Source organism: Talpa europaea (genome assembly GCF_964194135.1).
Source record: "Talpa europaea genome assembly, chromosome: 3".
NCBI classification, from domain to species: domain Eukaryota; kingdom Metazoa; phylum Chordata; class Mammalia; order Eulipotyphla; family Talpidae; genus Talpa; species Talpa europaea.
The window spans coordinates 130990084-131062172 of record NC_140069.1 but is presented as its reverse complement, the minus strand read 5'-3'; the positions used below and the strand labels follow the sequence as shown (position 1 = coordinate 131062172).

Genomic DNA, 72089 nt, shown 5'->3' with positions numbered 1-72089 from the left:
AACAACCAAAATACCCCCACTCAGTTACACATCCAGGAAGCTCATTCCATTTCCTGTTCATAAAGGCCCCCCTTTACCTGCACCAAAGGCCTCCTGGGATTATCTAACAGTTACCTACACAAATGCCATGGTTCTGGAGTTGATCAGGCCCTCAATACTATCACTTGTTCATGTGGGTTCATGTTACCATCCCGCTCAGAACCTCAGTGTTTTCATTTCTGAAGTGAGTGTAATAATATCTGCGTTGTCATGATGGGATAGTAATGCAACTGACAGAAAGTGTAAGATTTTAGTGGGAAATGGTTAGGAAATTTAAAGAGACAGAAAAACAGTTACATAAAGCAGGGGCTAGCATCGTGAGGTTGCAGAGACAGGCTGGAATTACTCATCTTCATGGGGAACAGCCTGCAAGGAGAAATTTCCTTTGCCATTCTCAAGGATTGTCTTTATACCCTCTAACTGGGATCAGCCAGGGAATTCTGGAGACACTGGCTGCACGCCTGCCTGCTCACAAGGTGCAAATAACTAGTGCAAAATAAAATTAGCACCTTCCTGAATGTTTACATGGAGGTGGGATGAAGTGAAGTTCTATTATATGTGATCAGACTGCTGCAGGCCTGGGCTTCCTGCTCCATGAGAGGCCCTCCTTCAAACAACTGGCTGCCAAGATTAGATATAGAAAGGTTTAAAACACCTAGCATATAAGAGGCATTCATCAGTTAAAAACTAGAATTGCATGACATGCACATCATTGTCCATAATTCTATAGATACATTGCTGTATTAACTACATTGACTTGAAAATATAATGTTCTGTTAGCTGGGTCCTCCTTATTGCTAAAATTACTCAACAGCAAGTTATTGTTGTAATTCTATATATTATCATTCAGTCTACAATACTGAGAGTACACTGAGGTTGTTTTTTTTTTTTTTTTATATTCCCAACTTCTTGTGTATTTCCTGCATCTTAAACTCCCCAAAGAGGGAGCATGTCACCTTTAAGTGTAATCAGTACTGGTGGTTATATAACTTTTAATATTTTATTCATTATTCTGCTCAAGAGCAACAGGGTAAATGAGATTATTTAAATACCTAATTGGTTTTAGAACTAGCTTTCTCTTGCTTCTCATGTTAAGAATAGCAAAATATATAATTTTAAAATACAAACCAGACATTTCAAAAGAACTTTTGCTGTATTCACCTTACAAATAAAAAACACACAGAACTTCTGATGGTGTTTTTATGTATACTTCTGTCATATTTTCTTTCTGTCTAATACCACATTGTGCTTTCCACAATATAGATAGAAAACCACTTTATACTCAAGGCCAATTAGTCTTATGTGAAGTAGCTACTAACAAAGAGATCTGTCAGTAAAATTAAGCAGTGATTGAAGTATAGAAAGTAAAAGTAAACTTGACCTGTTATGCATCTCAAGTAGAATGCCACTAGCACCACCAGCACACACAGACACACATGCATGTACACACATGCAGAAACACACATACACACAACTCTGAACACTGCAATGACTTCATGCATCTCTAAGGATAGAAGTAAAACCCTCTGCCATGCTCCTGCTGTCCTCCATGATCTGACTCCTTCATTTCTCCTCTGCCCAATCACATGCCACAGTATGTTGGCACCATCTGTTTTAGTTATAATGCCTTTCCTTTATCACTCAACTGACCCTATCCTTGCTACCAGGCCTGAGGACATCCTTCCTTCCATCTAAAAATGCTTTGAAACTTCTTTGTGGATGTGCTGGTTTGGAAAATATACTCGTCATAAATTCTAAGTACCCCATAACTCATTGTCAAATTTGCTTCCATTGCAATTGCTTCATCACTATGCCCGCTTCACCATCCCATTAAACCATGAGCTTGGTGGGTGAGGAGTCTATGTTGGTTTCTGCTAACAATTATATCCCCTCAGTGCCCAGAACTGTGCCTTCAAGTAATACACATGTTAGATAAATATTTGTAGAAAGAGTGAAAAATGAGTCTGAAGAGTGTCGTGCAAATGTAACATTGGCCACACTTCAAGCTTATACATTGTGCAATTAAATATCAGAGGACGTAATAGATGGTTTCATTAATCTGTTTAGGCTATTGAAATCCAAAGATTTCAATGAATGAAGTGCTATTTATTTCTGCCCATGCTTTTGATTCCTTAGGATACCTACTAATTTGACAAATGCTTTTGATAAAAATGTTTAATTTTTAATTTCATTTAATTTTTATTTATCTTATTGTCATCCTCAGAAAGCAGAATGTCTGCTGACTCATACTGAAAGATCAGCTGTGGCAGGTCTGCTGTTAGAGAAAATTCTCCACCTCAAAGACTGTTGCTTTCCTGCAGGGAAGGCTCAGGAGCAAATCCTGTCATTAGTGACCTGCATTGCTGAAGACACAGGGTGAGAAAATATGTCTAGCATTGTTTCAATATATAGGTTTCAGTAGAAAATGATGAAGAATTATCAGATTGAATACAGATTTTTAGAAAATCACCTTTAACAAGAAACAAGTTTTTCTTATTACCTTTATTTTTGCATATTCCTCGCCTACCTTTTAAATATAAGGTATTTGCCTTCACATTTTTCAGAAAATTATATGCTCATTAGAGGAGTTTGTAGATATGCTATAGGATTTCACTTAACATTTTTAATAGTCTAGTTCATAGTCCTCAGTTCAAAATAATTAAAAAAAACCTTCCCCAAAGCTAGGATAATAGGTACATCAAGCTTCCTCATAGAAGATCTCTTCTCCTTTCTTTATGTCCATGGAAGCAAACTGCACTGTCATTTGCACAATAGTGTTCACCTCAAACAAAAGCAGTTAGTTCTTCCAACAGCAAAATGAGTTAGTCAGAAATAAACAATAGGAAAGAGGGCGGTTGGGGAAGTGTGGTCGTTGGGAGATGCACACGTTCTTCTCTGAATGAAAGACCAACAACCCCCTGTAAGGCTTCTGGAGGACCTCAGCCTCAGTTCTGCTGGAGAGGAAACGGCACCACCTGTTCGTGCGAGACACAAGACATGACGTGCCCTGGAGTCTGCAGCTTCATGCTTGCACCAGCCTCTGCGCCATCGTGTTTCAGTATATTAATCTTCACACCTGTCATGGAAAGTTTGTTGAATTAATAAACTTTTCTAATATCTGTATATGTCTCCTCTTACAAACCATTCTGGGACATAATAACACTTCATTTAAGTTGGAACTGACAAAATGTTCGTTATTTAATATTCAAAACCATAAACGAGTGTAATCCTTTGCTCCACCTGGGAGAGCAACGTTGGATGAACAGACAGCTTTGATGAAGAAATGAATTCCCTTAACAATAATTAGAATAATAGGCAGGATTAAGAGCAGATTGTTAATGGGTACTTCTGAGCAGATTGTCTTCAGGTTGCTTTCCTTCAGGTTGTCAAGTTCACTCTGTCTACGCTTTGTTCATAATTTAAAAGGGATCTGAAAGGAAAGATTTGAAGTTCAAGTATAAGGCTAGTAGAAAAGGAGCCACAGAATGATTGACATGCTGGCATCTTAATAAATAACTTACATTAGGAATTCTCTAACAGATCTCAAGTAGAACCTATTGATGGTTGTATCGTGAAAAGCAGAGAATTTGAGGAATCATTAAAAAGTGATTAGTAAACACCTTAAATGTTTATTGTAATCATATAAGTGTATTGACTGTTTACCGATCTATTTAGATGAAGTCAACAATCTGAGTGGGATCTTCTGATGGAAAATCCTCATCTTTCTTGCATAAACCACACCCATAAATATTGGACATTTTTGTCATATTTTATTTACTCCCACTTAATTCAACATTTTAATCATAATAATGTATTCAGAGGCAAGTCTGTTTCCATCATCACATCACATCTGTAATTATTTATTAATTTAAGTAATTTCAGTGAGAAGTACAACTGGCTTTCCAGGTTGAAAAGCAAGTACAGCTGATTTTGACTTTGGTATATAGCAAAGTTCAAGGAGTGAGGAGAGAGCTGAAGTACCTCAGTTTACCAGAGAATAGTTTATTAATGACTGGGTAGGGTTTATTTTATTTTATTTTTTTAAGATTTATTTATTCATTTACACAAGAACTGGGGTGCAAGCCAGATGTGCAGGAGGGTGAGAGGATTCACCAGAGACAGAGCAGGGAACAGAACAGGCAGACAGAAGAAATACACTGCTGAGGGAAGCAGAGGGCGAGACAGGAGAGGTCTGCCATGCCATATGGGGCTCTCGCCGGCTGGCCGGGATCGAACCAGCACTGCTGAGGTTGAGGACAGCTGCACAGCACAGCACTCAACCACCTGAGCCACCAGGGGAAGCCCAGAGTAGGGTTTATTTTAAGTAAATAATTTTCTTTTAAAAATTTACTTTTTTTCTCCTTAAGAATACTGTTTACTATAGAAATTCAAATTATATATCATACAAATGCACACACAGTGCACCACCTGGGAAATCACTGCAAATATTTTTAATCATTTTCCCACTCTTTCTAAATCCATAAAACTTCCTCATGCATGGGCCACATGCAACACAATAGTTTTAAACACAGTCTGTTCTAAGCTAATAGTGCATGTATTACATAAAATATAATAATATAGATTATTAATGATCCATTATTCCTGTTGTCATTCATAAATATTACTGGTGATCTTGGCCCTATAATTAGAGTTTCTATATTTCCTTCTCTTCCACAAGTCCCACGAGCAAAACAGAGACTTTTTAAGAATAATATAAAAGATACGAATTACTAATATGGAAATTAAATGAACACAAAATATTTATATAGTTTTTGAATACTATATTCTTTAAACAGTGGCTTAAGCACTCACAAATAAAATGTATAAGAAAAATTAGACATTATCAGGGTTATCCTAGATAGTTAATGGAGAGTTGGGCTTACAGCCCAGGTCCCTTCTCCGTGTTGTAATCTGTACCTAATTAAAATCTAGTCTTTATTATGTAGATGACCAGTACTGGTCTATGTTGTGTTTTATTCCTAAATGTATTTTTCTCCATTAAAATGGCCAATTTATAACTCTTATTTCCCATTAACCACTTAAAATTATAGTAATTTTTGATAAGCAATTGCAGAATAGCCACAAAATATTCTCAACAAACAAAACTCTGAATTCCCTTTTCCATATTGTCATCTGATGTTCAAAAATTTTATAATAAATAATTATAAATAACAATGCCCTCTGTGGTTGCCCCTGCATCCTGTATACAATTTTGAAGTCCAGTATGAGACTGCTGGTAACTCCAACTTAAGATCTACTTTGGCTCAGTTCCCTTTGTTCAGGCACCTAGACCAGGGCAGCATAAATACGGTGTGTCATGGAGACGTGTTGACTGACTTCTTCTAATCATTTCTTTCTTTAATATAATCTGCTCTTACTTAATATTGCACTGGTTTCCTTTTTCTTTACTTTGAGTCTTGAAAGAAGAAATGCTGTTTCCCACTTGCTTCTTAGGCACTGTGCCAGAGTCAGGTGAAGCTTCTTTCTGGGTTAAAAATGTAGGCTATAGACCCACCCACCTCACCTCCATGCATTTTATGTGTGTCTTGTTAAGGAAAACAACAAATTCAAAATGGAGTACTTGTGCTAACACCTGCATCGTCAACATGAGACTTCCAAACTGAAGTTTCACTATCCCCCAGAAATTAAACGAGGCATTCTGGAAACATGAGGTCAGCACTTGTGAGGTAGTCTGAGAGACCCTGTCTGTCCCCATAGAAAGGTGACCTTGCCTGAAATAATTCCCTTTCCTTATCTCGGCCCTTTCTGCCTATAAACATCTTCCTTTCTGTACAGTTCTTCAGAACTCCTTTCTATATGTTAGATGGGACACTGACGATTCATGAATCTTTAAATAAAGCCAATTAGATCTTTAAATTTACTCAATTGACTTTTTTTAAACAGGACTCAAGGGCACCCAGAGACAAAAGGGACAGATATGAGTCAGCTTTCCACACCAGCTCCACAGGAGAGCTGTGTTTCAAACTGATCTTTGATAATTTAGTGTTAAGGGTAGAAAAGGGATATGACTTTCTATTCGTTATCCCCTTCCTTAATAGGCCTACAGAGAAAATCATTCTATAAAAATCTCCATGGATTATAGGCACTACATATTCTGATTTCTTGCATTAAAGTAAGAAAAGGCCTTATATGGATTAAAAAATCCAAGATCTTAGAAATGCTAACATTTCTGTGTAAATCTGCTATTGTCTAACTTATATTTATTCTGTTATGTTTAAATGTGCATTATAAGTCTTTGCAATGATGATTCATAAGAGTTTTTTTCATAAAGGTTAGATAATTTGAGTAGATAAAAGTGCCAAAGGTGTTTGGGGACAGAAAAAAATATCCATACTTACCTGACAGGGAAGATACCATAATCAGAAATCAGTATTAGCAATGACAAATCTGAATGCAAGAAATTGAACTCCAATTCAGCTTAGCTTAGTGAAAAGCACTGGAGTAACTCCTGGACTCCAAGGACCAAGAGGCAGCTGGGTTTTGGAACAGAACCTTGCTCTGGAGCTCGGTTGGGCTTCTCGAGTCTCTTTCACTTGTCTTTCTAGCTATTGTTTGCTTTTCTATGTTTCTTTTTCCTCCCTGGAAATGTGACAGCCAGCAGCTCCCAAGTTATATGTAAATTGAAGCTGCTCTCCACAGCCTTTCTGTTCTTTCCCAGCTGGGAAAGTTTCAGCTATGGGAACACTGTCCATACTTTGGGCAATTTGACAGAGCAAGTAGTAGGGCAATAAACTGTGTGGGTGTATTACCCAAGAAAGGGTGTGTGGCCAGCAGTACATACTTCAATCTATGTGTGGATATTTCATTAACTAAAACAAAGCAGTTTGATAATGAGTTACTGAGAACCCACTACTTACCAAGGTATGCTCTGATTTTACATATGTTGCCTTTTCAGTTATTACAAGTTACTAAACAGCAAAATAAAGACCTGAGACTTTTGGCTGTCAGAACCCCTTTTCATAATGGGTAAATGCCACTGAGATTCTGTGAACTCACTTCTCTGCACAACAGAACTTCAAGGTGTTGGTGGAAGCTGTCTATCTCAATGTCTGCATGCCCTCTGGCCACATCTGAGGGATCCAGGCAAAGTTATCTGACCCTGTCACATCCTCTCCTGAGACATTGGAACAAAAGAGAAAACCTCAGTATTTCTCTCTCTTTGATATAGAATCTTTAATGTGTAAATGGGGAAGGTGTTGGCAGACATGTTTTACATATTTGAGAATCTGGGATACTGGAAGGAAAAGGAACCAGGCAGAAAGAAGCAGAGGCAAAGGATGGCTCATGGCTCGGTTTCTGTGCCCGCTTTCACTCCGTTACTTCTAGAGCATTCTCTCAAGTCTCCTGGTAGGGAGATCTTAGTCCAGAAGTATAGTTCACCCTAAGATATTTAGATAATATTTTCTAAGATGTTCAGAACAGGCTTCTGAACAAGACTTTTCCTTTTGGCATGCAAGTTATTTCAACGCAATTTCAATGAAAGATCTGCAGCGTCACAAGCAACTTTTATTGCTTCCTTAGCCACCAGAATAGGAATTTTTACCAGAAATGACCTTTCTATTGGAGAGGCTTATCTATATATGGTAGGGCATATCTTATCAGAAAGTTCTCTCATTACAGACCATCTGGTGTTTGTCATGAAGTCACCCTTTCCTCCTTGTGACCCCCCCTTTCTCCTTGAAGCCCTAGACCACAACCCATTGTTTAGCTCAGGAGATATCTATATATCTATCTATCTATATAGATATATAGATATCTCCATTTGACACACTGGTTTTAGAATTTACATTGATGTAGATTCCCCAAACGTAAGTGATTAATTTTCTTCTTTTCTCTGAATCTGTCTGCTTGACCAGCCTGAGAAAAACCCAGAGTAGTCAGGGAATTTTTCTCTATCCCTATAAGCCATTCATAATATCCCTTCTCCCCCTCATCTCTCCCCATTTCTACTTTCTGCTCTATTCTCAGCCACACTCTACGACTGCTACTATTTAAGTCTGTCGTATCGAATGTTAGCTCTGTCTTAGTTGTTCTGCCTTCCTCCCTTCTCATGTTTTCTTGTAGGTCTCAGTTTAAAACTTCTTCTTGGGGATCACTTGCTCCGACCACTTCCTTAGTCTGTATAAGATACCCCTTTAAGTTTTCATAACAATCCTTTCCATATCTAGAGCTAACTTCATCCTGGTATATTCTAATTAAATGTCTATTCATTTGAATGAATTCCCTATCACAGTGTAAGTTGTTTGAGAAGATCTTGTTCATCACTGTACATCCAGCACACATAGCCCAGAGCAGGCAGACAATGAGTGATGCTGAATAAATGGAAGCTTAATACATATTTAAATAACATTCAACTCCGCATAAATAGAACTCCAATTTCACTTAAGCATTGTCCTAATGAGTCATTCTTCAAAAAATAAAATTGAAAGTAAGCTATTTTTCAAAAATAAAAATTCACACATATTTTTACCAACACTGAACTGCTGATAGTTCCATCCACCTCATCCTCTTTCTTTTTCCCAGTTGTAGCTGGAGTCAGTCCCACTGCTTACAGCATGAATTCTTCATCCTCCCACTTCAGTACCTAACTCCTAGCCTCCTACCCTCTTTCCACCCACCTTGCTCAGGAAGCCTCTCTGAACATGACTGGTTGCTTCCCCTCTTCTCTCTCAAAGACCTGGTTTTTAATTCAGGTTCCATTTTTACTGCTTTGCATGATATAGGGCCTTATAGGCCCTTATAGGCCCTATACTCTATCTAGATTGGTCTCAGTTTCCTTATTTCTAAAATTGAAAGAAGTTGAACTGGATTACTGATCTTTGATTTCTTTTTATCAGTCATATTTGTTTATATACAGAATGTTTTTATGAAGCCTGATATTTTCAATAATGGAAGTTTTACCTTTGAGCAAATGTGACTTCTTGGAATCATGGAAGCTACCCTAGGGGTGATTAGCAGGTAGACCATTACTAGGGGCCTCACTCATATTATCATCGATGTGTCCTCTCTCTGATACCAGAAGAGATAATTAGTTCCTTTGTTATCTGGAGTTGAGATGAAAACCTTCCTAACTCCTAACACAAATTCTCAGGGGTGGATACTGAGTTCATGAAGGGGTGAACATAAAACTAGTCTGAAAAAGCCCTCTATGGACCAGCTGGGGTCTTAGAAGTGAATTCACATGGGGACCTGAAAATGTAGACATTTAATGAACTAGTAATTTCCATATTCCAGATTTGATGGCTTTGTGTCAAAACTTAACATTTTATTAATATTACCATTCCAAATTTCTATGTGATCAGATCAAGTTGTAATGATAATACTCAATCACACCTGCTCCACATACCAAATTGAAAATAAAGGTATAGCTACAATTTTTCTTTCTTTCTGTATCTCAGTCCCAACAGAAAAAAATAAAATAATATTCTCTGTAGAAGATTCTAGAAAGCAAACACAAACCAGAAGGAACATACTGGAAAAGTTTATTGTTTTCCTTTTGTTTATAATTTTTAGGATCGGGCTTTATGACTCTCAAAAAACAAATCTTGTTTTGGCACCTTTTATATTTCAGCTGCTAATCAAGAAATTATTTGCTAAAAGTGCCAAGATCCAAGGCTTAGATGTCTCCATTGAATCGATTTCTTTGCTGGAGCTAAAATTTAATAGGTTGCCAAGAGAGCCAAACAAATGATGTATTCTCTTTTAAAACCTTCTTAATTATCCCAACAATTCACTTTTCCTACAGAAATCCTTACTGATCTTCCTTACTGGCTCTGTATAGAAAAATTACATTCTTGTCTGTTTGCTAAAAATTAAAATTGACTAGTATTTTTTTTTTATTTTAAAGATTTATGCTTCTGCAGTTTGGCTTGACTTGCTTTTATACTTGCATATTATTTAGTATTAAAGTTACATAGAAACTAATTTGAGGAATAAAGCTTGGTCAGAGACAGTAAAATAGGATGATTTGTTTTGGAGAGCCTTAGGAGAGATTTTATTGATAGTCTATATAGTTTGGATCTAAGTAGCAGAAGAAAGTAAAATACATACCTCTACAATATCACATTTTGTTTGGATTAACTGTTGAAAAGTTGTGCTTACTATTGTATTTATGGGATTTGAAACTAAATTATAGCAGAAAATAAATTATTTGAGAAATTATGAAAGACTAAAACCTAAGTTGCCCTAGTCTCTGGGGAAATGATTGCTGGCTCAGTGTCAATTAAGCAACTGCTTCTGATTGGGTTTCATTAAAAAGAGGGTCTGCATTTCTCAAAGCAGTTACCTCCACCAAGAGCTGATTGCTAATATATGTGTTAATTCACCTTTAATTCTATCCCTTTCTGCATAGCATTGTTTTCCAATTTGAAAAAAGAACTTATCTATGCAATATAGTGTAGAAGCTTAAACATATTTGGTGTAACCCAATTGCTATAATTAACCATTTTAATTATTGTTTCACTTTAAACATTAAATATTTTAATATTGATATTTGATTTTAACATAAATATAATCATTTTGCTGTTTTGTCCCAGACAGTACCATTTTTCTCTTACTTCTAATCAAGTTTTCCCATGAGACAAAGAAAGGGATGAAGTAAATAGCCAGCAGAGTATTCCAAATAATTAGTAATTTAGGGACCCTGAGAATTTGCAATCACCAACTTTAAAAAGAGTTTCTAAATCTCAGAAAATAATAATCTGTTGGTTTCATGTTCCACTTTCTTTTAGAAAAAGAGTCCTTTTAGAGTTTCTGAAGTCAAAAGGAAAAAAAATTATTTGAGAAGTGAAGTGGGTACTGAGTAAAACTTCTCTGGCTCAGTGATGTATCTTAAAACTTGAAATAGTCATTTCTCTTATTTTGTTGTGTGTGTCTCAGTTCAGCACACCAATCACTAAATGAAATGTAGTATACTGTATAGAAATGTCAAGACAGGTAATAATTTACATGCTTTTGTATATAAAAAAATCAATATTATATATTGCAAACCCTGTGGAGTGCTGACGTAGAAAAAAGTCCACGTTGAAATCAGTTCTTGTACAGATAAATGGCCTCTGATGTAAACCAGACAATGATTAGCCAGCATCTTTCCTGATCTATATGTCTAGTGTAGAAATTGTAGATTAGTTCTGTCTATTCACATTTAAAAAAATTATAGTTACAGATAAGATAAGCTTTGGGAAATAATTTGAAAGACATTTGCTTTTCCTTTTTTACAGTGTATACCTTCAAATTTTCTTATAAAGTAAACCTATTATTTTAGACTTTTGATTCTCAAACATTATCTCCTTCAAGGTTTATATGTTTTCAGTGGCATTTCAATAACAACGGCTAGTTGAACTATGAAAAACAACCATCATAAATATTGTACAATTTATGAAGTCTTTTCCTATCTGCCTAGTCATCAAAACAACTTGGTGGGTATAGCTGAGAACAAGAAAGTATCTTTGCTTTGTAGATAAGAAAATTGTATTTCCAAAAGATAAATGACTGACAATGTTCCAGGCTCCAACAGGGTGACTGGAGGTCTCTGTGGTTTTATTCATGGTCATAAAAACTTGCAGATCAAAACTTCAGTAAGTATGTGCCCAAACAAGAATATTGAAGCGGAAACTGTCATGGGAATTTTATGAACATGCATGCAAACTGATAAAAATGGTCATTTTGTCATCACTTGTATCATGATAATTCAGACTGAGAAAGTATGCTGGGTGCTTATTTTATAAGCTATCTAGCGGGCAGTCTCCACCATAACCTTGTTTTGTGTTTTTAAAAGACTAACTGGAGCCAGACTTTCTCTCACTAGTAGGCTGTTCTCAGTCTCATGACTTTTGGACCACAGTTCACTCCAAACTAAGTGATTTGATTTTAACTTTGTTGATGGTTTCCTTACTGGTTCAAAATATAAAAGTTTCAGGTAATCATATTTATCATTATTGCCTTTTATACTTTTGTTTTTTGAATCTTACTCATAACTAATATCACAGCAATTTTGATAATTTTCTTCTCAATATTTACAAACTTAACTTTCATATTAAGGTCTTTAACTTGAAATACATTTCATGGATAGTCTAAAGACAGAAAAATAATTTTATTTTTCCCTATATGAATTTTTTTCAGAACCATTTCTTGACTAATCCAACCATTCCTCTCATTTTTGAAAGGTTGTTCTCATACTATGTCAAACTCCCACATAAATTTAGGATTGCTTGTCTGTTTTCTGTCCCACTTCATTAGTGTATTTGGTAATTCCTTCATTAATATTAAGCTCTTTTTAGTTACTCTAGTTATGTAAATCTTGACATCTGGTAAGGTAAATTTGGTAGCTATAAAAAGTTTGTTAATTTATTTAAAATTGTGTATACTGGCTTATCTTAACCACAAATAGTACCAATTTTCTTTCTTTGCAACAACCTTTTATTTTTCATGTCTTATTTTATGGGTAAATACTTTCATTACAGTGCTGATTATAGAAGAGGTGATCCATGTCTTTTTCTTTTATTTTTAAAGTTTTGATATTAATACTTGCTGTATTTTATTACTCCTCTATCACATTTATTATATCAAGGAAACTTTTGTATTTTTAGTTTGCTAGTAGTTTTAATAATGAATGTTGACAACATGTAACCAAATGTTTTACCTGCATCTCTTGAGATGCATATATCTTTGTCTTTAAATATTTCCATTTCATAAATTATTTCAAAAGGTTCTAAATGTTAAGCTATCCTGAGATCCCTGGGATAAGTCCTACTATGGACTATAGTAAAAAGCAAACAAACAAAACCAGTTGTTGTTGAATTCAATTTGTCAGAACTTTTTTTGGGATCATTGGATATGGAAGTACTCAAAATTTACCTTATTAAAAAGGTTTTCACTAGAGCATCCTTTCCTCATCCAATACATCATTTCCTCATTCTTCATTCTTTTCTCCACAGCACTTATCATATCTGATATATTATATTTAATTGTTCATTACTTATCCACCCCAAGAGAATTTAATTTCAGTGAGACCAGACCTTTATTTGCTTCACATCTATCCTAACTCAAACAGACTGTTTAATGAATGAATGCATTTGAGATAATTACTTAGTGTATATAAATGAATAGATTAATGTGTGAGTGTTATTAGCCTATTTTAGGATCATTTTCTGATTGTGCTATTAAAGTTATTCTGGCTTTATAATATAAATTGGGTAGCTCGCAAACATTTTTTATTGATAGAGAGGAATAATTATTCTTTAGGATTTGTTATGGCCTAATGCTCTCTTGTGGTTAGATTTTGATGAATGATTTGTTTTCTGTGATGATGTTTCTGGGCAGGGAGAGGGGCACCCCAGACCCCGCAAACCTGCCGACTCTAAATGGGTTCTGCCATCCGCCACATCAACACAGAAGATATGAGACTTTAATGGGAAGGAACTTTAATACAATTAGGAAACAATACAGGAAAGGCAAAGAATCTAGTTATTTAATCAAGCACCCAACAGTTCCCATCCCCTCGTGGGTAAAAGTCCACCCAAATGGGATTGGCCCAGAGCAAGACCCCAAAGCCTGCCACAAGTCTAAAGCATTTTAGAGTGGGGACCCACAGAAAAGGGTCAGAAACAACCAGATAAGTCTGGAGGGAAAAGAGCAAAATCAAAATCAAGACAAAAACCACCATTGTCACCTCCCCACGGGTCTCTCACCCACATCTGTGTCACCCAGTCCATGACCAAAAGGCAAGTGCAGTTTCTTCACGCATCTCTCAGCTTCATGTGCCTCCTCCAGGGCTCCTTCTGGCTCCATCCTGCTTCCTTCCTTCTCAGTCTCCTCTGCAGCTTCTTTTCTTCCTGCTCAGCTCCACCCTCCTTTGGATGGGGCAGGAAACCTGGAATCTCCCCCTTTCCTGGGGACTACCCTGATACAATGTTACAGTAAACTTAGGTTTCTAAAAAGTTGAGTTATGACTTGCATATATTTTCTGTATAATTGTTTCTGTTGGCTACAGTTTCAGACCAGCGTATTAGTTTACTCTTGATACTGCACAAAGTAACCCCAATTTACTGATTCAAAAAAACACATTCATTATTTTATAGTTCTGGAGGTCAGATATCTAAAATGGCCAGGCAGGGTGTTTTCCAGCTTATTGAGGTAACTAGATTCCTTAGACTCTTGGCCCCAGTTTACTCTGATCTCATGTACCCCTCAACTAGCGACCCTTGTCATTTCAATAGACCCACCAGCAAAATATTCTCCCCATTTCAAGATCTTTAACTGAGAGATCTGGAGAGTACTTTTTGCCATGTAAAATAGTAGTTTTACAGGTGATACAATTAGTGACCTCTTTTGGAGGACCGTATTCTACCTACTACAATTGACATTGTATTTTTCATTGTATTTTCTCATGTTTCTCTAGACCTTTCCCCTCCTCTTCAAAAGGTCTTTCTCTATCACTTCCTCTGTCTTAATCAATTTGTCTGATATTTGTCTATTTTATTAGCTGTATCCTGACAGCAGGGGCAGGAGTGAACGGTTCAGTATGAAGGCTGGGAAAGCTGCAAGTTCTGTTCAGGTGAAGCACACCCCCCCCAACACACCCCACCCCCCACTTTTCCCACTACCTCATCAAACACAACTGCTTCCATTGTGCTTTGAATGCTTTCCAACGTTGTTTAAGATAATGGTGCATCCTGAGCATCGCGGAGCTGCTCATTCTCTACGACTAAACCTCTGAGCTACCTTTTATCCTTTGCGGTTCTTGGGCAAACCTAAGAAGCGCCTCACCTTACCACTCCTTGGGGACCAAGACCTGGGCATGCGCACCCGCATAGGAAACGAACGCACCCGACTTCGGCTTCCTCCTGTCTCCACCCCTCCAGACTCTGGACCGGTCTGGCTGGTTCCGACAGCTGGGGAATTAAGTGTCCCGCCCATCCCTAGCCTGGAGCCGCGCAGGCTCCGCGCCTCCGCCTTGTTCCCTCGCCTCTTACAGCTCCTACGAGTGAAAACCGCTACAAAGGGCTTGAATGAAACATGTGTGGGTTTAGTGAGTCGTAAACCACCAGGGGATCCCGTCTTCCCACAAACCAGCGGCTCTCAGAGGAGGCAGAGGAAGGGAGGAGGCCAGGAGCTGAGCTCTGGGTCTCGCCGGCGCGCGCAGCGGCTGGAGCGGCGGGGAGAGGCCGGGCCACCCACCCCCTTCCCGGCCATGCACCGCCTCGCCCGCGGCGGTTCCAGGCACCACCTTCTCCGCCCCGGCTGCGCCCGCTTTCGCAGCAACACGCTCCTGCGGTCACAGGCGCGGTCCACAGAGGAGCAGGGCCCGCCCTCTCCAGCCCCATCGCCGACTCCCTTCTCCGCGGGGACACGCACCCAGCCGCCCCCCGGTCAACTTTGAGCAGGGGAAGCAACTTTGACAGTGGTCGCGGGTTTCGAACTCCGCTCCTCGGCAGCTGTAGCCTCCCAAGTCGCTGGGGCTAGGTGGGGCGAGAGTTTCCCAAGCGCATCAGCGCTGCGTCTGGCTGTTTGCAACCTGTTTCCAGCAGGTGAGGAGCGGGACTGTGGCTCCTAGTCACCTGAAGAAGGGGAACTTGTTTTTCGTTTTCCTTTAGCGACTTGGGCTTGCTACTGGATAAAGCAGCAGCTAACGGATGTAAATAGAACAGCTATTACCAAGAAGGCAACCACCCAAAGGCAGGGTGGAGCGTGGGGCTTCGTTCGGGCTTCTCCCAGTTGCAACATTAATCAACAGTCTGGTGTTGCTTGCAACTTTTCAAGGTCAGTCACCGCGAGCAGCGCTTTCCCTCTCGGAACCCCGGGGATACTCCGCTCTCTCGGGTTGTATTGGGCTGAGGAATGAATTGGATGCCAAGCGAGGAAGGATTGTAGAAGGGGAAGATCGTGACCCCCCAAGGCCATCCTCAGCCTCAGCGTACCCCGCGGGGATGAGTATGTGACATGTTTCTAACTCTCTGCAGCAACTTCGGCAGCAGGTGTCGGTCCTAAACCCCAGCCGCGGCTGCCGGGTGAGCCCTCACCGAGCCATGCGGGCCGCGCGCGCACCTCTCGCCGGCACCTGGCGGCTGCTGTTTCTGCTTCTGCTCGAGGTTTCTGCATTTCCTGCGCTCGGGTCAGCTGCGGCGCCCAAGAATGAAACTTGCCTGGGGGGAAGCTGTTCACCTCCGCTGCTCCAGCGTCGCAGCAGGGACACTTGGCGACCGGGAAATTCTGCGGGAGACCTGCTAGCCCTTGCGCCCAGAGGGGAGCAGCGGGAGGCAGCGGTGCGCGCGGCGCCCTCGTGGGAGCTACGGGCTGCGGCGGGTGATGCCCGAGGTGCGGGCGAAGGGGCGGGGGCGTCGGCGTCTGCGGCCGAGCCGCTTGGCACCTGGAGATGGAAGAGTAGCCGGGTTCAGGAGCACCCTGGCATTTTGGGGAGAGGGCACCCTGCGGCTCTCCAACTCTTCCTCCAGACTTCAGAGGAGAAGGAGAAGGATCCCAGAAGCGCTCGCATTTCTGGGCCAAGTCAGGAGCAGAGTGTGAGGAACGACCCCGGAGTCAGCGACCTTTATTACTGGCCAAGGAGAGCCGGGAGACCGCAGGGATCGCACCACGACCCCCCACCCAAGACACTCCATGGGCCGTCAGGACACGAAGGGCGGACAATTGCACCCCCTGGCAGGGCGCTAGCCCAGAATGCGTCCTCTGGTGAAGAGGTTTATGATCACGGGGGGCCCCGCCGGGGCAACAGCACCAACAGGCGCTTGCGACTGAAGAACCCCTTCTACCCGCTGACCCAGGAGTCTTACGGAGCTTATGCGGTCATGTGTTTGTCCGTGGTGATCTTTGGGACAGGCATCATTGGCAACCTGGCGGTGATGTGCATCGTGTGTCACAACTACTACATGCGGAGCATCTCCAACTCCCTTTTGGCCAACCTGGCCTTTTGGGACTTTCTCATCATCTTCTTCTGCCTTCCGCTTGTCATCTTCCACGAGCTGACGAAGAAGTGGCTACTGGAGGACTTCTCTTGCAAAATTGTGCCCTATATAGAGGTAATGCATTTCGGGGGTCTCAAACTACTAGTTTTGCCCATTTCCAGGACTTATAGCATCAAAACTGCTGCTCCATGCACTCACCTGGCTGCTGAACCCCTTCATTTTTTCTCTGGGTCCCTCCACCATATTGCCCCCTAATAATTTATGCATGCATATGCATACACACAGCATGCATCTGCTCCAGAATAGAAAATGATTTTGATGTCATAATGTATAGAATTTAAATTTACTGCATAAAATTTAAATTTAAATTTAGATTTTAAAGTTACTTCTGAACATGGTGCTATATATTTCTGATTTAGGCACGTATCAGAGATTCTGTGGTTAATAAACAGCCAGTTCATGGTTGACACTATCAGAACCCAGCAAGAAAAATAAAGCCCCTGTATCCTTTATGTACTAGATTTCTAGTGTTCCAGCATGATTCCCCCCTTGAAGTTATTGTGTTTTTCTTAAATATCAAAATTGGAGTAATATTTTATTTAACAGGGGGAATCTGCCTTGCTTTATTTGTCACTTGGCCTCATAATATATTAATAACCTCCCAAATGAGTTTTAATGTTTTTGGCTATCTGCTATGCTGTCCTATCTAAATTTATAGGTCATTTGTTCTATCTCTGTTTTTCCCTCTCAATTTCCTAACAGTTTAATGTTTGTTGTATGAATGAGCTTAAGTAAAAGTTAGACTTTTTGCTTAGATATCATTGGCACAGAATTCATTCGACATTCCCTCAGTATAATAGATCTGTTATTTGTTACAGATAGAAGGGATTGGCTGTTTTAAGGGATTTGCTCTAAAACTAGAACATTTCTTAAGAAGAGTTCATATAATAGGTTCCAAACTTTGGAATGAAATCTTTCTCAGTAAATTTTACTGTTTCATCCTACAGTTAGTGTCCTGAGCCTTTATTATGGTAGTTGGAATTTGCTCTTTAAATGGCCTCTCTTTAAACACCAGCTCTTGGAACAGGCCCAAGTGCTTTGTTGCCAGTGGTGTTTTTAGCCAGCTGGCCCTTGATTTTCTCCATTCAGACTGTCCATTTCATTTATGGAAGCAGAAGTAGGGAAACTGTAAATATTCTAGAGTCCCTGATCCTCTCTGGCACCAGGGCCAGTGACACCATGTTCAATATTGTTTCATGGCCTCAAGCAAGGGGATAAGTGAACAGAAAACAGTACCTACTTAGAAGTATCAAGGCAAGAGACAGTAAATAGGACCCTCTGTTACTCTGACAGGGATCAGATGCAGAATTATTTCGTGCTTGCTAAATCAGCTGTTGCTACTTTACCAAGATCCAGGATATCTCTTGTTGCCAAGGTTCAAGTAGCTCCAAAATACCTAATTTATTGGGTACATGGTTCCCTTTTGAATTGCACAGGAATTAGTATATGTGTCTACCAACTGCCTTTTCAAGGTCAGTTTCAATTGAAGATTTCTCTGTATGAATAATGCAGAATAAACTGACATATGCAAGGAAAACGCAAAAGTAAACTGTAAAGTAAACAGAAGAGTTATCCCCAACAAGAGAGAAGTATATTGGTTTGTTTTATATGTACTGGACATGTAGAGACCTTTCTATAGTGGAGAGAAAAAAAATAAGGACGATAGAAGAAAGTAATTGGGGAAAGAAAAGGTTTTCCAAAGTTCTTGAAAAAGCTTTAAAAGAAAAAAATCCCACTCAAATTCAGAGAAGAATATAACAACTGTGAAAAACTTAAGGAGCGCTATGAGTTTTGAGTGATGCATTTATTATATTTGTGTTTTAATTTTTTTCTCTGAGGTTTGAGAAATATATACTTATATTTGTATTTCATTTCAGTTTAATTCTCTGCTTTTTGAGGATATATTGTTTTAACCTGTTCTGTTGTTATTAAAATAATTATTGCTGTTTTTTTTTCTTCTTGTATTCCCCCCCCCCCATCTTACAACCTTTTCTATTTTTAAATTATTGGTAGTAGACTTTAATTTTCCCAGAGAAACAAAGATTTGGAAAAAAATTACTTTTTTTCTTGAAAATTATACTATAACATATTTTTATTGCTAGATTAATGAATGAAAATCTTAAGATAGAGTGTCCGTGTCCCTACCTAACCCTACTTTTCTGAAATATTTTAAACCATTTTAGCGTACATCGTGAAAGTAATTATTTGACAGTAGCATCAGCTCCATAATTTCTGATGATGAGAGCAAGAAATAAAGGCCAAGTTTCAAAATAAGGCATGTCTACTTCCAGGAGTACCTACTATTTTCATATAAGAGGAATTTAGTGCCTGTTCCATTTCTGGTTCTTTAAAAAAGCAGGCCCTAATGTGGATATTTGCTGGGAGGAAGTTAGGGGTATATACTTAGGCTCAACCCCTGTTAGGGAATGATGGAAGCAGGACTGGGCAGAGGGAGAAGGTGAACTGTGATGCATGTTACAAAGACCTTAGCTGACACCAAAGGGAGCTCTAGGAATCAGCAGTCCTGCAGAGATGTCCTGAACTGAGGCAAGTTGGACTAGTTGCTGGATACAAGTTGCTTTCAGGAAGGAGACATAACCTTGAGCTGAGTGTATCTCTTTGGTTGAACAGGGATTCAACTAAGAGCTGTCAACCACCAATGGTTCCTACAGTTGGGGGAAATCAGCACTTCATTCCTGAAGAACTTTTGGGAGAGGTAGTCTGAGTGGGAAATCACAGCATCCATTAGAGTGGTTTTTGACTTATGTTAAATTAGAATCAGCCAGCATTCTAAGGCATCCCCTGATTTTAGAGATAAAAGATGAGGTTCAGAGTAGACAAAAGATCCTCCCAATCCTGTGTACCTAATCAGTGGCAATTAGACACTGGTCTCAACATTTCATGTTGATGTTTGCTTATTACACAAATGTCTGTTCACAAATGTGTCCAGTGAGTATTTGTTTGTTTGCTTGTTTTTTCTATCTCTGCTCATTGGCATCTTTCAAGAAAGATTTCTATATTCACTAGTCAGGACAAAAGTAAATCCAGTAAACTTCATTTGTTATATAATGAAATTTATAGCTTCCTTTGTTCTTAAATTTCATTTTGTTTCTTATATATTGACAGTAAGTTCCAGAACTTGTAGCTCATTAAATATTTCAAAGGTGCAGTAATCTGAGCCAACTATACATTTTAACGTGCAAACCATAATTATTTCAATGATCAAATACATTTTATGTTCTTAAAATCACAAGGTGTTTTAGGTTAGTAAAGGATATTGCACAGATATCACATATATTTTAACTTTCTGTACAATCTCCCCCCTGCTCCAAGTCTTTTCTCTCACAACCACAAGACTTCTAAGAATTCTTTGACGCTTTATTTCTTTGTATTATCTAGATTTTGCTTTTACTGTTATATTTTTTACTTTTACTTCTATATTTTTGATGTGTTGGTTATTCTTCCACTTTTTTTCACCACACACCTTCTGATTGATTTATAATGCTTTACCTTTTTTTAATAATTGGTTTTGCCTTTCCAATATTTTTATTAATTCTTTTTTCTTATTTTAAAACTTTATCCACATTTGATCGTTACTGATCTGGAACAAATTTTCTCCCCCATCTATTGCCTTCTTTTCTATTACACTTCTTTACTTCTACAAGAGTATACATATAATCTTAAGGAGGCAGTGGAATGGGGAAGAATAAGTTTATATAGAAAAATAGGTGTCATTTTTTAAGCAGAAATTGCAGCTCTTTGCAATTTGCAGTCAACTCTTCTCTTTATTTCTATCTGTTGACATAATGGTTGAGAGCACCCAAGTTCCAGGGCATGACTAGAAAGGGAATTTTATCATATTTAATAATCCTATGAGTGGGATTAAACTGGTAACTCTTTTTTTTAAGATTTATTTATTTATACAAGCTCTGGGTACAGTTGGAAGCGCGGGAGGGTGAGAGAATTCACCAGAGCCAGAGCAGGGAACAGAACAGGCAGACTGATGAATTGCACTGCTGAGGGGAGCAGCGGGCGGGACAGGAGAGGTCTGCGCGCCATCTGGAACCCTCACTGGCGGCGGGGGATCGAACCGGCGCTGCAGAGGCTGTGGGCAGCTTCGCAACCTAGCACTCAACTGCTGCGCCACTGGGGAGGCCCTATACTAGTAACTCTTATAGTTAATCACTTCTCCTTTTCTAGTCTAGGATTATGATGTCTTTGCCACTCAGTGATAATTCTCATTAGGATCAAGGGCATATGGAATAGCGGAAAAGGAGAAATGGAGAAAGAAAGGAATCTAAGTGGATGGCACCATCCTATAGAAGCATCATAGTCACCAGAGGGGGGAAAAAAATACTGGAAGCAATCACTCTGTGAAGTGCAATGGGAGAAGAAAGGGGGAATCCCAACACACCATTCCCTTAGAGGTGTAGGAAGTGGTTAAGTCAAATAATTTATGCAACTGAAATATCTTGCTCATTATTTGCTGGAAACCAATCAGAGCCAGTGTATCATCTTAGCCTGATCCACTGTTTAATATTTATTTCTGTTTGGATGTGAAGTGGAGGTTTTGAATCATATAGATTCCATCTTAGTTTAAAGAACTCTCCCCTTCAGTTTTCCTGGGACACAGGATTCCTGTAGAAGAATAGAAAATGGGTTTATTTTTTTGATTGCTGAATAATATTCCATTGTGTATATATACCACATCTTCTTGATCCAGTCATCTATTTTTGGGCAGAGAGGGGGTGGGGGAAGCATATATTGTTTAAAAATAAAAAAAATAATAAAAAAAGAATGGAAGACAGATAAAAGAAATGCATCTCATGAGGGTCTCTGTGCCAGGGATGACTTGTAAAAAGTGTAAATCTTTTTTAATGAAAAGGGACAGATTCTCCAATGGTTTTAAGAATAGTGTTTTAAAACTGAGTGAAACAGTTTAGATTGTAGTTATCACTGGCAGGTAAGAAAGGAAAAATATTGGAATTGAACATGATATTACCATACAGGTACATAATTCTACATGTGTAGAATTCAAGAATCTCTAAATTCAAGTAATTTTTCATGGCAGATGGTATGTTTGAGTAGTAGATTAGCCTTTAAATGGCATCCTGATGGACTTTTAAGTGGAAACATACAGTTTTATGAACAATTTGAAGATTGCTAATAATGGTATCTGGGAAAATAGACTCATGACATGAAAACGGTGCTTAACTTAACAAATATTTTATGACTTCCCATTAATCACTTTATAATCATCTTCTACATTCTATGCAAGTGAAAACATTTAACTAATAACTCCAATAAAAAGGAAAAAAAAGTTATAGCATGAGCTTTTATTTATAATTTCATTCATGAATGGTGTAAAGTGAAGTTTACTGAATTTGGGTTCCACATAAGAAATAAAATTTTTATGATATTCAAATGTGAAATTCAAATTATTTTCTTAGCTATTGATTGTAATAAGAATGTTGTCATTTTTTAAAACTGTTGATAAAATATACAGTGGAACTTGGATTTTTCTTTATTTCCTTTCTAGAGATATTAGTTGGCATTCAGTTTTTAAGGATTATGTATAAAGTAGCAGCACCCAATAACTGATGAAAGAACAGTTTGAAGAATTTATTGTTTTCTATAGTTATTTCCCATATATGCCCCCTTCTAGTCATTCATTCACTATCCATTCATTAAACATTAGTTGGGTTTTACTTCTATGCTACCTACTCTGTGCAGAGGGGAGAGGAAAACAAAAGTAAGGGAAAGTGGGGAGTCTCCAGAGATGAGTAACAGAGGGTTGCTGCTTTGACTATTATAGAAAAGTAAAATAATGTTCTAGAGCATGAGACATAGTGCATAGAGGTTTAAACTGGCTACCATGGAAGTTCAGGACCAGCCCTGGATTGGGTCTGTACAGTTATATTTGGAATCACTAAAGACAAAGAAATTCAAATGAAAGCTGTGCTGTCTCTAATTCTCTTTCAATCATATCCTTTCTATCAGTCTTCATAAAGGTCATGTTGCCTAGGTGAAAAGTCACACATATTTTAATTTTATGCTTGCTTTTATTTTTTTTTTGTTCTCAATCTTTCCTACAGAAAGGAAGTCCCTAAGAATAATTGGTAAAATAAATTGGTCCATAGGGAAATCTAGGAATTTCTTTTGAATACAGAATTTTTGTCAATGCTTCAGATAACCATCTCTATTTTGGAACTATTGATCCTCATTAGCCATAGGGACATCAAGTAAATCGAAACTTAATTTTTTAACTTAACTGAATAGTTTATTTAACAATGAAGTAGCATTATACTATAATGTGATACAATATAATACAGACATTTAGTTGAGTGATTTTCTACAGGAAATTTCAAAAACATGCCTTTTATATAACCTTAGAGAACCCAGGAAGAATGATTGACAGGGGAGATAATTGACTCTTATAGGGTGGGGTGAAGGGAGGCATAAAGAATGGACTTTCCTCACAACTGGGATAATCTCTCAAGGACCCAGTAAAAGTGAGAACTTATTGAGTTCCTAAGTGCTGCTAAGGTATCCAGTTATGTCAACAGGAGAAAGGAAGCAAATATGTCTGCAAAAGTAAAGAAGACCTGAGCTTCTGATCTGCCCAAGGCTGAGTAAGTGAAGGTCTGCCTTGCCCTTTGCTCAAACATTACATGGTCTTTGCAATAATTTTCTGCATTTAATACCTCTTGCGATGTGCTACAACTAGATTTTACAGTATTACTGGAAGCACATGGATCTGTGTCTGAAATGTGGACTGTGGGTGGAGAGGGAGGTGAAGATTGCCATGCAGAGATTTTGTCTCTGGCCCTGAACTTCTGTTTCCATTCTTCAGTGATCTTTCTATCAATTTACTTCCCAAGAATTGACCTGTGAAGGTCTCATAATTAACTCAACCATGTTGCCAAGACTAACTCTTAAATATCCTAATTAGAATGTTATTCTTTGTGCCAGAAGAGATGATCTCATCTAAAATTTCAAGGTGGAGTTGGGCCTGGTATCGCTGCAACCTCAAATACAGGGTCTTTCTATTTGCAAAGTAGGTGCAGATATTTTCTGTAAATATTCCATAAAACAAGGGATATAATCACAGTACCAGGCTTGTTCTTAAGACAGAGAATACATTCAGTTGAATCGTTATGATAGTTTCTCGTGTTGTTGGTCATCACACTTGAATGGTGCATGGCGTAATGAGACCAAGGTCACTAATTTGATCCCTACTTGGAATGAGTCATTTTCACTATGTCTATGGCTATTCAGGGCTGCATTCTTTACTCCCTGCTTATCACTTCCTACCTTCTGAGCCTTTCCTCCTACTTTTGGGTTCTTCTCCTTCATTCAAGTCTTTCTTACATAGATTAAACACATGTTATCTATTCTTAGCAGCATGTGAGATTCAAAAGTATGTGCCTTTTGTAAGAGGACTGATTGAAGAAAGTGTACTTCCCTAACATAGTACTATGGGTAGAATTTCCATTAAAAGCAGGGAAATTTTGTCTTAAAATGCGGGTTCTCAATGTCATTCAAATCGTAATTATCTAATTACAAATGAATGCAGGCAATCTTAACTTTGTTTTCAGCTTTTAGGTTCACCATCATGCAAAAAGTGGTCATCATGCAAGTCACAGGGAGAATGTGAGAAAATGTGTTACCATTATTCAGAACCTCATCAGAACCCTAAGTGAACAAAAGAAATTCAGGTTCTTTAAGATTTAGAGACATCACAATAATATCAAGGATTGTAAACTGGACTGTGGCCTCAGGGGAAATACTACAATTTGAAATGAAATTCTAATTATCTAGAATAAATGTGGAATCTCTAAATTCATTAAGATCTTTTGATTTCAATAGATGAGTTCCAAATTAGGACAAATTATATTAATCTTGTTTTATTTGTCTCTTTATACTATATTGACACAATTACAATTGAATTACAGCATTTCAGACAAATTGTAGCAAAAATATTATTTTTTAAACAGGAGAGTGTACAGTGAGTGCTAAAGAAGTCAGGAGGAGCAATTGGTGGGAATTCTGTCAAGAGGGGATGATCAAGACAAAAGAAAGATTTTCAGGGTCAAGATTTGCAGTATCAAGATAAGCAGAGATGATACATTGCATTTAAATAGTCTTAATAGTTTGAAAAAAAAAATGACCGAATATTCCCAAGCTTAGGCAAGAGAAAGAGAGGCAGAGAATGAAGCAGTAATGACACTTGATGTCTTCAAAACATTTTTTCCATGCATTAGGAATCACAGATAGATGAAAAGACTGGGTATAATTGAAACAAATGGCAATTTATGATATGGAGGTGTGTCAGCTTAAATCTCAGTGATACTGATAAAGGTGAGAAAGCTTGTCTTTGAAGAAGAGTGGCCCCGAGGAGCTTCACTTTATTTTGGTGATGTGTGCTCTAAGGGTTTTTTTTTTTTTTTTTTAAGGTTCACGGCTTGTTTTTTTTTTTTTTTTTTAGATTTATTTATTTATGCATACAAGAGCTGGGGTACAGGCCAGAGATGCAGGAGGTGAGAGGATTCACCAGAGACAGAGTGGGGAACAGAACAAGCAGATTGACCAAAGTACACTGCTGAGGGGAGCAGCGGGCGAGACAGGAGAGGTCCACTGTGCCATGTGGGTTGCTCCCTGGCTGGCCAAGAATCAAACTCTTGCTGCAGTGGCTGCGGATAGCTTCATAGGTTGCATCTTAACCCCTTGTGCTGTCAGGAGGCCCCATTCTCCTCTCTCTGTTTCGACTTGGCAACACTAATGGAAGTGTGTCATCGCCATAGTATTATGATTTGCATGCACTCTGAAATAAAGACCTTGACAGAGGCCATCTTAATCTCCACAGTCTGGTAAATGGTGGTTCTGATAAACGTGCTCTCCTCACTGATGCTCATACAAGTGTCCCTTTCTGGATGAAGTTGCCCTGAAGTATAGCAAGAGTAAGGATTATGGAAAATGGAAGAGAAAGCCAAAAGCTTACAGGCTCAAGCCATTTAGAGTTTCAAAGGAAACTCTACCCTCCTCTCCTCCTGTTTTTTTCCTGACTGATTGTTAGGTCGTAACCACGGACTTACAATAGATTATCATTCATGGCCCAAATGAATGGGTTTTCTTAACAATAACGCCCTTGTTTCGAGGGTTACTTGTATACAAAGGACTGCACACAAATAGATGTACTTATACATCTTTTTGAGGTAAACTGTAAGTTAGGCTACAGTACAGTTGTCATGACTTGGGTCTGGAAATTTTCCTATTTTATAAAAATGGGTGTATTCCAGTTACTTCACTGTTTTTAAGCATGTCGATTCAATTTAGCTTGCAATGGTATCCCCCCCTCCTCATTAGTGCTATCATTGATTTATATCAGAAGTTTTAGCAAAAGATGCTGCTTATTTGGTAAGTATTGTCTCTTAGCAGCTTACTCTCATTCATAGTGGTTTCTTCTTTGATATTTTTTAGGATTTATCTATCTATTTATTTATACAAGCATTCGGTACAGTCAGAAGTGTGGGAGGGTGAGAGAATTCACCGGAGGCAGAGCAGGGAACAGAACAGGCAGACTGATGAAATACACTGCTGAGGGGAGCAGCGGGCGAGGAGGGAGAGGTCCGTTGCACAATGTGGGACCCTCGCCGGTGGCGGGGGATCGAACAGGCACTGCAGAGGCTGCGGGCAGCTTTGCAGCCCAGCGCTCAACCACTGAGCCTCCGGGGGAGACCCAAGTTTTTTCTTTTGCTGCTGTAGTGGAGCAATAACTAAGACAGAATTTCTATCGATTGCTATTATGCGTAGAATAGCCATGCGTTCTTTCTTCATATCTCTTTGAATGAACAGGGATTGAATGTGGTCCAGAGTGAACATTGTGGCCCAGGTTTATTCATTGTCTGTTAGGACTGAATTAGAAACTTGAACAGTGGGGAGAAGACTTTGGCATTTGAATTGCCACTTTCCCATGTGACCCCTCAGCTCTGGACCATTGTGTGTGTGTGATGCTGGGAAGCAAAGCTTCAGGTGGCTGCTGTTGCCCAGTGTCTCACTTCTCTGGGCATGACTAGGCCAGTGTTGAAAGGACTTTGCTGTTGTTACTCTGGGATACAAAGAAAAGCAGAACATTGCCATTTGAAAAAAATAAAAAAGTTTTAGGAGTTGTTTATTTTTATTCTTTTATCTATATTTTGATGTCAGTACACTCAACAATGCTCCAGCATCTTATTTTCCTAAATAGTTAAAAATTTCTGCTTCCAGTTTTCTTCTGATATTAATTCTTAAAATTAATATTCTTGTCTATTAAAAGTTTATAGTTCTGCTTTTGTCAATGTTAATTATTCCTCCCACTGCATTTTAATTAATAAGAGTTTGCATTTCACTCATTTCATCTCTCAGCGTGTTGATTCAAAGAACTCCTCATTTAAGCCAATGCTTAACAGACTCCCAAGAGCATATTTCATAGTGATATTGAATTTTGGCCATCAGATATGGTCATTTAATGTAGGCGATCCAGCATTCATGATACAGTTTTATAATTTCATATAATTGCACCATTCATCTTGGTAGAATTTCTAATAAGCTCTATCTAAACAAATATATTTAAAAATTGTGATGGACATCTTTTCATGTTACCCCAGCATTTAGCAATTTTAATTACATGGGTAGATTTCATATTTGAGTAAGCAGAAATTAGCCTACTCCCCATTATCCAGATGATTTTTATCAGTTAATTTCTGAGGTATGCAGTTAATTCCTTACAGATGATAAAGCTTTCTGTATATGATTTGGGAAAGTGCTGAGCAGGCCATTGGTACTTTTCTTACTCTTTCACATGATAAAATCTGGTGCATAAGTGAATTTACAGAAACTTACCTGAAGTAATAACACTGCATCAGTGGCACAGGAGGGAGCAGATAGGGGATGTCTAAGACTGACACTTGGGCTGCAGTTGCTCTTGGCAACTGACTGAAAAGGTTCTCTGCTCTGGGGGCAGTGACTTCTCACATCTTCTTCAACAACTCTCTGTGGATCTTGTGAGCTTCCTGAACCATTTGTCATGTTTCAGGAGTAAGGTATTGTGGAGATTACCTTCAGGGAGAAGTAGATTTTGAAAACAGGAACCTATATGCAGGAACTTCTTGAAATTTGTGGATGAAAGCTGGGGAAAGTTCCCGTATTTGCCAAGAGGACTACAGATCAAATAGGTTTGAGGTTTTCAATAATAATCGTTAGCGAATGTGGCTGGAGAACTCAGCATCTTGAAATAAAATACAATGTGGAAGAACTTGTGAATGAAAAGTTTAAACACACATAAATCTTGCTTTAAGTTTGTCCTAACATTTATTATCTGGTGAGATAAAATATAGAACTTAGAAAATATTTTTTTTTCCAAAGTGGTCAACATCTTCTAATTAAAGTGGATGTGCAGGGCCTCCCTGGTGGCGCAGCGGGTTGAGTGCAGTGCTGTGAAGCTGTCTGCAGCCTCTGCAGTGCAGGTTCAATCCGGGCCGGTGGGCGAAAATCCCACATGGTGTGGCAGACCTCTCCTGTCGCACCTGTTGTTCCCCTCAGCAGTGTATTTCTGTCGTCTGCCTGTTCTGCTCACTGCTCTGTCTCTGGTGAATCCTCTCACCCTCCCGCGCCTCTGGCCTGTACCCCAGCTCTTGTATAAAAATAAATAAATCTTTTTTTTTTTTAAAAAGTGGATGTGCAGCACAGCCGATCCCATCTAAGGAGAGGGAAGCTCACACACCCATCTTGACGCATGCTATTACCTCTCCTGAAATGCTTTCCAACTTTGAGATAAGTATGCAAATGGTGACTGTTGTGATAATTGTCTAAATCTCTAGATTGAAAATTGGAGAGATGAATAGAGGAGAAGATGCTATCTCTTGAGTGTTGGGTGTTCTCTAGAAGTAATGACAGAAAATTGCCAACCAATTAGATAATTCAAGCCTCGAAGACACTGCCTCTCCTCAGAGTCTCTAGTATTTTACATCACTGAGTTTTTCTTTTTATAGAAATGTTATCCATAATTTAAAAAGAAGGCACAGCACAAGCATTCGTGCTTTGTGTTTGTGGACTGACTCACGATACACAGTGACAGGGAAACATGCATCGAGATTTGCTTTTGTGATGCCTGCACAGAAAGCCTTGCTGAGGACTTGTGCATTTTGATAATTTGATAATTTTATTTTTTGCTTATACAAATGAATTCTTATACAAATGAATCAAAACATTTAAAGACATATATATATATGTATGTAAAGTTTCAAAATCTACAGCATAAAATACTATCATTTTATGACAGTAAACATAATTCTGTTTGACGTACTTTTAGAAAATGGCCTTTCCAAAGACATCAATAGTTGCACAGTATGGGCCTCAGGTTTATAATTATGTTGCATCTTCAGCATAGGTGCAAAATAAATTTTCACTGAAGAGAACTCGTTCTTTTGAAAGATAATTCTAAAAGGGTGGATATGAAGATGACTTTTTGGGGTTAGTCATTAGATTAATAATTCTTATTCTGGTATTTATGTGAAATATTCTGAAGTTTTTTGTCCAGCAAGAATTATGGCTATAGGCTCATCCATGACTTCATGATCTGAACTGATACAGACCTTTGTGAGTGATATTTTTTCTTCATTTCTGCTTTTTTACACAGCTAGCCCCTCACTATGTTTCATTTTCAGAATGTCTCCATTAATAAGTCAGAGTATGAATGCAATGTCCTTATTTTCCTGTTGGAATCAGTAGACACTGACTGATATGTAGTGTGTAAGAGGAGAGAACATTTGATATTGGAACTCTGATAGAATTCAAAAGGCAAGTTGCCATAGTTCTGGGGAAAGTGACAGCTTGAATGTAGTAGATAAACAACTACTGTTTTGAGTGCTAAAATTGTTATGACAAATGGCTTTTCTTTTGTCAACATGATCCCTTCGAGTTATAAATAATTAGACATTAATGTTAGAAATGTATGTTTTTTCCTTGCCTCTTTACCAAGGAGTGACCTATAGCTGTACTTCTTAAACATTCCCACTAGCAGGTGGTGGAGAATGAACACACATATATGGGTGTCTGTGAAACAGCCCGAAGCAGCCCATCCACATAGGGAGCTCTCTTTTTGGGTCCTGTCTTATCCTAAATATCACAAATATTTTGCCTCTATTCATTTTCCTTGTTCAAAATAAGTAAATGTAACTTTTTTGATTTTTGTTTTTTGTTTTTTTTAAGATTTATTTATTCGTGCATACAAGAACTGGGATACAGGCCAGAGGTGTGGAGGGTGAGAGGACTCACCAGAGACAGAGCAGGGAACAGACAGCCAGATTGACTGAAATACACTGCTGAGGGGAGTAGCGGGCGAGTCAGGAGAGGTCTGCTACGCCCTGTGGGTAACTCCCTGGCCAGGGATTGAACTCATGCTGCAGTGGCTGCGGCTAGCTTCCTAGGTTTCTCTTAACCTCTTGAGCCACCAGGGAGGCCCCTGCATCCTGTTTTTTAAAGTGAACTCCAGAGGGGTTTGGTATTTGCTTTCATCAAGTGTCTAGGATAATTCTGAATGCATTTGTGTGTGTGTGTGTGTGTGTGTGTGTGTGAGAGAGAGAGAGAGAGAGAGAGAGAGAGAGAGAGAGAGAAAGAGAGAGAGATAAAGTGTTAATTCTTAAAGAAGTCCAATGTCAAATTGGGTTCCTGGTTAAAATTTGCTCTTCTTTCTTTCCTTTATTGCCTTAATTCCCCCAGATCCAAATCTGTAACTCAGACAACTTTCTCCTCTATCTTCTTTCTGCCCTTTTTTTTCAATCACTATTGGAGGAAATCCAAACTAATAAGGGGAAGGTTGGACTTATCCCCACCCACATTGCCTCCACCTTAATTTCCTACTTCTTTGTACAAGGGTGCCCGATCCTATCCTTCAGTTAAAACAAATTGGAAACTATCACCAGGGTTGGCAGATGCTCACAGGCAAACATGCAGTAAAAAGTTGTGTGTATGCATGTGTGTGTGTGGAGGGGGAGTTACTGATCTGTTTGGAATTTGTTTTCTCATTCACTTTGCTTATGCAGAATTTTCCTTTCTTGTTTTATGTAAGTATATGCATTTGAAAATAATATTAAACTACTTTGTTGTGCACGTAGGAGAAATTGAAAGAGATGTCTTCTCATCTGGTTTGTTGTAAACAATAAGCCTGTGAATATGTGTTATATGTAAGACATACTACTGGAGAGCATGGAGAGCATGACCATTCTTTCAGTAATAAAAATGAGATACACACCACTATCTTTACTGCTTATGTAGATTTCCTCGTGGCTACTATTTTCTTGATGAATGAGATCTTGGGGTCTCTATTCTTATCAATGATAAAATAGTTTTGAACTAGTTGATCTTTTTTATGTTGCTTTTACCACTTTATTCTTCTTTCCTCCAATTTCATTGATTCACCAACTATTCATCTTTGGGATGACAACTGCACACCTTTATAAGTACACCTGTTTCATTCACCTTCCACAAAAGACTCAGTGGACTAGCTCATCTTTACAGATCCTTCCATATCTAAAATGTTTGACATCTTTATCCTACACCACTACGGTGTCCTCCACCCCATTTTTATTCTTACAATGATTTCAGCAAAGGTCACCAACCAATTACCCATGCATAGTTCAGGAATTTGTTTTCCATCTTTGCAAACTTCCATCTAGCTTCCATGAAGCATGGCTGCCTTTGCCATGACAGGTGCATTTGCTGTTTTGCAATCTGCTTATAGCTACTTTGTTGACCTCTCAGAGATTATTTAATGTAAACGTATTCTGTGTCCCTTCCCCAGGTTGCGTCTCTCGGAGTCACTACCTTCACCTTATGCGCTCTGTGCATCGACCGCTTCCGTGCGGCCACCAATGTGCAGATGTACTATGAAATGATCGAAAACTGTTCCTCAACAACCGCTAAACTAGCTGTCATCTGGGTTGGTGCTCTCCTCTTGGCACTTCCAGAAGTTGTTCTCCGCCAGCTGAGCAAGGAGGATCTGGGTTTTAGCGGTCGAGCGCCAGCAGAGCGCTGTGTCATCAAGATCTCTCCCGACTTACCGGACACCATCTACGTTTTAGCCCTGACCTATGACAGCGCCAGGCTCTGGTGGTATTTTGGCTGTTACTTCTGCTTGCCCACACTTTTTACCATCACCTGCTCCTTGGTGACTGCAAGGAAAATCCGCAAAGCAGAGAAAGCCTGTAGCCGAGGAAATAAGCGGCAGATCCAGCTGGAAAGTCAGATGAACTGCACAGTAGTGGCTCTGACCATTTTATATGGCTTTTGCATTATTCCAGAAAATATCTGCAACATTGTTACTGCCTACATGGCCACAGGGGTTTCCCAGCAGACAATGGACCTGCTTAATATCATCAGCCAGTTCCTGCTGTTCTTTAAGTCCTGTGTCACCCCTGTGCTTCTTTTCTGTCTTTGCAAACCCTTCAGCCGGGCCTTTATGGAGTGCTGCTGCTGTTGCTGTGACGAGTGCATTCAGAAGTCTTCTACAGTGACCAGCGATGACAATGACAACGAGTATACCACAGAGCTTGAACTCTCACCTTTTAGTACCATACGCCGGGAAATGTCCACGTTTGCATCTGTTGGGACTCACTGCTGAAGGACAGCCATTGGTTTGGTTAGATTTGCTCATTTGTTTGCTTTTCATATCCTGTGAAAGTTTTTACTACCTATTTTTCCTTACTGGGGAAAAATGCAAAACAGAAAAGAGAGAGAGAAATATTAACTACTGTAGAACTGATTTTGCAAATTAATATTTGTGCTTTGAAAAAATGTTTATATTTAGTTATTTAAGAAGTATGAGGAGGCTAATGTTTTAGATCAGTTTATCCGGTATGGTGCTAATATTTTATTTGTAAAAGTTACTGCACCTTAACTTGAGTAATTGCTATTTTTCTTTGTTTTTAAAATATAATCATTGTATATTGATTATAGCCAAGTGATTTTGTAGGCTCTTTTATGTTTAAGTTGTGATTGAAAGTATATTGTATATGGTATCGTGAAATGATTTGTAGTTAAAAAGCTTTCACAAAGTAGCACCAAATAAATTACACTTTATTCTTTAATGTCATTGTCAATCTACTTTTAACCAACATTCAATAAATCCATTAATTGCCTTAAGTACACAATTACTGGTTCTATACACAATTTAAAATCAGCCTGATTGTTTTAAAATTCTATTTTTCTTTAAGACAGGTAATCACTATGTTAGAAAGCAGTTTTCCTAATAATACTATTTTATATGCATGATTCATAAAATGACTGTATGCTAAAACAAAACTGTATTTTAATATTAAGACACAAATGTAAAATCACTATCAAATATTTATAAAATATAAATAAATAGCAGGGTAGGAAGAAAGTATCATTTTTATTTTTTAAATTCACCTCTGAACTAGCATATAGAAGATGTAACTTATCCCATGATTCCCTATAAGTCATTATGTGAATCAAGGACTATAAAACAATGAACTTGTCAACTGATTTCCTCTGGATACTAAGCCTTGAAGCTCTGTGAAGTCTATGTGAAGTGCTCTCAATTTAGACGTGTCTAAATCACATGGCAGAGACAGTGACCTAATAGCATAGTAGTTGTAATGACCCTGTCCCCAGAAAAATCCTACAGGGGAACCCAATTTTCAGGCTGGAAATTGCCTTATACTGCAGGTCAGTTTCTGTACTATTTTGCATAATACCTTCTTTCTTCTGAATTATAACATGACATTATTTAAATCATTAAACTTTAGTGCTGAAAAAATTAAAGACACTTAATCTAGACCATTCATCTATCAGAGGAAATCTGATTAACAAGTGATGATGCCCAAAATATCTTTTTTACCCACTCCAGTACTCTTCAAAGGGATTTTTCTGCTACTGTCTGTACTCTCAGGAGTTTGAGGGAGAATAGAAAACAAGGCACCATTGTCTTCTTACAGATCCTTATAGTAGGTCTTTGAAAAACTTCTGCAGGACACCTGAACTAGGTTTTGGCTGCTGAGAAAGTCAACAATAGTGATTTCACAGTTTCTCCAAGAACATTTAGTCAACTTTATAAATCAAGAAATATTGATTGAGGGCCTCCCCAGTGGCGCAGGGGTTGAGCGCTGGGCTGTGAAGCTGCCCGCAGCCTCTGCAGCGCCTGTTCGATCCCTGGCCGCTGGGGAGGGTCCCACATGGCGCACAGACCTCTCCTGCCACCCCCGCTGCTCCCCTCAGCAGTGTACTTCATCAGTCTGCCTGTTCTGTTCCCCGCTCTGGTTCTGGTGAATCCTCTCACCCTCCCACGTTTCTGACTCTACCCAGTGCTTGTATAAATAAATAAATAAATCTTAAAAAAAAAAGAAATATTGGTTGAGCACATGATATAGAAAAGGTTCTGTGCTATAATATGCAGTGAATAAAGTGAATAGAGCTTAGAGTGATACTTAAAAGCAGGCAGGAGTGGGGTATGAAGGAAGGAATAAGACAGATACATAAATAACTATGATATAGGCTGGGACATGTGAAGAGGGTAGAAAGTTCTATTATGCAATAGTTCAGAAAAGAGAGAGTGCCTTGGATTGGAGGTGATCATGAAAAATACGGGATGTATAGTCCGTCAGAAGGGGTTGATGAAAAGTAGTATGAGAATTAGATACTAAGAGGAGAGAGCTAATTAAGCAACTGAAATGAGGAAGGATTCATGCACTGGACTGAAGGATAAATGGATAGTCCTGTGGTACATGAACATAGAATCCTTAGGGGAGATATTGGTGAAAATATGCATTCAGACCATATAATGAAGTGGTTATGTTTTGAGAGATATTTAGATGGAGTCCTTCAAGAATGGCAGCTGTGTTTTAAGGTTGGGCACTGGAGAAATCATCACATCATCACAATCATTATCATCATAGTCATCATCATGAGTACAATAGGAAGATCATCTTGAAAGCTTTAAATAATTTGTTGGGTAAACCAGTGAAAAGTGAAAAGCCAATGTAAAAGCTACCATAAATGATTGAACCAAATAGAAGCAGTGGAAACTTTCTTTTTTAGTTTTACCTTTCAATTTTCAATGCTAAAACATGTACCTTTTACTGAATCCTGTCAAGGTACAAGCTGATAACTCAAAGTCATCCCAGGTATAACATGGCTTGAAGTTTTCTCATAGATATGCAATTGTTTTCTCCAAAGCAATTCCTATAAAATGCTTTAAAAATTGTTAACTCCTTTTGCTTGATTTTTCTCCAGTTTAGGTCAAACCCAGTATTTTCCTGTCTCTAATGGGTCCTTAACAAGAGAAACTCATATCTCACATTAAATCTAGTAAAATTTTGATAAGAAAACTCTAGGAATGTTTGGCTTATTCAACCATATCACTTTCGTGGTTTTGAATAGTCAATGAAAGTCTTAAAAATATATAATTTTTAAAAACTAGATTAAATATCTTTATAAGTACATATAATCTTCCTAGTAATTTGCATATATACCATAATATATGTTATATATAAGCACAATAACTATTTGAATTTTCTTTGAAGATTCATGATTTTTGAAACTTTCAATGTTACCAAACTTTTTTAGCAAGCTTTTCAAGGCTTTATGTTTAACCATTAATACATTCATATTCAATTAATAGACATTTATTAAGCATCTTTATGGCTGGTGTAGGATATACAATTAAGTATAATTTAATTTTTCTTAACCCTAAGATCCCTTCCCTTATTGATTTATTCCTGAAAGTGAGACATATTTGCAAGCAAGTCACATTTTAGTGTGATAAACACAGTGTGTATGAAGTTTGGAAATGAAAAAGATGGAGTCATGGTAAGAACTGAAGGTGAACCAATTCTCCCTGAGGGCTAAGTGGTTGGGGGGACAGTGGCAGGAATAAAGGCTTAATGAGGTGGCTCAAATGCTCACTCTTTCATTTTTTAGATGCAGTAATTTATCAGATTCAGTTTAATTTGTGTCTTTATAAGGAAATGCTGATACCTAGGTTAAAAAATATATCCCTAATAATTCTATTCCTCCTCCTTTGCTTCTTATGAAAGTGGAATTAGAATTAAAGATACACTTCTTTAACAATTATAGTGAAGTGGATTTTAGCGTGCTATAACAAAGTATGCAAGTGATACTGACTGGAAAGCATTAAATAGCACTCTTTCATTATATTGTTACTCATTTGTTCACATATTTTGTGAGTAGTGCCATATGTTCTTTGTCGTGCCTGTGATGTAGCTATAAAGAAATCCATAAGAAACCTGTCTTGTTGACAGATACAGAAACTGCAAAAAATAAGTGAAAAGGTAGAATGCACAATATGTTCAATAGTGAAAATTAGCATGGAGAAGAGCAATGTCAGGGTAAAGTGGGGTTATGGAGACTACAAAGGTGACACTGAGTAAAACCCGAAGCAAACAAGTGATTCACATATTATTTTGGGGGAAGAGCAGGAGGAAGAGGACGTGCCAAGGCTTTGAGGCAGAAATATTAGGTTTCAAAAATCTAAACTAGCCAATGCTGCTGGAACAGATCATGAGAAGTAATAGATGAGAATAAAAAACTTAAGGAAGGTCAGATATGGGGTCTTAAAAGATATTATAATGAATTTTCTTTGTATTCTGAATAAGATACCATTGGATGGTTTGGGATAGAGGAGTGACATGATTTTTCAGTAACATTTTATCTATGTATTCATTTTATTTTAAAATTAAGACATAACTTTATTAAGACATTATTTATAAATAAATACTTGAATCCTCCTGACTGTGGGTCAGAATTGGGGTGTTGGTTAGAGGGGTAGGAGGTGGCCTTTATGGTGAGTTTGTGTCTCAGCCTTTCCTATTGGGTTTGGTGTGTTTTTCTTTCATTTTTTTATTTTCCTCTTGGAGTGAAGGAGTCTCTTTGTAGTTTTAGTTTTCAGAGGAAATTGTACCATGTGTAGCAACAGATTTGGTGTGTCCATGGGAGGTAAATTCAAGATCTTCCTAAATTGCCATCTTGAGCTGGAACTTAAGGGTTCTGGAGATCTACTAAAGGTGGCTTTCAAAAATAGGTGGTGAGAGAACAAGAATAGTTCAGATTGAGTCCAGGGGTTTGGCTTTTTAACATCTTCAAGGGAGGAGTTGTTCTAAGCTGAAATGGGGAGGAATTACGAGGGAACAAATTTTGAGGGCACAGTCAGACACTGTATTATAGAAGAGATTTTAAAAGTGATGCTGCAATACTCACATACTTTAGTTTATGGCTCATATGCATTCACTTTTTCTAAAGATTTATTTATTCATGCATACAACAACTGGGGTACAGGCCAGATTCATGGGAGGTGAGAGGATTCACCAGAGACAGAGTGGGGAACAGATCAGGCAAACTGACTGAAATACACTGCTAAGGGGAGCAGTGGGAAAGACTGGAGAGGTCTGCTATGCCATGTAGGATTCTCGCCAGCTGGCCGGGATCAAACCTGCGCTGCAAAGGCTGCGGACAGCTTCACAGTGCTGCGCTCAACCTGCCTGTGCCACCAGGGGATGCCCTCATATTCATTCACTTTTAAATATTGGGGCCTCCCTGGTGGCACAAAGGGTTAAGATGAAATCTATGAAAATTGCCGCAGCCACTGCAGCACGAGTTCGATCCCCAGCCAAGGAGAAACCCACATGGCGCAGCAGACTTCTCCTGACTCTCCCGCTGCTCCCCTCAGCAGTGTATTTCAGTCAGTCTGCTTGTTCTGTTCTCCACTCTGTCTCTGGTGAATCCTCTCACCCTCCACACCTCTAGTTTGTACTCCAGTACTTGCATGCATGCATAAATAAATCTTAAAAAAATATTGATTGCTTCTTCAAATACTAAGTTCTAATCTTGCTTCTGAACTTCATCAAACTGATTATTTATCCTGATACATTATGGTCACTTGAATTTATTGTGTTTTCTTTGATGGGGCCAGGAACTTCTGAACATAATATTAATACTAATATTAATCTCTTTGCCTAGATTACTAGGTTACTGATACGTGTGAAGACAATTATATTCTAATTATTTACCTCTTTGAGTCTTACAGACTTTATCCATACAGTGATTTCTGTTTTACACTCAGTGTGGAAACCCAAAAAATTCCCATTTCTTTGAAGAGTTTTGGATCCATGATTCATCTGCATAAGACACTTTCTCTTCTCCAAGTTAACGCGAAACCATGGAATTAGATTCCGGTTAAAGACATGTTGGACTAAGCATCCAGGTGGATCTGTTGGGGACCCACTTAGAGAAATATTGTCTTGAATGTTCTCCGTAACAGTGTAGCCCCTCCTTTATTCATTCTGATATTTGTAATTCCTCAGAATTTCCAAGTCCATGTGACTTTTATAACTACATGAGAATTTGCTTATGTTTGAAAGTGTGAGTGAATATTAATATTGAGTTTAGATGAGTTAATACATGCATTGAATTGTGGCTTTCATACAATAAGTACTCATAGACTATTAACCACTATTATTATATGTAATCACTAATAGTGTTGTAATATATTACAATTTCTTTTTTAAATATTTATTTATTTATGCATTCAAGAGCTGGGGTGTAGGCTAGAGTTGCAGGGTGGGGAGGGGAGTTAGTGAGAGGATTCACCAGAGACAAAGTGGGGAGCAGAACAGCTAGATCTGCTGAAATAACAGTGGCCAGACAGGTGAAGTCTGCTGTGCCATGTGGGTAGCTCCCTGGCCTGGGATCAAACTGTTGCTGCAGTGGCTGCTGTTAGCTTCATAGTGCTAAGACTCAACCCCTTGTGCCACCAGGGAGCCCTGTATTACAATTTCTTAAAAGCACTATCAACTTCATAAACACCTTATTTTTTCTCACCTTCACAATTCCTTAGCACTATGCAGATGCTTATGTGAACCAAAGTTTTCTATTATTTTGAGATTGCCTCCTTAAAGAGTTTGACTGACACCACATAAGAGGTTGTTAGCATCAGACCATCAAGACACAAAGCTATGCTTCAGTAGATGAGTCTGTATTTGTAAAGCATCTGTACACAAGAGGTAATTAGTCTCTTGTCTTTGGCATTTCTAAATACCCTCTTTTCATGTGACAGCCCCTCCCTTTACCTCATATTCTCAGTATGTGTTAATTACAGCAGGTATAACAACTTCTCTTCTGCATTCACACCTGGTGCTGAAAAATGTTTAACTGGGAACTTGATATTTCTGAGAAATATTTGATAAATCTATTCAAGATATTTTGTTCTTTCACACTGCCCCATCATTCAAAACAGAAATGAGACTTTTTCCAGTCTTCAGGAATGCTCCAAGATAATAGGTTAAGATTTCCTCTTGATAATTTGAATTTATATTATGTTTTAAAGTACTCTCCAATAACAGGTAGAGCTTGCACTTCACAAAGAGTGTGGTTTCTACAAATGTGTGATAACCTTGCTCTGACGTAGTCTATTTGTGCCTTTTTGTGAATAGAAAGTGCTTACTTCATGTCTCTGGGTCACATTATTGATGATTAAGGTGTGTATATTGGTTGTTTTAGACACAACAATGCACACTTAATAGACTAAGTAGCATAATGTAAACCTAACCTTAATGTATGTTGGGAAACCAAAAAGAAATTGTGTGACTCTTTATTGCCACATTTGCTTTAACATGGTGGTCTGGAAAGGAGCCCATAATATCTCTGAGATAAGCCTGGAATTAGAATTTCAACCTGATCAGATATTAATTTAACGTAAGAGTCCTGAAAAAGGAGGTCTCTTTCCAGGGTTTGTAAATAATAAATTCTTTTGACTTAATCAGTACACTCCCAGCTATCTATGAAATACCATCTAGATTCAGAAAGCATAGTAGACATTCAATAAATATTTGCTCACTGAAAAAATAAACATATCTTTAAACTAAAAGAACATGCAGAAAACTCAGGTTAGCAGAATCAGAAGGAAAGTCAGGACTGTGAGTTTAGAAGCAGTGACAAAAGAAAAAGTAAGAAAGTATAGTTTTCTTGTAATAGTATTCAAGTCATAAAACTAGAATTCCTCATTAATTAAATGATGTATATCACAGACAAATTAAAACATCTGGATGCTGCGATTGCATTTTCACACTTCTCTATCCTAAAGTTACTGAGTCCAGACATCGTAAAAGTTACTTTAGTACTTTGCCCATTTTATTCCTTCCCTCCACTCCATTCACTCAGATAAACACCTCTATGCAGATACTGTGCTAATAATGCCAATGGACACATCAGTAAATGAATTAGATAACTCAACCCCTTTGGAGTTTTCACTATCGCAGTACCTACAGATATTAAACATTGTTTCCTCAATTCAATGAAAACATGAGTAGTGCTGAGAAGGAAAAAATCAGAATGAAAAATGCAATGAAAATATTTAATGGGGGAACCTGATGTAGTGGTAATGTCAGAGAAAGTTCCCTAGATGAAGGGCTAGGAAAAGATTGGAAATGATGAGGTGAGAGGGAAAAACCCAGGTGCAGAGGCCCACTGTGGTAAAATTATGTAGGGAGACAAACCAGAGCAAGCTCAGGGACCAAGAAAGGCCAAGAAAGGCTGGCATGCACAAAGGCAAGAAACATCGAGTGTAAGATCATAAGATAATAAGATCGATGTAAGATCATAAGATCTAGGGTTCATGAGAGACCAGTCATTGGTGTTACTAGGGAACTAACTTCCCATATTTTTGAATGTAATAGGCAATGAAAGTCTCAGATTTGATTTTCATTATAATTCAATGAATTGTTTTCACACTTTCACCTCAAATGTTGCAATCTGAAATAGGATAATAATCGGTTGAGTGAGAGATTGTATCCGTGTAAGTAGAAAATAATTACTTACTATTATAGTTACAAGATATTTGAACCCAAGATCTCTGGTGCTAAATCAGTTTTCCATGCATTCCACACATTTGTAAGAGATTAGAAGCCTTTGTGGCTCAAGTGCACAGAATTTCAAGGTTGATATATGTATGTATTTTAGAAAGTTTAGCTTAATCGATCTTAAAGTGATCATTCTCTTGAACTAGTAATGTTTAATCAATCACACAGCTGTTAAATGACATTCCCATTTTCTGTTAGTCCGTTGTTGTCAATTCTACAAACTAAATTCAATATTTTTCTTGAATTTCTAAGGGATATAAATAATTCATATGTAATACATTCTGTGAAATCCATAGAAACCTTCTGAGTTGAATGAATTACTATATAGCTAGGCATATGATTTACTTTTTATAAACACCAGATTTAAGTATAACCATTGACATTTTAAAAAATTCCTATTTTATTTTATTTCCTTGAGTTTTAAAAGAAAAGATTTCTTGTAATTTTACTTCTCTGGTTTGCATTAGTATTGACAATGTATATAGAAATTAAGGTCTACTACAATTTCCTTTTCTTTATTCAAGGGAAATATTTTGGACTTGATAAAATGTAGGTGCCTTAAAATTTGGAAATTTAAGAGAACAGCATCTGGGGCTAAGGGTTAGAAGGGGATAGTTGGAGTGTCTAGAAGAGATTGTGATGGTTGTGAGGGAGACTTCTACTAACCACTTTATTACCAAATATATATAATTGTTTTTAATTCTATTGACTAATAAATGAACTCTGATCACCAGTACGGCCAAGGCAGCGCCACAGTGGCTTAACTTTGGTAATAGAGAAGATGTGTTGGAAATGTACAAATGTGCTTTAGTCATTTTTAAAACAGATTCATGTTTTTGTTTAAATCCATGCTTACATGTTTCAAACTCTACAGCTACTTTGTATCACATTGGCATTCCACATCATCTAAAGATTTTTAAGAACAGTTTTATAAGGGTGAATATTTTCTTTTGTGAATATCAGTGTCTGGACACCATGATATCACTTTCTTTTTGTTTTTGAAACATTTATATTTTCCTTCACTTCAAAAACATATTCCTGTACCATATAGTTAGACTCATGTGGACAGAGTTGGGTTCCATTAAGTTTTAATCTTGCGGGCCTCCCTGGTGGCACAAGGGGTTAAGATACAACCGATGAAGCTATCCGTGGCCACTGCAGCATGAGTTCGCTCCCCGGCCAGATAGCTACCCACATGGCGCAGCAGACCTCTCCTGAGTCGCCCGCTGCTCCTTTCAGCAGTGTATTTCAGTCAATCTACCTGTTCTGCTTCTCACTCTGTCTCTGATGAATCCTCTCACCCCTCACACCTCTGGCCTGTACCCCAACTTTTGTGTGCATAAATAAATAAATCTTTAAGAAAACATTAAAAACCAATATTTAAAAAAAAGTTTTAATCCTGTTTTTACTATTCTTGGAAAGAAAACTTTTTGGTTTGTTTCTGTATGTTTGGCTTAGTATTAGTGACTTGGTGAGCATTCTATCCTGATTTGTTCTGATTTGAATTCCAAATTGATTGGACAAACCCCACATTAACAGGTTGGCATTATTCTATGGGTATAATACAGTGATTGTTGAGAAGTGTGGCTTCAAAGTCCACCCAGGGTGTCAGATAGTAAATGGGCCTTTTGTTGGCTTAGGGGGTTGGATTATTTTTCTTTGTTTTGCTGATTTTGAGATTGTTGGACAGAAATTTAACTTCTCTTTTTTTTTTATCTTGGCAAGGGATTAAAAAATCTCGATAATGTTTCTTTAAAAAGCTTCATTGACTTCCATAGAACTTTGTTTCTGAATTAACTTTTATCTCCTGGAAAACCTTTGGGCAAGACAAGTCAGGCATTTACATGGCATTTGCAACAATTACAAAGTTCGCTGCTTGGGACTGATCTTTGGTCACTGAGTTAAAAAAGATTGGATGCTGTAATACCAACTGATTGTGTGATTGTTGAAACCTCACTCATTTAGGATGAGGATTTTAGCTGAAGAGTCTTTGTCTAGAGTAGGCCTGTAAGACCCAGCTGCATTGGTCCCTAGAATGAATGCCTTTGTGTCAATGGTCAGCCCCCCTCTGATATTTGATCAGTCCCTATTTGTATTTCAACCTATTTCTACATCAGCAGTGTGCATATAATGCCGGGCTTTGTAATGTGGTTGAGAAAATGCATGGGTGTTCAGAGGCTCCCTTATGCTGTCACCTTTGGATGATAAGTCTGGAGGAAAAAAGCATGATGTGAATAGTTAAAAACATGGAATGACCAATCTGTACCAATCTGTACCAAAGTCTGGGATTTTGTTTCTAGAGCTGCAATACCTGGTGCCCAAGGTAAGATCTCTGGAGTGGTTGATCAAAATGAACTACAAAGTTAATTTGATTGATCAAATTAACTACAATGTTTACAAGATATTTACTTCCTTTTCTATCGACCCAAGGATCGGTCACCAGGTTTCAGCTCCGGATAGAAGAGAGAGAATATTTTTATTGATAGAGCCAGTTGAAAATAAGAAATTTTATATAAAACCAGCTATACACACACACACACATATACACACGCACACATACACACACACACACTGTTACATACCATGATGTGGAAACACAAAGTTAATCTGCTAATACTATTTCCTGATCTAGTAGCAGAAACTGCACTTAGAACCTCCAATGTCTTTTTGTTTTATATCAGAAACTCACAATAAACCCTTACATCATGAAAGACTAGTGCTATTTCTCAACAGAAATACAACTAGCATTTGGGACAAGACAGTTCTTTGCTGCGTGTAATTTTCCCAGTGTTACAGCAAGCTTAATATACCTGTCCCCACTCTCCCTCAGGACCCACATACTAGTGACATCTCTTAGGGCTTGGGACAAAAGAAAGCTTTTTCTTTTTCATCCCTCATACCCTGAATTTCCAAATGTCCCTGAGAAACTGTGGAGCAGTGCTATACTGAGCAGAATGAGAATCATGGGAAAGTATTATGGTTACTGCAATAATTTGAAAATTACCAAGGCAGAGGCACTAAATGTAGTTTACTATGAACATGAAAAATGATTCAGCCCTAACATTATAGCACACATGTTCTCCTGTCTTTAAAAATATTCCAAGGATTTAAAACTTTTTTTAAAATTAGTTATTTGTAATTTTACAGGTGTTTTCCCATAGAAATGGTTAGGCTGTATCTTCAAGGTTTATTTTATTTTATTTATTTATTTATTTATTTATTTATAGAGAGGCTATAATTTTTTTTTAATAATAAATTTTATTTTTATATTCCCCATACAATTGCAGCCCCCCATTCTGACCCCAATCCCTCCCCTCCCACCCCCGCCCCCCTTAAAGTGTCTCTGGTTCGTAGTTTTTTGTTGATTTTGATTTTCACTTTCTTATAGTTATTCGTTTTCCTGGTCCCTTATTTAAGTTTTCTAGATTCCTGCTATGAGTGAGACCATCTGGTATTTTTCTTTTTCTTTTTGGCTTATTTCACTGAGCATGATCCCTTCCAGTGCCATCCATGTTGCTGCAAATTGCATGTGTTTATCTTTTTTGAATGCTGAGTAATATTCCATGGTATATATGTACCACATCTTCTTGATCCAGTCATCTATTTTTGGGCATTTGGGTTGTTTCCAAAGCTTAGCTATTGTAAACAGTGCTGCTATAAACATAGGGGTGCAGGTGTTCTTTGGAATTGATGTTTCTGTGTCCTTTGGGTAAATACGTAGGAGTGGAATTGCTGGATCATATGGAAGCTCTATGTTTAGTAGGTCCAGAAATCTCCACACAGCTCTCCACAGTGATTGGACCAGTTTGCACTCCCACCAACTGCATGATATTGGAACAAGAACAGACATACAGACCAATGGAATCGAATAGAAAATCCAGAAATAAACCCACAGATTTATGGTCAACTAATCTTTGACAAAGGAGCAAAGAATATGCATTGGAGCAAAGAAAGTTTGTTCAATAAATGGTGCTGGGAAAACTGGGTCGCTACATGCAAAAGAATGAAGCTTGACCACTACCTCACACCATACACAAAAATCAACTCAAAATGGATTAAAGAACTAGACATAAGACCTGAAACCATAAAATATATAGAAGGAAATATAGGCGAAACACTACGTGATTTGCACATCAAAGACATCTTTACAGACACATCACCCAAAGCAGTGATAGTGAAGGCAAAGATAAACAGCTGGGACTACATCAAATTAAAGAGCTTCTGCACAGCAAAAGAGACAATAACCAAAACAAAGAGAAACCCCACCAACTGGGAGAACATTTTTGCACCCAACACTAATGATAAAGGACTGATCACAAAAATCTGCAAAGAGCTGATGAGACTCAACAACAACAAAGAAAATAATCCAGTCCAAAAATGGGCAGAAGAGCTAAAAAGAAACTTCTCTGAAGAGGAAATGCAAATGGCCAACAGGCATTCAAGGTTTATTTTAGTTGTAGACTCTGGAATAGAAAGGTCAGTGTCTTGGCTAGATGTGGAAGAGAACGTTCAGAGCTGAATTTTCCAAAATCCAAGGTCTGTTTCTTGGCCTTGAACTCTTTCATTATAACCCAGAGACAGTGTGACTCAGTGACAAGCTCACTGAGTCACTGAGATATCATAAGACTATCAATCAATTTGTGTATTTCAGGACATACACATATGCTCATATTCTCAACCCACGATACTGTGTTCTGGTATCAAAGATTATGAGGATTAGTATTAGTAGCCACATAGTTGCAAGGTCAGTGAAGGGAGAGGACAGGTCTAGAGGGCTAGTTCCTCTAGGTCATGGGCACCTGGAAAGATATCCTTTCTCCATTGAATTGCATTGATGCTCAGCTTCTCAGCCTCTCTCCTTTGGACAGTGGTAGGTAAGCTGTGGGATTGTACTTCTGTATATCTGTGATCATTTCATTTACTAAATGAATGCTGTTTCTAGCCAAGTTTACTGTTCTCACACATCTAGGAAATGATCTATTGTTTCTTATTGACATTAATTTTAACTTCAGAGAAATAATCTTCTTCATAGTTCAGCATTACTCCAGAAGAAACTCAGAGTCCTCTCATAAACTACAGGTATCTGTTGCATAGATAAAATAGCATGAATGGCAGCAGACATTTATATAGAATCCAGTGATTTCAAGAAATAGAAATAAGCATAAAAATTAGAAGAGCAGTTTTCATGAATACACACGTTTAAAGAAATCTTAAAAGACCTCAGTGAACTAAGGATTATGTAATAAATTTAGGAAGGTTGCTGTTACATTTTTTCATGATTTTATGATCCTGATTTGTTCTATCTAGGTGATAAAAACATACTCCCATGAACAGTTGGTGATACTTGTGTCTTAGCCTCATCTTGTTTCCACTAAATCATTTTTTTTTCCTCCATTAGGCATCAAGCAAGCTGTCTCCAAGCATTAACCATCATTCTCCCCATTTCAGAGAGGCCCTGTGCCAAATTGCAGCCTCCTCAGACATTAAAAATACATTGATCAAGAGAAGTTATAAGACAGGGGAAAAATTAATCTATACCTCTCCTAGAAAGAAAAGAAACTGCTTTACCAAGTAACCTTGAGTTGAATTGACTATGGGAGCTTAAATGCCAGTTTCACATCCCTTCTGAGGAATGTGTACTCAATACATATTCTAGACTACCCATCCACCCACACACTATTCTTCATCATGGGGCAACCAGGGGTCATGCATAAGTTGACTGGCCTTAAGTTTTTTTGCTACAAACAGTTTTGCTGCATACATTGACCGTAAGACCATTTTGCCTTATACTCCTTAGGAATCACAAACCACCTAATGTTTCTTCTTTTGCCTTCCATCTTGTATTACGTGATAAAGTTAGTAAAAATGGCTTTAAAGAGAACAAGCTCAACTAGCTAAAGAATTGATAATCAATACTTTTAATGGGTGGAAGGAAATGACTGAGATGGCCAAAAGATTTGCAAACTGGTATGTTATCAATTTCTAATATAGCTTGCAATCTGGCTTTGCACACTTCCAGTAAGTTTTGTCTTCATATTTTCTATCAAGCCAATATAGGTAGCTATTATCATTTACTGTTTTAAAACCACCAAGTCTACTTCTCACTGGAAATATTGTTATGAGAGGTGCAAGTTTTATGACACAAAATTAAGAATAGTGCTTCAGCTGAAATCTAACCAATGCCAAATTGTCAAAACAGTCACTAGCTATTTTATTTTTTATGGAAAAAATTGCCCTATGGCCAATAAGGTTCATGGTGAAAGTGCATTTGAAAAATAACTTATGGCAAAACTATCTAGGACTAGATTCTGCAGATTGTTTCTCCTAGCTCTGAAGATAGGCTCATTGCTTATTACCCATCTTTCTCTTTAGAATATTTTGTTTGGTCACATAACTCACACCTCAATCAGCTCATGACATTTCCTTTGCTACAATGATGTCTTCCATGATGTGGCTAAATTTGTCCAACCCACATGTCCTGATTCAGGGTATTAGTATTCTAAGGCTGTTGTAACACTTGCCTACAAATTTAATGGCTTCAACAACATGGATTTATTATTTTACATTTCTGCAGGTCAGGAGTCATACCTGCCTCATTGGACTAAGACCAAAGTGTTAACAGGACTTAATTCCTTTATGGAGGCACTAGTGGAGAATCCTCTCACTTTATCCAACGTCTAGAGGCCAGTCACATTCCTTGGCTCATGACCACTTTCCTCAGTCTTCAAAGCCAGCAACACTGTATCTCTTTGATCATTTGCCCATGTTCACATCTTTCTCTGATTAAAATGGGGAAAGGTTCCTTGGTTTTAATGGACCTTTGTGATTAAATAGGGTCCACTTAATGATCCAAGATCATTTCCTCATTTCAACATCCTTAACTGAACTGCATTTGTAACTGCATTTGCCATGGGAAGGGATGCACTGACAGCTTCTAAAGACCAATGTTGGGTGAATCATTATTTTGCCTGTTACACCTAGATTTTTGTTCAACTGTGAGGAGATGGAGTTTATTCTGGGCAGTTTTATTGTGATATGACCTGGACTAGTGACAGCATTTTGCTGTACTAAATAAGGCCCACCTGAGTTGGGCTATATATCATCTAGGTAAACAAATGGAAGGCAGGTCACTTGAGCTAACATCATTAAACAAAATTGCAGCAAATCCTGGTGTTAAAGTTTTGCTTTCTGTATAAGATCCCTGCTGGATTTTTATGTAGTGGTTAATACCTAAGGCTCCCATTGTACTCTGGTTAAATTTTTGCAAGCTACAAGTTTTGGCTTCTAAGCAATTTTCTTCTAGCAGCTAGACATTCCCAAATGACACTTTGTTATCTATAAGGGCCAAAGAAAATACAATATTTTGCAGCAGTGCCTTATCTTGTGCTTTTGTGCTCTGCAACACCTGGTTTAGTAGTGGACACAGAAGACGTTCTTGATTTATTTATAACAAGAATGAATGACCTTAAAGGAGTTGGAAATATAGGACCATACCAATAAGGTGCTTTGAAAATTCCTCAAAATATCTACAGTAAATATCTTCTCACAGTAAGGTACTTAAAATTTATACTACTTGTCAGATGTTCGGGCTTTCTTCTGAAGACAAAATATAACTGTTAACAAGAAAATGTGTGTTATTCTGTTAGCTACCATTATTGTAAACTACAAAATAATTGTAAAATAATCTTTAAAATTAAATAACCCATTCTGAACAATGGCTTCCTAAGGCATGAGATGGGCCCTGGATCATAGGAGGCAGGCAGAGCTCCCTAGGAGAAAAGCAGAGGCTGTCTAATGGGAAATGTTGTCAATGAATATTTGTCTTCTCTTAAAATTTGATCAAGATTTTTGGTCTCAGCATAATTTCCAGTGGATCTTTTTTTTTTTTTTAAATATTTATTTATTTATTTATACAAGCACTGGGTACAGTCAGAAGCGTGGTTGGGTGAGAGAATTCACCAGAGCCAGAGCGGGGAACAGAACAGGTAGACTGATGAAATACACTGCTGAGGGGAGCAGCGGGCAGTAGGAGAGGTCAGTGTGCCATGTGGGACCCTTGCCTGGCGGCCGGGGATGAAACCGGCGCTGCAGAGGCTTTGGGCAGCTTCGCAACCCAGCGCTCAACCGCTGCGCCACCAGGGAGGCCCCAATTTCCAGTGGATCTTGAAACGTCCAAAAATTTGTTAAGGTTAAGGTTTCATCTCCATTTATTTCCAAGAGAACAATCTGAAATTTGTGAAATAAGTAATAAAAGAGTAATAAAATATTTAGGATTTTCTAGTTTGCAATCAGTGTGTGAAGGAAACTGTTGAGGTTTATAGCCTCTCTCATTGATGTCACTTTTAGTAAACTAGATATAAAGGAGGAGGATGAAGTGTATTTCTGACTTTAAATGACTTTCTTGAGTGTTCTTAATTCAATAAAGTTTCTAAGAAAACATTAAGAGAAATGTGAGTAGGGGATACATCATAATTACATGCCACTTGCCACATTCCAGTGGGAACCAACTGCCTTAAGTGGTTAAATAGTAATTACAAACATTGCCAGCAAATCAAATCTGTCACATCTCATCATTAATTATGAATTACTCAGTTCTAAAACTACTCAATAGAGGGCCCTTAATAACTCAAGAGACTTAGTGACCATTTTCTGATGTCCAGTTTCTATCATCTTTCTATATAAATACTCAACTCTCACCTTAGGTTTATTCAACTTTAATTTGAATTTCAATTGGCCTATCAAATGGATAATTGATTGAAATTCTTAGGTTTTAAAATACTGCAAAAATATGCAAAGGGTTAAATAGGTTCATATAAATTTATAACTAATAAGTGTGTGTGTGTGTTTTAAGCAAATATCTTTTATTTTAAAATTGCAATGCTATTGGCCTCCCTAGTGACCTAGGGGCCTGTGTGCTATCACTGTTGTGGCCTGAGTTTGATCCCCAGACAGGGAGCTGACCCACATATGGAGCAGCAGACCTTTCCTGCTCCCCTCAGCAGTATGTTTCAGTAGATCTGCCTGTTCTGCTCCCCACTCTGTCTCTGCTGAATCCTCTCACCCCCCCACACCTATGGCCCACACCCCAGTTCTTTCACACAAAAAATAAATAAATATTAAAAAAAGAAAAAGAACAAAGAATTGCACTGCTGGACTTGACTCCAGCTGAAGGTGTGTATAAGAATTGAATCCTATTTCAATGAATAATGGAGCTCTGCTCCCCACTGCAGTCTTGCTTATTGTGATGGAGGTCCTGAGCGATATTACTGCTGCAACTCCTTGACAGCACATGCCAGTATCACTAAATTAACTTTGTAAATGTCAGCTAACCCAGAAGACAGGTATCAAACTTGTATATCAAGATTAATATCCAGAGAGCAGGTTGTGCAAAACACATCCAAACTGATGATGAGACTATTGGCAAATGGCTCCCAGCCAAGAAGTAAACTTTAGGATCCCAGGACTGTAGAGCACACACATGGCCAAATAAATTATTTTAGAATGCAATTGTTTTATTTCCTTAAGGACAAATATGAAATTATCAATTATTAATTTGTCCATCCAAATCAATTAAAATGATGAATTACAACTGTTATTAAATAAAAAATTCTAATCAATAAATCTTCAAAGAAGTTAAAAAACCCATAAATTAGCTTATACCAGACCTATATATTTATAGAAATGAAATGGTGCATTTCATCACAGTCCTAGAATGATGTAACCATGAATGATGAATCATGAAACTGCCAGTTTTGTACATTAACAATGAATACTGGCAGTTTCATAAAGCTTTACCTAACATTTGAGAAAATCAAAATTTTGAATGATGACATAACTCTACAAGCTCATTTAGACTGTAATGGCAGCACCAGCTTTGATCCAAAATCTTTCTGTATGCTAATCTCTTGGTCACTCTACTTAGTGTCTTGGGGACACCTATGTGGCAGCTGTATTCAAAGTCATCTGAACACAGAAGCAATTTCACATTTTGGTGGGACACACTGCAATCTATCTCATGTCTGATCCATTCTAGTCTGTATGAACCTATTTTCCTCCCATTGAACAAGGTCTCGTCCTTGTTAATACCCTGAGTGAGCAACGAAGCTGTCAATTGGAGAACTTATCCCAGTTGCTTTAGAAACCAATTGGCTAGTATATGCAGGAGTATATACAGAACAGAATAACCAACTACATTAAAAGACCACATTCATACATATATCTTTTATAAGCCAATAAAATTGATTTTAATTAGTGTCCTAGATATGCTCACTGAGACACAGCACTGTTGTATAATACATATATCTCCCCCTCCCCAACTCTCTGGCATACTCATGCTATTTGAAGCAGGAAACAAAAATAGCCTTGGACTTTATCATAATTCATGTCTTTACATAACTATGTGCTTGAATTCATTTGCCATATCTGGCTTCCTTATTTGCTTCTTTGCTCCAGTAATTCAAAAAATAGCATATTAAATTAGAGATTAAAATTAAAAAGAGTAAACTGTTTTCTTTCCAGGGGGCTCAAGTATATGTGCATATATTTGTTTTTTTTTCCCTCTTCATCCTCCTTTTCTCTTCTTTCCAATAGTCTCTTGTATATGTGGCTATTCCAGAGATTTTTTTTTTTATTTTGAACTAATAAACACACACATAATTTGGCACGGACTAGTGTTTTTCTGATGGAGAGAGATGTTAGATCATGTCAGCTCTGATTTCATTTTCTGAAAACAATTTTACAAATCCATTTCTGCTCTGCAGTCTCTACTATCACTTCTTCCTTTTCTTTATCTAAGATCTTTATCTCTCAGTATTTGTATAGAACAAAAAATAAACATGTTTTCATAGAATAAAGGCCATTTAAAATATTGTATCAGGGAAGAATGGGTTCTTGAATATAATACAAAAATATGACATTTATTTCAGTTTCTTCTTTTTTTATATTCATCCCTACAGAACTTGTACTGTGAAAAAATATTTTTCTTGAAAGGATAGTAAGCCCAGAGCATAAATAGGGTATATATTTTATTTCATAATTGGAGAAAGCATCAGATAAGTTGTCAGATGGAATGCAGTTTAATTAATATGGTCCCCAAATATGCTCTAATTTTAGCTTATAGCATGGAATTTTATGGATGTGACTTAAATTGGGAATAATGTTTAATGTGGGCTTTGTCAAACCATGGGCCAAAATCAGCCCACTGCTCTTTTCTGTCCATGTGCATACTCATTTGTCTATAGAAGCTTTCCTGCTACAAATGGCAGAATCGAGAAGTTGCAACAGAGATCAAATGTTTCACAAAACAGAAAATATTTACTATCTTGCCCATTTGTCTTCTTGAACCTAGGCCCATAGCCAAAGTATTTAGGAAGAAGTTCTATGCAATGAATACAAGGTGGAAAATGGAAGACACAATTCTATTTTCCATCTAAATGAAAGAGTGGGAAGAAATGTTAGTCTTAGGTTAATTGATATTACTTTAAAAGACTTGCCTTTCAAAGAAAGCTTGGCAAGTAGAGGCAAGTGGGTATATAAAATGACACATTCGGAAGGGTAGTTTTTCTTGTAAATAACTCTATTGAATGTTCATTTTTCAGTAAATAGTTGTGTTGAGTGTTATGCTTCGATAAAAGCATTTTTAAAGTGGCCTTGTAAACTTATTTTATAAAGTTGTCCATGAGCTTTTCTACTATAAAACTCCCTGCCCACATAATCGTCCATCACTTTAATACCAAAGAATGAAGGTATTTCTTTTGTTCTGAGTCTTCTGGGGAGTTGGAGCTTGTAGACTAAGTTTCTGTGCAGTAATAAAACCCCCAAATGTCAGTGACCTGAAACCAATGGTTTGAATCTGTGTAAAGTGCACTGTATGTCTGATGACCCTCTAGACCTCTGTCCTCTACATGAGGGCTCAGCTTTGCATCTCATCTGAGCACACACTTTCATGAGAGCAGCCAGCAAGGAAGAGACTTCTGAAAAGACAATTAAATGCTTCTTCCCAGAGGTGACATCTCACCTCATGTTCTATTTTATAAAGTCATATGACTTTTCTAACCTCAAGGAGGTGAGGAAGTATAATAACCCCATTGTATTTAGAATGAAGATAGGGGAATTTTTAGGGGCAGTAGTTGGAAGATAAGTTGTTTCAACAGATTCCATAGCCTTTTCAACCTTCTCTGGATTACTCCCTAGAAGTGTCTTAGAACTTCATATATTTAGCTTTCCATGAATACGAGAGGTTCAGTAGAAAAATGTTAGTATTCTAAGTACATCCAGGTAGACAAGTGATTAAGTTGATAGTTTCATTGCAGATCAGCTAGATTTCTGAATTCTTGCTTATATTTCATTCTCTGGCCAACTAGTCTTCTTCCCTTAGCTACCAGAGTTTGGTAGAAAACCAAGGCTCCTTTCTGACTGGGTCCCCATGTAATAACAAATTTAAAATAACACTAGCACAACAGAACAACACGGAAGTAGTTGCTGTTTACCCTGGATTCTACATGAAGAACATCTGAGTCAAGTTTTCATTATCCTCAGCCAGCAGTCAAACTCTAGAAGTCATTCCTTTAGCAGGTTCTCCTTGGTTGACCCAATCTCTCCTTACCCTCTATATTTAATCAGAACTATCAACATTCTCTCTTCAATGGCTTTGTTCTAATTGTCATTTTCTTAAATATGCATTTATTTTTGGTTCTAATACATGTTTGTTCTTATTTTTCTTCTGAGTCAACAGCTGTGTTGTTAAAATCTACTCCCCAAAATGCACAGGTTTAAATATAATCTCTAATATGATGATGTTTGGAGGTGGGGCTTTGGGAGTAATTGGATCATGAGCCTAGAATCCTCATGAATGGAATTAGTGCCCATGTAAGAAGAGGCCAGTGAGCTAGCTCACTCATATTTCTACTTCATGAGGATACAAGGATAGATCAGCCATCTACATCCAGGTAAGAACCTTCACCAGAACCTGGTGATGCTGGCACCATGATCTTAGACTTCTAGCCTCGAAAATTCTGAGAAATAATTATCTGTAAGTCAATCAGTGTGTGGTAATTTGCTATAACAGCTGCACTGACTAATGCAGGCTGCCTCACCATAGTGTTTGACATCATATAGTGCTCGTGACATGACTTCAGTCTCCTCATACAAACTGGCAACAAGTGTCATCCATGGTAGCCATTTTATTCACTGTAGCAATTTTACTATGATTTTGTTAGAATGACAGAAAATTTTTTTTAGAGTTTTCTCTATTGATGGATGGTGGGTTGTGTGTTTCAAACTTTGTAAACTACTTTATGCCTGTCCCCATACAATTCACACACATTTGTAGTGTTCATCAAATTCCCCTCCTCCTCCCAAATTGCTTATGTTTTTCTCTAACTTGCTGAATTTTTATTTGGTTCTTTTAGTGTCATTCTAAAATGATCCTTAGGTTCTTTCCCATTAAAACTTTTGTTATTAAGCTAGTGCATGAAAATGCTTACTTTCAACATATATGAAGTAAAGATTAACTGGAAATTTCACAGCATATGCTCATCCCTCTGCTTTGAGTTGAAATCCTTCACAATGAAGATAATTGAGTTGTCATGGTTACTGGAATTCTCAAATATTAATAAATATTGCTGCACTTACTTTGTGTTTCTTTAAGGATTAGATTTACAACTTGAGGTATCACTCAAACTCTTCGGATCCCTGTTCCACTGTTTAGCTTTCAGCACTTCAATATCAACTTAGGTCCCTCATTAATCTTATATATCCTTTTCCCAGCATCCAATTTTGAAAGTCTGAGCCAGTTGAAACTAAAAATATCCAGCAATTGATTAATATCTTGTAGGTGCCTACAGTGGCATTATGGGGAGACCTGCTTCAAAATGGTGTCCAGAATTCATAAGTCTTTGTCTCAACACAAGAGGCGATCAATGACCATCACCAGTGGGCAACTGAGCAAGGACCTGACAGTTTCTTATTAACACTGGATATTACAGATGATGCCCTCTCACATCCAAATATTCATGTAATTCACAGTTGGCATCTTGGTGAAGATTAAAGGCCCAATGTGAAATGATGGGCTTGTGATGGATTTCACTAGTGACTATTTCCCTTTGCATTCTTCTCTGGCTAGATGACCACCAGCTGGATTCATTGAACTCAGAAATGCAACATTTTGAAGTTGCATCCATTTTCTTACCAGCCATATCTTTCTCAAAAAATCTTTTTTCTTTTTAAAGATTTATTTATTTATGCATACAAGAACTGGGGTGTAAGCCAGAGGTGGGGGGGTGAGAGGATGCACCAGAGAGAGTGGGGAGCAGAACAGGCAAATCTTCTGTAATACTCTGCTGAGGGGAGCAGTGGGCGAGGCAGGAGAGGTCTGCTACATTACATGGGTAGCTCCCTGGCCTGGGATAGAACTCCTGCTGCAGTGGCTGACGATAGCTTGATAGTGCCACCAGAGAGGTCCCGTTATTTTTTTCCTAAAACTATGTACCAATGAACTAAAACTGATATTCTTTGTTGTAACAGGTATCAGTACTTCATGTAATTTTATTGCTGAATAATATTCTTTCTGTGGATTAATTGTATTTGGTTTATCCACTCATCAGTTGATATTTGAGTTGTAAATATTTTTGTGACTATTATGAATAATGCTGTTAAGAACAAACATATGTAGGTTTTTGAGTGCACATGTTTTCATTTATCTTGTGCATGTACCTAGGGATAGAATTGTTGGATCATATGGTAACATTGAGCCCAACAGTTTTCCAAAGTGGTTGCTCCAGTTTACAGTTCCACTATCTACGAAGGTTCTGCTATCTCTCCATCTTGCTGACCCTTGTTACTATCTGTCTTTTTATTTTGATCTCCCTAGTGGTACATACAGTGGTGTCTTATGGTTTTGAGTTGCATTTCTCTGATGACTGATAATATTGAGCATATTCTCATGTGCTTCTTTGGTTACTAATAATGGGTGCCTGAGAAATTGCTGTTTTTTAGGGAAGGTCTTTTTGAGGACAAAATATTATAATAAATATGAAATGTAGCTAAGGTTTAGCTGGCTTAAATATGAGGAAAGAACTCTCCATGTAGAACAGCTGTTGAAGAGATCCTGAGGCTCAAAGGCACTTGATTGAGATTAGTGTTTGACTGGACAGGAGGGAGAGAAGTGGAAGGTGATTGTGGAAAGTTTGGAGAGATCAGCAGGTGCTGAGGCATACAAAATGTTAAGAGGACATAACAGCAAATCAACTACAAACACAGAGTAAAGGGAAGATAGCAGATTTTTAAGCAAAGAAGTTAAATATTCTGATTTATGTTAATAGCAGCTAATGTTACATAGCACTGTGTTCTGAGTGCCTTCCATTTATTTACTACCTCCATACCCTATGAGGTACTATACTATTTTCTTATTGCTGCTGCAACAAATAACCATTAACTTAGTGGTTAAAAATAAAACAGAGTTTATTAGCATACTGTTCTGGAGGTAAGAAATCAGTTTTTTGAGTTAAAATCAAGTGTCAACTGGGCTGTGTTCCTTCTAGCAGCTTCAAGGGAAAATTCACTTCCTTGCCTTTTCTCTTGTTTTCCTAAATCACATTCTTTGGCTCCTGACCCTGCATCACTCTGCCTTCTACTCTTGTCTTCCCATCTTCTCTGACAGCCTGCCTCCCTTTCTGCGGAACCCGTGATTACATAATCCAGGAAAATCTTTCCACCTCAAGACCCATAAAGACATCTGTAAAGTCCCTTTCGTCATTTAAGGTAACAGTTGCAGGCGTAAGATATTGGGAAGGGCATCTCTTAAGGGGTCATTATTCTGTTACCATAGTAACTTGTTCATGGTCACATAGTAAAAATTCTGCTTAACCCCTAGGCAGCCCTATGTCTCATAGTTATTCAATTTTTCAAATATATAATTCTATTCCAATGGCATTGCACTATCTAGTTCTATTAGACATTGGTTTAATACTATTGCTGAATCACCCTCCTGTGTGCTTGTGGGTAAAGTTTCATGTGTATAGTTCCTTTTAAACTTACAGTTTTTCCACAATTTTCCACATTTTTCATAAATGCTCTCCTCATTGTTAGTATTGGTAACTTTCACTTTTCCAAAAAGTAGACTACCATAGAAAAATCTAAATAATTTTCTGTGTATTAATATAGGGAAGAAAAACTGACATTCCCGAGTGTCAATTGTTCTTAAGTATGGAAACTGAATATTATAATATAATTATCAGTTTTACCAAAGAGTATAATAAACAAATGCTCAGGATGTTTCTGTCATCTTAGGCCACTTCAACTCTTAGAGGTTAAATGTTAATTAATAATTTCTGCTCAGAAGTTTTGGCTGTTTAGAAGATTTTATGAAGAGAAAAGTATATGAAATAACTATGCAAAAATAAGAGGTGTACATCCTCATTACCTATATATAGAGATATCCTATTACTTGACTATTAACCCCTGATTATGTTAAATAATATCAGCTTTAAAGTTTACAGCATCTTTGAACCTCATTAGATATCCTATAAGTTGAATAAAAAAATGTAGCCGATGATATACTTTAAAGTATATTTGAATAAAGTACATCATATTTGAATTTATTTCCCTTTAATTGCTACTGGTAGAATAATTATTTTTTGTCTTTTGGGAAAAAATGTCTCAAATTTCCCTCACATGTAATTTAGATTTTTTATTATAGTCTGCTCAAAATAAGTACAGTTTTTTATTTTATTGTTTTGGGGATGCAAATATTGGAACCAACAAATATGCCTCTTATTAAAATACAATGACTTCCAGCCTATTGGAACAAGGCTTTGTTTTTTGAACTGTTGATTGGAACTCTCATAAATCCCCATGTGTTAAGGTGTATTCTGAAAATAAGAGTGTTCTATGAAAGGAGACACAGATCTTTGTTACTGAAAAGGTCGATCATCTATTATAGAAGTACTTGTCTGTAATGGAAATGTCCGCCTCTTCTAACAGCAAAGCTGATTTACATACACATTCACGTAGAAGCCCTGTAAATGCAAAATGGTTTAAAATATGACTGGGATCTTGGTGAAAAAAATGACAGATGATGATAGAAGTTCATCTTAATGACTGTATTTCTATCACTTTAATGACAGTGTCCTTGTAAACATGGAGGGCCACACTAAGTTGACTGAGCCAGGTCAGCTATCTTGTCTGGTCCATATCAAGAATGCTGTTGGAAAAGGGTGAATCTTGAGGGATTTCCTGAAACTGTGATTTCCTCTTTTTAATCCTTCCTCTGCCTTCATCTCATGCCCATGGGGATTGCAGTCTGGGGGGTTTTGACATTGTGGCACAAGCAGGGACTCAGAATTTGGAGAACTGAACTTTCAAATCAGTTCTCCCTTAATTATGACCTTTAATTAGCCACTTAACCTTTTGGATACTACTTCACTAAGTTACACACTAAAAGAATTAGATGTTGCTTCCTGTTTAAAGGGTTCCCACTTTGCCAGTGGCTTGGGTTTCCAGGAATGAATTCCACAATGGCCCACTGGTATAAGCAACATGATAAGGTGGAGGCCAGCCCAGAGTCATTCTTACCAAGCATTCCCAGGGGTGGGGAGCTTCTGCCTAGTTGTTGAAATTTTGCTTCTCTCCAGTTGAAGCCTCATGTTTTCCTATTTTTCTTTGAAATGTGTCTTCTCAGCTTCTCTTCATGTCACTTCCAAACCAAATGTAAGCTCTGCCTCTAAATATTCGTGGTCACTGAAGCAACCAGTTTCCCCCCCCCCTTTTTTTTTTTTTTTATTTCTCCAGTATAGAGAAAGTGGAAAAAGCTCTTAAATTCCTATACCTCCTACATGTACTTCTGTGTGCATACCCTGGGCTTGAAACCCCTTATGTTTTTTTCTGTTTCCCTGGGTCTCATTTTAGGCTTTTCCTGTTTACTCTCCCCCACTCCCTTTTTCCTGCTTCTTTCTGAAGAAGTGTGAGTTATTTCTCCCTTCTCTCTCCCTTGCTATTCATTTTCTCTCCATCTGAATCATCAGTTAACAAAGTCAAGTGCCTTACCCTTTACAAATTAGCACATTTGACCAGAAGTAAGGGATTGGGAGATATACTTATCACTGTGTATTTTGGCCTCTTTTGAATTTTTAATGTATGTGAACTACCATTTTTAAAATAAGCATTTTTTGTGTGTGTGTGTGTTGTACTGCTTTTTTTAAATAATAAATTTTATTTTTATATTCCCCATATACAATTGCAACCCCCCCATTCTGACCCCAATCACTCCCCTCCCGCCCCCCACCCCCCAAAAAGTGTCTCTGGTTCATAGTTTTTTGTTGATTTTGATTTTCACTTTCTTATAGTTATTCATTTTCCTGGTCCCTTATTTAAGTTTTCTAGATTCCTGCTATGAGTGAAACCATCCGGTATTTTTCTTTTTCTTTCTGGCTTATCTCGCTGAGCATGATCCCTTCCAGTGCCATCCATGTTGCTGCAAATTGCATGTGTTTATCTTTTTTGAATGCTGAGTAATATTCTATGGTGTATATGGACCACATCTTCTTGATCCAGTCATCTATTTTGGGGCATTTGGGCTGTTTCCAAAGCTTAGCTATTGTAAATAGTGCTGCTATAAACATAGGGGTGCAGAGTTGAATCCTGCGTTATACCTAATATTGTATTTAAACCATTTACATTTATTGATATAAGAGGCTTAGTTCTATTATCTTTTTAAATTTTGCTTTTTATAACCTATTTTCTTTAATAGACTGTCTACATATTTTCCTAATTATTGTAATGTTCATTTTTTACTATAGTGTAGAATTATTCCTTTAGTTTTTAAGATAGTATTTCCCATGATAGGCAGTGATGCACCTAATACTTCTGAACTTGTACTTAGCTTTAAATGTCAGCTTTGCCCATAAATGAGTTCAGCAAACCTTAACTTCTCACATTCTGTTTCCCTTCTTCTGTCAACTTTTGTCAGTTATATCATGTTTACATTATCAAGGCTTATATTTACATTACTTTATGTAGTACAATAAAAAAAAAAAATTAGCACATTTGAGCTGCTTCTTCTCTAGAGAAGATATCTTTGTGTGCTGAATACTCACCAATGTAAGGATACAAAAAGGGCCTTTGGTCAATCATTTCCATGCTTGAACGATCAAATACATCTTTTATGGGTTTTTGCCTTTGGGATGATTCCAGATTGGGACTGAAAGGATGAGTGGTCAACTTATTTGTATTTCCTTAATGAATACTAATTAAACATCTCATCTGTAATAGCAAAAGTAATAAGCTTTTTTATAGAGTACCAGAAGAAAATTGAAGTCAGCTGAGATACCATGTGTTATAAAGTTGAGGACATTTCAGAGGATTAGAATGTATCCGCTGCTTTATTAACCTAGTCTCAACTCTGTTCAGTGATAATTCATGATTCATAAATATAAAATTTGAGCAAGAATACTCTCTTCGAACGCTACTTAAGAGCTATATTCCAGAGTCTTCCTACACAACTGGTCCTTGAAAACCAGCAACATGTACATCATTTGGGAGCTTGTTAACAAAGTTAAAAGTTTCATTCCAGGTCAACAAAACCAGACTCAGCATTAAAAACATCCCCCAGGCAATTCTTATGCACATTAAAATTTGAGAACCACTACTCTAAAAAGAATTAAATTTTTAAAAAGTCTTGAATAAATACCCATGTAGGTATAAATAAAAATGCATGTCATCTAAATCATCAGCTTTAAAAAACTTACAGGGAAAATTAGATGTATATGTACATGTTAAAATTACTGAGATATAGAAAACCCACAGTATTCATTACAGACAACCCCAAATCTCCAGGTAAAATTGAAATTCAGAGCTAGAGCTATTTACAGCTTTTCATTTGAGCAAGATACATGATAATTTCAAACAAAACATTAAAGTTTCTTTTCCTGAGGACAATGTGGTCCAATATCAGAAAATGTGTTCTGTTAGGATATGATAAAATATAATACAAGTAATGTAAGTAATACTGTGTACGAAAACACCCTGAAATTTATAAGAAAGTTGCTTTTGTTTTAACTTCATTTGTTTTTCTGTATTTTGACCCCAACTACATTAAGGGAGTTTTCACAAAGAACTTAATCACACTGTTCCTTGCCTCCCACCTAATTATAATCACACTACCTTATTCAGTAGAGGACTAATTGTTTCAAAATAGAGTGCTGAAGCAAAAGTCTCAGGTGTATAGTTAAATGGGGTGTTAATTGGAAGGAAGATGCATTAACTTAGAAGGAAATCAAGAGGATGGTCTTTACAGACTCAGAAAGCCAAGGGGTTCCTTTTTTGCCACTGCATGTTTTTAAGGTATGTTATGTAGATAATTTTTACAATGATGTGACCTGGAATTCAGGGAAGGACTAGAACAAATCTAACTATGATCAAATGATAACTGCAATATGAAGTGCAAGTATAACTAATGCCTTTTGTATATATTTTCCGTTTCCCTGTGCAGAGGAGTTACCCATCCGCAACTGTGGACACCCCATCCATGCCCCTAGCCCTGCTATTCTATCCAGACTGTGCAGGTGAAGGTGCTGGCTGCCTTTTCTCTCCTTTTCAGCACCTTCCCTCCAATCTATCTATATACCTGTGCACCTGCCAACAGTTAGAAGCACTTCCTTACACAAAATGGTTGCTTTTGTTGGTCCGTTTCCTAATCTCACTTCTCTCCTTAGCAAGTGTCCTGAGACATCTGCCACATACTCTCCCTACTTAAGATAAAAGAGAAAGGTGAATGTTAGGTATGGCAAAGAAAAAGCAAATCAGAAATGAAAAAACTGGGATAATTCAAAATGATGTCCTGGGTATTCTCCCTATGTCCCATGTCTATCTCTGGCTGTTCGAGTATGTGCTTATTCCATCTTTTCTTATTTTTTTTAAAGATTTATTTATTTTTATATAAGAACTGGGGTACAGGCCAGAGGTGCAGGAGGGTGAGAAGATTCACCAGAGACAGAGTGGGGAGCAGAACAGGCAGACAGACCGAAGTACACTGTTGAGGGGAGCAGCGGGCGAGACAGGAGAGTGTATCTCCCTGGTGCCATGTGGGTATCTCCCTGGCCAGCTGAGAATTGAACCTGTGCTGCAGAGGCTGCGAGCAGCTTCACAGCACTGCGCTCAACCTGCTGTGCCACCAGGGAGGCCCTCCATCTTTTCTTAGAGGCCAACAACACATATAAAATCAGTGCTTCAAATACAGTTTCTAACCACCCCAATGAAAATCACCTGGGGTGTTGTTAAACTCTGAAAATTCCTGGACCCAGAAACAGTCATTGAGTATAACCCCAACTTATTATTTTGAACAATGAATCACTAGTTCTAGCCTGGTTCAAACTAGATTGCTAAAATGTAGTTTTAGCAGGACATAGGGTTCAAACAAACTAGATCACTAAAATAATTCCCTTCACTCACTTTTCCTGTCTCTAGAAAAATAAGACAATCAACTATATCCCCACCTGCTTTATTTTTTTAAGATTTATTTTTATTTATCTATGGGTGCGGGGGGTGAGAGGATTCACCAGAGACAGAGTGGGGAGAAGAACAGGCAGATCTACTGAGATACACTGCAGGAGAGGTATGCTGAACCATGTGGGTTAGCTCCCTGGCTGGGGATTGAACTCATGCCACAGTGGCTGGCAATAGCTGGACAACAATGAGACTTTAACCCCTGTGCTACCAGGGAGGCCCCTATCTCCACATGTTTTAATGTTTTAAAAAACGTAGAAGTATTTTGTATGGGAATATAGGGAAAATTATGTAAGTCTTATGTTCTTTTTCATAAACTATTAGTGCTTAAAGTGGATTATCCTAAAGAAATATTCAGCAATTAAATAAAAATATTATATATGTAAAGTAACATCTACACTCTGTAAGGGTGGCTGAGCTAACTGAAAGGCAATGCAAAGGTAAATTAATGTCTATATCATTACCTTTTATAATATTTTATTCACACAAATACACACGGACTGAGATAGTGATTATTCTAAAAAGAAAAGCTTTTTGGTATTCATATGCCATGATATCTGCTAAACATGGATTGCATAGAAACCATAAATGTTAATAAGGCCAAAGCAGAACATGAAGAGTTGAAAGAAAATGAGCAAGATGATGAATGGGAGTTCCATCTGAGTAAGCAGTTGTAGATTCAATTGCTGTAACCTTTGGAGGCTAATTAGCAAGGTCTATAGAGTTAGGCTGATACAGTAAATGCCCCAGGATACTGATCATATAATAGGTTTTTCTAATTTAAAAGGCAAGTGAGGTATTTAAAACAGGATTACTTCTTGGGTAGGTCAGACATACCATTTTGCTAACTAAACCGTGTGGATTATTAAAATATCATTAATCCATACTAAAACTTATTTGCTTGACAATATTACTTGACATAGTCTACGGAATCAGAAGTTATAGGTAACTGTTTTATTTTTATTTATTCCCTTGGCACTCATAAGAATGTCCAGCACACAATGAGAAATATGTAATGCTTAAAACCTGTTAACCTCTTATGGAAGTTTCTGTGTGCATGAACATAAAACATAGTTTTCACGGTATTACTAAAATGGTACTATTTTCTATTTAAAAGAAGATGTTATATGGTCAGTAGAGAGGGAAAGATTTAGTATTGAAATAATGAAGATTCAAGGAACTTGTCATTGATTAACTACTAATTACATGACTTTTGTAAACTGATTTTAAAATTTTACCTGCCAGATTGAACTATGTTCTTGTGAGTATTGGAAAGAGAAATCATAGCAATTTCTAAAGGTTTTCTGACATAATTAGAAAATCATTTGTATCAATTTGTAATTCATTCTTATAGGATACAATTGTTGACTTAAAGCAAAAACTACGTTTATCAGTCATTTCCTTAGCAAAATGTATTAAGGTATCTTCAAAGCAAACATTAGTTTTGTTACTGACTCTGAATGATCTTTGGTTAGTTCCCACCAATTAATTAACCACAAATTATTAAAGATCCAACAGGTTTCCAGTGAGGAAGTTTACTGTGGATCATGCACTGGGGGGTGAGAGGGGGCACAAGGGGGCCAGTGTGCAGTATCATAATATATTTTAAATGTGCTACACTGGGCATTTGCAGAGAGGCCAAATACTTCAAGTCACATTTGCATCTTACGCTTCACCCAGGGATGTCTGTTTTAGCATGCTGAGTCCTTGCTCACTTCTAGTCTTGCCTTCTTCCATCAACAACTGCGTGGCCATCTTGTTTCAGCCTATTGGGGAGCTCTTGCTGAAGGTAGGCAGTATCTGTGGGGGTGCAGAGGAAGGAGGTGAAAGGAGGTGTCTGTTTCTCACTAGTGATTGGCTAGGGGTGTGTGTATGGAATTCCTACTAGCCTGGGGGCACAAATAATGGGAAGGTTAAGCAAACAAGATCTAGGTCCAAGGAGTAGCTGTTTGAGACATCTATATTTAAATCTATGACCAAATGTGCCCTGTGAATCTGAACACCTATATCCAGTTCTAGTCTTATGTCAAACATTATCTTATTTCAGATTGTTTATATAGGGAAATCAGTAGTCACACCATGTCTCCCTTTGAAGCAAAAGTTTTTAAATGTGTATTTTAACCTTTTTTTATGCTATATTGGTTGATTATCTACTCTGGAACTAAACAGAATGAGCTTTCTAATTTTTAGTTGATTTGAGGTTTATCTTATGCAAAAAAGTGTTGTGGTAGAAATACTGCTTTTGTTCAGCTTCAAATCAGTAGCTTTGAAATCACTTCTAAATTGTGCTTCATAACTTGGTCTCAGGATTTCTTCTTTTTCTATTATTTTCTCTAGTTTTTTCTTTTTTCTTTTAAATTATTTTATTTATATAATTCTTACATCATTTTTCATTTTCTCACAATGTATGCATTTTCATTTTGGTTTACTCCCCATACAATTCCCACCCCCCTTATTCTGACCCTAATCACTCTTCTCCTCCTGCCCCTCACCCCCACCCCATAGTGTGTCTCTGGTCTATAGTTGCTTGTTGATTTTGATTTTTACTTTATTACAATTAGTCTTTTTCCTGGTCCCTTATTTGGGTTTTCTAAATTCCTGCTATGAGTGAGACCATCTGGTAGTTTTCTTTTTCTTTCTGGCATGGGGATAAGATGGGGATAAGAAATTAATTTGTGGATGACTAAACTATAGATGGCCAATAACGGCTTTGAATCAATATATTTAGTAATGCTTGAAGTGGCCACAGTGATTTTCACTAGCTAATGATGTTTACGTGTAATCTCATGTCATGTCTTCAGTAGAATCAATTTGCAAGAAGTGACTCTCTGCAATACCAAATAATACCAAGGATAGGAAGCAACTGGAATGCACATACACTCTGCTAGGAGTATAAAATGCCACATTAGAAGACTGCTTGACATTTTCTTATAAAGTTTAAGTTAAGCATATCTCTTTTGGCAATTCTATTCCTCATAAGAAAAGTGTGTCCCCAAAAAGCAATGTGCAAGAATGGTAATAGTAGCTTTACCTGCAATAATCAAAATCTAAAAACAACCCAATGTCCATCAATAAGCAAATTGAAATATAACTACACAGTAAAATACTACTCAATAAATAATAAAATAAAACAAGCAAATGGACAAACAGAGGAAGTTCATGGAAAACAGAAAACTACTCAATAATTAAATAAAGGAACTACTACACTACTACATGAATCAACCTCACAGATGTTGAGTGACAGCAGTCAGACAAAAATAGGACATACTATAACATTCCTTTTATATAAAGATTGTAAATATGCAGGATGGTGTTAGAAATTAGAATAGTAATTGTCTCATGGTGGAGTGGTGGTACGGGATTGATTATGAAGTAGATAAAAGGTAACTTTCTGGGGTGATGGAAATATGCCTTATCTAGATTGAGCAAGTGTGTTGCCCAGGTGTAGACATTTTCAATATTCATTGAACTTTACACTTCACATCTGTGTATTTCACTGTATGTACAATATAATAGAATATAATGCCCTATCTACATCAATAAATAAATTGACGGGTGAATGAATGAATGAAAATTATATTCTGAATTCAGAAAATCCTGGGTTAAGTCTATGTTTAAATCTTGGTTTTATAACTGGTTAGTTTGTGAACTTGAACAAGTTACATTATTTCAATTATTTTCCTTAAATTTGATAACAAGAGTATTGTGAGAATGAAAGGAGTTAGTATCAGTATATCTAAAGAGCACAAAATAATGCTAAGATCATAGTAATGCTTCAGTAATTCTTAGATATTATGACATTCTCATGCTGGTAGCATGAAAACATGATTTCATTGTAACTCCCAGTGTCCTGTTTCATGTGTACCTTTCTTTTTGGGTAACAATATAATTTATAAGACGGGTACCATAGTGTGTCTTCTTGTTATGCAAACAATATATGTTGTTAGTATAGAATAATATAAAATATTCTTGTTATACAAACAAAGCAATAGAATTAGGTAGGAGCAGTTTACATTCATTGATTCTCAGGGAAGGGCTCCTCATCCTTTATTAAATGTAATCTCATCTAACTCCTTGTTTAAGGCTTGTTAATTTATATAAGCCTGTTTGGTTTTTTTCTATTCTGCTTAAAGAGATAGGTTATCCATTTTTTTTTTTAAGAAAATGTTTGGACTCTTTTGATGTCTGAAATTCATTATTTCAAATCTATAGTGGTGTGGAGCTGTGATTTTCATCTCTGTTTGGGTCAGTAAATGTCATTCCTTTAGCTGATCATGGATTGGAATCTGTAAAAGAGGTACCCTATAGAGACTGATTCACTATTTCTTATGCACAATTTAAGGTAAGGGAAGATAATTACCTTTTATTCGGTATCCATTTGTATTAGATACTATATTACACACTAGACTTGCTTTACGAGCTTAATTTCATTTTCTACACACTTATTGCTATGATAGCAAAGTTCTTTTTCTTAAGTATAAAGACTAGCTGGACTTTCATAACTCCTACCCCTAGAAAACCTTTCCCGGATTTCTGAAGGAGATCAGACACTGCAGATCCATAAACTTTAAAATCTTATTCACTAATTTACTTCTAAAGGCTATGATTTAACTGCAAATTAAATAGCAGTTCTTGAAATCTTGATGTCTTTCCATTAAATCTGGGGCTGGAGTGAACAACTCATTTTGCACAGATATAAAAGTCCTTCTCAGAAGTGCTGTGGCTATGGCCGCCTGTGGGAACACAACTTCCACTCTCACAACAGCAATATTTACAATATTCATTAAATATATGCATCCAAATGATACAGGACTCCATAAAGATTATTAGCTCAAATTATCATCCTTCAGCAGCTGTCAGAAAAGTTAAGATTTTCAGTAAATATTTCTGACATCCCCCTGGCATATTCCTTATTAGATGTAAACTGATTCAGTAAGGTGTTGGAGTGAATAACTAATCCTTTGACTGTTGGGAGCTTGTTCAAATGGCTTTTGCTACAGTGACAATTCACAAAGGAATATTGAGGAAGAAATAACTAAGTACTAGGAAAATAGGGGGAAACCCTGTATTTTAATTAGGCTTTTAAGAACCTCAGTTGGAAAACTGTAGCAAATTTTATACATGATTATTCAAAGCAGGAACTATAATTTTATGACTCTACAGGGAGCCTCTTAAAAAGATGACTTTTTAGTTAAAAAGCAAAATTTCCCTTGGATGGTATTCATGTTGCCAAAACTGTGATTTGCACACCAGAATATGGTTAAAGAAAACATTTTTTTTTGCCTAGAATTTGAGGTTTAAAATTTTCATTTTGGTAATTGAATATTTCCTCTTTTTTCCTGTGTTCATCTTCTTTTGGGACTCATGGGAGGAAGAGTCTCTTCCAATTCAAATGCAGGCTATCTACAAAATATTAACGGTGCAGATAATAATGGCAATAATAGTAACTAAGTCCTGTCAATTTAGTCATAGCAGTTGACTATAAATTATGATCAGAAAGTTTCATCCTTATTCTCAGAGCAATCTCCAAAGGTTAAAAAATTGTAATTCTAACGAACAGGATTTTTATGTCTTAGTTTATGTAATTTACATACACATGTAAGGACCTCCTTGTTTGGTCCATTTAGAGGAAATCTACTCCTAATTTATCTAAGAGAAGAATGAAGGTTTTCTTCCAGATTCCGTGGGACACTTCCTTGTAGCTGCTTCACTTGCATTGTGGTTAACACAGGGCTTATGAAGCAGGAAAGAAAACACAGAATGTGCTTCCGGGACTACCATGTGGTTGTGACTATCAAGGTTGACAGAACTGACCAAGAAGCAAAGGTTGACCAACCAGTGTCTTCTTGGGGGTCAGGACTCCATATTTTTTCAATTCTTGCTTCCAGTAAGAAATGGGGGAAGGGATGAATATTGGCTGTTGCTCAAAAGTCAGCTAGCGCATTACAATTGTTCAGATATAGGTTGTTAGTTCTAGTTCCAGACCTACAAAATGATAGCAGGTTGCCAAAGTCCCCAACCTCCAGACTGGAGCTGTGCAGGAGTTTAGAGAAGGGAATTAGGATTCAAGCTAGGAAGGATGACAGAATATAAGGTCTATAAGGCTGGTAACAGGTAAAACTGGTATGACTAATTATAATTATGTTAATTGTAATCATGATTAGGCCTGAGAAAGTGATAATTACTCTATTTTGTTTGGTAATTATATTCTGTTTGTGATATATATGTTTTTAGGGAAAGGTTGGTAAGGACCAATCTAGTAACTATCTCTTGCTCAAGCAGGATTGCTACCATTTGGGGAATGACTATGAACTTTCCAGTGAGAAGTCTTTCTTTCCAGAAAGACTAAGAACTTTCCAGCCTTAGTCCTACCTAAGAGATGCTACAAAAAAGGAAGGAGGCAGGAAACACAGTACACTATTTTCCAAATCCCCTTTTTGGGGTCTCTACCCCTGAAAGGGAGGTACCTACTCTTTCAAGTCTTAAGATAAAACTGTTGTGCCTACTTTTTTCTTTTTCCAGTAAGTTATGATTTTTGGCTACATTTTCGATTCTGTACTTGAACTGGAAGTAAGCTGTGGCTCAAAAAAAAAAAAATCAAAGATATATTAAGACTGAACGACTAGATTTTTTTTCCCTTGTAGAATTTGTCTTGCTGTCTGCAGTGCAGGATGGAGAGAGAAAAGCACCCTAAACGGAGACTATAAAGACCTTTATCTGCAAGCACAGATATCATAATTTCACCAAAGGCAGAGAGGAGTCTAGGAATATGAAAATACCTTAATTCCAATGAACAGGCACATATTTAAAAAGTCATAGTTCATATTATTAGCCTCAATTATTTTCAAGCTGGTTGAGCATGGGGGAGTGAGGTGCAAGGCCACAAAATGCAAACAATGCATGAAATTAAGGAGTTTTTTTGTTAGGTATAATTTGCTACTCAAGTGATCAATTGATATATTTATGTAACCTTGAAACTGAGGATAACCTAGGAATTTACTAGTTATTCTTTTCCTCTGCAGATGGCTAGTTACTGTGTAAATCTGAAATGTTTTATATAGTAGTAATTGGGACAATGATGCATTTCGTTGAATGTTAAAGGTTCAACTCATTGAAATTCACTGCTCTTTCCTGTGGAGAGAAAAGACTCCAGTGGAAAGTGCTACATGATATACTTCTTGGACACAGTAACAAAGAATACTGAGAGGAAGTCTGTAGGGTGATGGTACTTGGGATCACAGGAGGTCAGCTTGCAGGAATGTCTCTTGGGCATAGACTTTCATGTTTGCATCTGTCAATTCATTCTGAATGTTCAACAACAAAAATGATGTGATAGCAACATTAATTAATAATAAATAAATGGAATCAAATACACCAGCATGAAATACTGTAGGATTTCTTTTCTTTGAAGCTACCTCTTTGAAGAAACATATGTTCAGATACTCAACAAATTCATTCCTACAGCTCTTTTGGAATTCAAAGTGAAAAAAATATAATGTAGTTCTATTTTTACCAGTATTTTGTGCATCTAATTTCTTGTTTTCTTGAGATTGACATTGATAAGAATTGACTAGCTTAATATTTTATTTTCAAGATTCATATTATGGACCTTCTGATCATTTTCTAGAGATATAATAATAAATGTCATAATAAATTGTGACTTATTTATCATTTGTTCCAAATGACTTTCAATAGAACAGTGTTTTCAAGTACCTATTAGATGTCAGATATCTGATAGTCTTAGATGTCAGATATCTAATAGTGTTATTGCTTAGTCTTAAACCTAAGATTACTAGTATAATCTTAGTGATAATAATAATGATAACTGTCATAAAATTTGAGTCTTAGTGCATGTCAGAGATAAGTGTTTTTTTTTTTTTTTTCAATATAATCTTAAGTTAACCTCAAGGAATCTTATAGGGGTAGGATTTGTATTGCCTAATTTTACAAATGATAAAACTAAGATTCATAAGGTGTAAGCAGCTTGCCCAGGAACTTATAGCTAGTAAATGACAGAGATAAAGATTCCCTAACACTGCATCAAATTTACTCACCCACCCAAGCGACAGAATACATTCAGAATGCTGCACAACATGATCGCCAAATGCAAATGTGCCTTCAGCCTGCCAACCCTACAACATTTCTCTGTTCAGCTCATTCAGCCAACTCTTTGCTCTCAAACATCTTGCCCTCCCTTCTACCTTCTCATTCTAAGCAAAAATGTGAAATAATGAAATTGTCTCTTACTTTGCTGAGAAATGGAAGTGATCAGGAGGAACACTGTTGAATCCTATTCTTTAATTTCCATGACTCACCACATTAGTACATGTTATCTTTTCTTGCCTCTTGTTAAAGTAGAAAAGACTCTCTCTTATTATGGCAACTGAACTCAGTCTTCTCTACTCCATAACAGTGTTATATATTAAATATAAAATGAGAATAACAATCATGCTTAACTCCTAAGGTCATTGTGAACATCATATTAGGATTTATGTGAAAAAATATCTGACATATAGCTAGCATTAGCTGGAAGATGAAGATAAGGAAGACGACATAATCTCCAGTCAACTTTTTCTTCATGGGAAACTATGATCTTGATATCACTTCCTTCTTTCTTGGGATAAATTATTGGCAAAAGGATGAAGAGTAGAAAAAAAAAATTATGAACACAAAATGTTCTTTAAGGATAGCTGTGGTTTTCAAGCAGGAGGGTGCTTAGTGACTTGAGAAACAGGTTTAATATTCTTTCATTGCAAAAAATACTACCATCTAAAATGTCTATTGCAAACAAGGAGCCTGAGAGGGTTTTTTGTTAGCTAATATTATGATGTCAAGGAATTAAAAAAAAGATTTCAGACTCCTAAGTGTTGTTTTCCTCTAGGTTTCTCTTCTGTTCTCTCAAAGTTTCCTGGCTCTTGAATTCCTGTGTTAATTCTAGTGTATAAAAAGGAAACTGCAAGATTTCTACTGGGGGCATCTCTCTGGCGCCACATAATTTTAATGAAATATAATGTGAGCTGTGGAGACAACTGTCTGGAAATTTCTCCTCTTCCATTAATTTAAATAATTTATTTCTAGTAAATAGTATTGGACCAAGCACAATTTTATAAAATACTTTAACCTTTTAAGTGAAATTATTTGAAAGTTTCTCTTTTATTCTATCTCTACAATCACCGTTCTCCATTGGCTTCTTTTTCTTAAAAAAAAAAAAAAAAGGTTAGTTTTTTATGTGTCTTGAATATTGACATAATCCACCATTAGGTGATTTAATATTTTGTTGTTGGTGGCTGTGTAATCATTTAAGGGAATCTTTAAGAACTTGGTCAAAGTACAGGTTGGTGAAAGCTATACCTAAAAAAGAAAATGAAATAATCTGGTTCAAATTTTACCATCTGTAATTTGTAGACTAAGGATGTGAAGATTGCTTGTTTTCTCCACAAGTAACATAACTGGTTAGAGACAGTGCATTGAAAACCCAGGTCTCTAGACTCCCTCCCATTCAAGCAGTGTGAGCACTAGAAATACACTAGTAATATATAAAATATTTCCCTAGTGAAGCAAATTTGTACAAAGATATTATTATAGAAACATATTTAAAAACATTTTCTAGTTAATTCATAGTTAA

At 37.3% G+C, this 72089-nt stretch overlaps 1 protein-coding gene across 1 annotated transcript; it reads left to right on the top strand.

The window, feature by feature from the left end:
- Positions 1-16085: 16085 nt before the first annotated feature.
- GPR37 (G protein-coupled receptor 37) lies at positions 16086-32697 on the top strand (the record flags this gene model as incomplete). Its single annotated transcript, XM_084230182.1, has 2 exons — positions 16086-17093; positions 31879-32697. The coding sequence occupies 2 exons, from the start codon at positions 16086-16088 to the stop codon at positions 32695-32697; spliced, it is 1827 nt and encodes a 608-aa protein (XP_084086308.1).
- Positions 32698-72089: the final 39392 nt, after the last annotated feature.